We start from the raw sequence: 70,970 nt of genomic DNA, 5'->3' as shown, positions 1-70,970 counted from the left end.
CCGTCACGTGAAGTGTCACAGCCAAGTAAAGAGACACCTGTGCACCTTCTGTGGCAAAGGTTTCAATGACACCTTTGATCTGAAGAGACACGTAAGGACCCATACAGGTGAGAGCAGCTGGGAGAAGGTTCTGCAGCCCGACCGCGTGGTGTTCCTTTTTTAAAACTAAAGTGCTCTGCCCCCTACAGGCAACAGAAAGCAGTGTTTTGGTGAATAGTCAAAGGGTGAACCACAGAATAGGATTTTATATTCAGTACAACCTCAGATAACTACGGTTTCGTTTGGTTACATCCTACTCTGCCTCCCCTCCAGACTGGCTGGTTTGAGGGAAGCCAGACAGCAAATCTGACTTCTCCTAGCCCTGAGCACAGATGCCCCACAGAGCCAGCTGTGGCAGAATCACGCTGCTTTGGGCCTCACAGAAATTGCATCCATTAAATGAAGGGCTTGTGCGGCTCTGTGTGGAGACATTTAAGGTACAAAAGGCTGTGTGGACATTGCTGTTCCGGATTAGCTTCACTCAGTTAGAAACAGGATTACGCTAAACCAAAATAAACTGCTGTCAAACTGGAATAGGAGTGTTTACACAAGGGTTTGCACCAATTTAAGTAAACTGGTGTGAGTATGAATGCAGAGGGAGCTTAAATTGGTATAACCCCTTATGTGGACACTCTTGTAAGAGTGGCAGATAACTGAATTAAGCCAAATAAATATGGATTGATTGATTTTTTGAGAGTGTCCACTAGAAGGTTGCCCTGGTTTCACTAAATCAATCTAGTTACACCTGTGCAATTTCTGAGGGACCCCTAGACTCCAACCTCACCACTGCAGACATTCTTGGGCAAGCTGGCTATCCTATAAAATAGGGGTCACTAAACCAGCAGTGTTTAGCCTGTGCTGCAGGATTTGGACACCCAGTGATTGCTGGACAAGCTCCCTGATTTCTCTCAGTTTCAATACTAGCCAAGACCTTAGGGATGCTACGGTGCAACCTTGATTAACCTTTTTGTTTATGTTATCCCCAAGCACAGTCATTAGCCAGGTACCCCACTGCACATCCAGGTGCAATAACTGTGTAGGCAAACCCGGCATTTATGGCTTCGCAGTCGCTCCCACACAGCCACTGACATCTAACGTGCTGAGAAAACGTTGGCCAAGATATGCGACTTTCTATTTGAAAAGCATTGTGGGATCTTCAATTTGTGCATGGAAAGCTGTCGGAGACAAACAGCAGGGAACAGCAGAGACACACCATCAGGTTCACTTTGACCCAGAGTTTAGATTTTGTAAAAACAAACTTTTATTAAGGACCAAAAAAAAAAAAAAAAAAAGCTAAGACCAGCAGACACATTTCCATATATAGTATAGTCTGACGTTTCCGTGAAATGATTGCTCCTTGCAGTGTTTGCAACCAGAACTTTGCAGCTCTCTGATAGTGCATGAGAATATGAAAGTGAAACGGATTAGTCATCTTCCATTGCCTGAGCTGAATTCAATGTAAAAAGTAACCAGCATAAATTCTTTCCGTTTAATCAAAGGTATTATTTGTAAAAGAGCTACATTTTGTTTGTTCTAGATATGATTTGAAACTTGATGTTTTCCCTGAATTCCAACTAGATTTGATGGGAATTGTGAAGAATTCCCACCCCGGAGCGCTGTAGCTATGCTAGTCTCACCCCCACTGGAAAGGCGGCTAGGTCAACAGATTCTTTCGTCAACCTAGCCGCCTTTACAGTGGGGTGAGACAAGCTTGGGGAGATGGATTATCTACTGCAGTGGAAAAACCCCTTTTGTCACTGGAGGGAGAATAGGAGCATAAATGTGATAGTCTCTAAGGCACCACAAGGACTCCTGTTCTTTTGGCGGATACAGACTAACACGGCTGCTACTCTGAAACCTGTAGGAAGAATCTACGCTATGGCGCTACAGTGGCATAGCTGTGGTACCATAGCTGTACTGGTGGAGCACCTATAGTGTAGACGTGACCTAACTACTAGTAAGATTGGGACAAACATTTCAACGCTACTAGAAAAATTTGTGATTGAGAATCTCCCTCCTCCAGCCTCAAATTAGCTGGATATTTCTGCTAAAATGATCTAGTAGTTGAGTCATCAACAACGGATTTTAGAAGGCACTTCAGATTCTTAAATCTTGGGTTGCTTGCTGTAGCTATGTTTAGAAATCTCACATTGGTACAGTCTTTGCGTTTTGTGAAATCTGCAATGAAAGTGTTCTTAAAATGAACAACATGTGCTGGGTCATCATCCGAGACTGCTATAACAGGAAATATAAGGCAGAATCCGGGTAAAGCAGAGCAGGAGACATACAATTCTTCCCCAAGGCGTTCAGTCAGAAATTTAATTAATGCTTATTTTTTTAATGAGCATCATCAGCATGGAAGCATGTCCTCTGGAATGGTGGCCGAAGCATGAAGGGGCATATGAATGTTTAGCATCTCTGGCATGTAAATACCTTGCAATGCCGGCTACAAAAGTGCCATGCGAATGCCTATTCTCACTTTCTGGTGACATTGTAAATAAGAAGTGGGCAGCAGTATCTCCCATCAATGTAAACAAACTTGTTTCTCTTGGTGATTGGCTGTACAAGAAGTAGGACTGAGTGGATTTGTAGGCTCTGAAGTTTTACATTGTTTTGTTTTTGAGTGCAGTCACGTAACAAAAAAAGTTTACATTTGTAAATTTCACTTTCACGACAAAGAGATTGCACTACAGTACTTGTATGAGGTGAATTGAAAAATACAATTTCTTTTATCATTTTTAAAGTGCAAATATTTATGAGCAAAAATAATATACACTTTGATTTCAATTACAAAACAGAATAAAATATATGTGCAAATGTAGACAGACATCCAAAACATTTAATAAATTTCAATTGGTATTCTATTATTTAACAGTGCAATTAAAACTACAATTAATCACAATTAATTTTTTTAATCACGATTAATTTTTTTGAGTTAATTGCGTGAGTTATCTGCGATTAGTCGACAGCCCTAGTATAAATATTAGAAGTTCACAATGTCTAAACACAAAATTGCACCAGTTTATCTAAGGTTGGAAATGGACCAAAATAGCTCAAAACTCGTGAGCCAAGGTCCCGACAATCATGAGATTGGCTTAAAAATCAAGAGGTTTTTTTTTTTTTTTTTTTTTTTTTTAAGTTAGTGTTTTTTATTTGCCCTCTGGGTTTTGAGTCTTTGGAGGAAAACATTTTCAGCTTTTTCTCAGCATCCACAAGAACTGGAAACATAGGGTGAAACCCTGGCCCCATCAAAGTCAGTATCATGAGAGTTGGCAACACCGTATAATTTAGGACACTGATTCAAGAAAACCTCCCTGTTCAGCTTAAACATGTGCCTAAGTCTCATTGAAACGCTTTTGTGCTTTCCTGAAACAGGGTGTTAGGTGCCTAATATGAATTTAAGGCGCCTCGCTTGAGGCACCCACTTCAGAAAATCTTATCCTAAGAAAGTGTAAATATTTATTTAGATTGTATGCGGTTTGGGGCAGGGACTGTCTACTAATCAGTGTTTGTAGCCTAGCGCAATGGGGTGTTTTTTCTTGGTTGGTCCTAAGTGTTATTGCAATAAATGTCAAGTATCAGGGAGTAGCCGTGTTAGTCTGTATCTACAAAAACAACAAGGAGTCTGGTGGCACCTTAAAGACTAACAGATTTATTTGGGCATAAGCTTTCGTGAGTTAAAACCTCACTTCTTCGGATGCATCCGAAGAAGTGAGGTTTTAACTCACGAAAGCTTATGCCCAAATAAATCTGTTAGTCTTTAAGGTGCCACCAGACTCCTTGTTGTTATTGCAATAAATGTGATTCATCATAATTAATAAACAATGTCGTCTGGCCTTATAGGAATTCGGCCTTACAAATGTGAGATCTGCAACAAGGCGTTTACCCAGCGATGTTCTCTGGAATCCCACCTTAAAAAGATCCACGGGGTGCAGCAGCAATATGCGTACAAACAGCGGCGCGATAAACTTTACGTCTGCGAAGATTGCGGCTACACAGGCCCAACGCAAGAGGACTTGTATCTGCATGTCAATAACGCTCACCCCGGGAGTGCTTTCCTCAAGAAAACCTCTAAAAAGCTGGCAGCAGTCTTACAGAATAAACTCACCTCTGTCCTGCAGAGGAACCCGGAAGATGATGAGGAAGACGAGTAACGCAGTGGATTACAGCGGTCACATGCAATGAAGTTTACATGTCGGGTATTTTTTCAAACATGAAAGGTATCCGTGTAATAGCAGGCATCTTGTCCTTTTGGTGATGACCGGCTGTGAATGTTACAGCCTCAACGTGAAAGAAATGTTCTCAGCTTAATGCAAATACAAGGCTTTTTTAATCGTGAGAATAAAAGGGAAAATTTTGGAGCCAGCATCGCCTGTGGATAGAGCCCTGCACTGGTACTCGGGAGACTCCACGTCAGTTCCCAGCTCTGCCACTGGCCTGCTGTGTAACTTTGGGCAAGTCACTTAACAATTCCATGATTCCGTTTTCCCAACTGTGTAATGGAGATAATGACACTGATCAGCTTTGTAAGGTGCTTTGAAATCTGTGCGTGAAAAGTGCTAGATAAGAGCTAGGTATCTTTAATATTATTCCCAGATGAGAATCTACAGTAAAATGAAGTTAAGGATGAGAGTATATATCATAAGGTGAGAAATGCACAGTAATACACTCAAACAACCTTAACTCTGCCCTGTAGTGAAACCATGCAGAAATAGGGTGACGAGACGTCCAGATAAAATCGGGACCGTCCCGATTTTTAGGTGTTTGTCCCGTGTCCTGACCAATCTTTGGTTGGGACGCAATTTGTCCCAATATTTTGCTCCACCGGCATTTTTTTTTTTTGCTCTGCCAGCAGCACTCAGCGGTTTTTTTTGCTCTGCCGTCAGACCCTCCCCCCCGTGTCCCGATATTTTCTTCCTCTCATCTGGTCACCCTATGCAGAAACCATGTGATTATGATTAAGGTTGTTAGGATTTGTAATCCCAGGTTAGAAAAAAATAAATTTTAAAGATGTTAGATTTTTTTTTCATATCATTCTCTCCCCCCCTCCCTCCCCCCCCCCCCCAGGCATGATTCCAGGGCAGAGTTAAGTTTTTTGCGTGCCTTGACTGTGCATTTCTTACCTTAACATGTTTGGATTTTCTTTTGAGTGTAACCTTTACTCTGAATTGCCTGGTTTTTTAATGCTTAGTTCTGAGATCACTATCACATCCCTGTAGCAGTTATTTAATTACTGAGGCATCTTTTCAACCTTAACTCCATCTTAATATATATTTTTTTGTCTGGGAATTTCCCTAGTTCTAAAATATTTTCATAGATGAACACTAAATAAGAAACCCAAAGGGAATGCTACCAGATATTTCTAAGGACTTGAAGATACACAGCACCAACCTTCAATCATTTTTAAAAAAATTAAACTTCCAAGGGTGGATTCGCTGGGATACCAAAGCAATGCGAAGCAGCCAGAGGGCACTAGCCAGTTCACCTAGTTTTAGAACTACATTGCATCGCCAGAGCGGCACAAATCAACCAAAGCTTACTGGTGAATCTGGCCCTGAGTTTGCCACTGACCTATTGGTTTAGAAGGCTGCGTTAGGGAGACCCCCACTCTGCTGTGTGGCGGGAGCAGGGAGAGAAAGACCCCAGGCCCGGAGTCCCAGTGTCTCTGCTTCCTCTTTGCTCCCCCTCTGGTTCCTTTGGCGGTGCTGGCCCAGTGTTCAATGGAGCCAAGCAGCAGTGCAAACACTGATGCCCAAACAAGTGTGCAGCCGCCGAATGGAACCTTTGAAGAGCAATGCTAGTTGGGCCAAGCCATCCATCAAGTGAGAACTCCTGGCACGTGTCCAGTCTGCCTTGGTACCACTGAGTCATTACAGCCAATAGTACGCTTGCTTTCAAATTAGCTGGCCAGGAAGGGTGGCGATTGGTGCTCTACTCTGCTAAGATCACTCAGGACAGAGAAAAGACTCATGCCAACACTAATTAATTTCTTAAAGGACCCAGTTTGACTGCATAAACCAATGAATGAATTTACTTGTAAATTATCCAAAAACTCATTCTGTACTCAGGGAGTGAGTGCTGGACATTTGGGGAGGACACACTCTTATTTTGTATATAAAACAGAGGTTGCATCCCTGCTTTAATGCAAAATGGAACTCAGCCTGAAGTACGGAACTGAACTCAGCAGCACCTCCATGGTTAATATATGAAAATGATGTCAGATTCTGGTTGTGTCTGTAAACTAAATTTTCTTTGTTTGCCTCAGTCCTTATACAGACATCTGTGAGGGCTTTGGAGGGGAGGGAAAAAGCTTTTGGGTGTTCTTAAGCATTTCTTAATGAAGCAACTATTTTATGCAACAAGACTGAGGGTGCTTGGGGCCTTGAAAGAATCTTAATAAAGTGAAGCTTTGATGTAACGAATAAGAAACTTACTGTCCTATGTAACAGGAAAGGTTGCGAGGGATACTTTCATAAACAGAATTCCAAGTACAAAGTGTCGAGATGAATGACAGAATATTCACTCAGTGACATTTTGGCTGCAGATTATATTTTGACTCTTAGTTATTCCCTGGTCGTGACTGTCTTATGCTTCAGAGATGAAAGTCGGCTTGAGTTCTTAGCTAGGGCAAGGATTGGCACGAAACAGCATCCAAAATAAAGATTATTCTTTTCTAGTAAGGTTTGCCTCTCTGCAAGCGCACTGATATGTGAGATCGGATAGTGTAAGATCGTAACGTTTAGGTTTGATCACGTGGGTTAGCAAAATAAAGGTGGATCATTGTATTTAATTCTGGTTTTTTTTAATTGTAGAAATTTTAGGCCAAAATATACTTGACATACCTGTAGCCCAGGAAATAATGTAATTTATTTGGTGGCGAATAAACAGTTCTATATGGCAAGGGCTAACACCATTCTTCCCTGACAACTTTATTAAACAGAAAAACAAAACAACTAAGGATATTTCCTGACAAACTTACTTCTTCAACCCTAACTCTGTCCAAAGTAGCAGGAATGTAAAAGAAAAAAGGCCCGAAGAGAAGTGTCGCTTGAAATGACAAACTTTAGAAAGCCAGGGAATTCTAAAGTGGGGTTACCTATAAAAGTCCTTCCAGGGCATGTTTTTCTCCTCTCACCACACTGCATTTCATCCCCCCAACAGCTCCAGTTCAGAGCCAGAGTACAGCAGCTTTATCACATGGGTTGTCCAGAAAGAGTGAACTGGGGATAAGGCATCAGCTGTACTCCAGGGGACCCAGAGGACTGGGTAGTGTTTGATACCCGTTTTGAAATGTTTGAGCTTGTTTTCCTTGAGGCTCAGGCGGAGGCAATGGTAATGGCAAGGTGTGATGGGGTGTTCATCCCACACTAGCCTAGGAGGGGCAGATCAACCAACTAGGCCGCAGCTGAGGGGAATTAGGTGGCCCAAGTAATCCCCTGAAAGATGACCGAGCCCAGCTGTGGGGCTAGGATAATGCCAGGAAGCTGGCAGTGGAAAGGGGCTGCAGCGAGGGAACCTGCAGTTACCCTCTGGTTGTTAGGGTGAGAAACCTAGGGAAAGGATGTAGGAAAAGACTCAGGGAAACAGCAGGAAAGGTTAAGATAGTGCAGGCCTTGGCTGCTGATTAGATGGTCCCTGGTCTGGAACTAGGAGTAGAGGGTGGGCCTACGTTCCCCTACCAGCCACTGGGGCAGTGAATAAGAAGATTGCTGGAGACAGTTTCTGTGGAAAGACTTTGATACCCCAGAAGGGGGAAACCATTGTGACCTGGCGGGAGGGCCAAGCCAAGAAAGGAGAGCATTTGGAGTCTCAAGGAGAGAGGCACGCAACAAGTGGCAGAAGGGGGCATTGGACCTGCAAAGAGCTGATCCCCAGAATAACCAGGAGGAGGTGCCCTAGCAGTGAGTAGGACCCCATGACACAGGGGTTGAAATCAGAATGCTGCCTTGTCCCAGCTGTGCTCAGAGCTCTTTGGAGGGGCATCACCTAGGAGTCATGGTCCTGAACAAAAAGAACTTAGAAGCTAGGTATATGCAGCTGTGGGGAAGGGATTCCTGGGAGCCCTTGGCCATCTTGTTTTAGTCTCTCCCTGCTTTTTGCAACAGGGGGGTGATTTTCCCTCTTCCCCTGGGAGTGACCCCTCCTCACAGGACTCTCCAATGGGAGAAGGAAGCCTTCAGTAGCGGTGAGTATCAAACTTCATCCTCCTCATTCAAGGACTGTTTTCCCCTCGCTATCTAGCAGGGGGTGCTGCATTCCCCCTCCACCTAGGCTTGTGGACTGTCTTCTATGCCATGTGATGTATTCATCTCTTAGCGAGAACCCTGTGAAGCTCCTTTGAGAAGGCCCGCAGGTGCCACAAACTCCTCAAGTCTCCCCTTTTCTGTTGAAATGCTTAACGTCCATGCAGACAGTCTCTAGAATCAATTCAACTGGCAGAATGGGATATATTTACCATGGTCTCCTCCCACCTTAGGAAATTAATTACAATATATTGCACCGCCCTTTGCAGCTGCTGCTGTTCATTATTATTATTTTTTTTTTACATTTGACTGGGGTTTGTATGTACCTGGTCGTGAGTTTAATGTATTTCCTCTGGAAATAGGAAGCACATCCGAACGTTATAGCATAACTTAAAAAACAAACCAAAAAACCCCTCAAGATGAGCATTCCGCTCTTCAAAACGGATGGAGATGAGCAACTACATCATTAGTGCATGTCACAGATCAATTGTAAGGTAACTTTCTCTAGGCTTAGAGTAATTGCTTAAATGTGCCCTATAACCTCAATGTCTTGCTAGACGCCTTTGAAAATGCCAGTCCTTAAACTCTACTGGTCTAGCTAAGGCAGTACAGCTCGCTGTGTGGATGTTGTTATTGGTATAAAACTTTGCTAGAGCTATTCTTGCATGGGAAGAGGAATACGTTATATCGGTAGATGGCATCTTTATATTGGTATAACCACATCCATGCTAGGGTAGTACTGGTATAAGTATTTTACTGATGGAAAAAAGTGACCAATATAGTTGTGGTGTTTAAAAAATAAAATTAAAAAAATCCTGTGTAGACCAGGCCTAAGTGGCTAGAGCTTGAAAAGTCCTGAATAACCTTTCCTGCCACCCTACTGACCACTTTGGTGTAGTGCTGGTCATGTGCCTTTTAACTTCAGTGGTGCAGCATCAGATCCTAAATATGGCGTTAGAAACTGTCTTAAGAATGGCCATACTGGGTCAGACCAAATCCTGTCTTCTGACAGTGGCCAATGCCAGGTGCCGCAGAGGGAATGAACAGAACAGGCAATCATCAAGTGATCCATCCCGTCACCCATTCCCAGTTTCTGACAAACAGAGGCTAGGGACACCATCCCTGTCCATCCTGGCTAATAGCCATTGATGGACCTATCCTCCATGAACTTATCTAGTCCTTTTTTGACCCCTGTTATAGTCTTTGTCTTCTCAACATCCTCTGGCAAGGAGTTCCACAGGTTGACTGTGCATTGTGTGAAAAAATACTTCCTTTTGTTTGTTTTAAATCTGGTGCCTATTAATTTCATTTGGTGGCCCCTAGTTCTTGTTATGAGAAGGAGTAAATAACACTTTATTTACTTTCTCCACACCAATCATGATTTTATAGACCTCTATCATATCCCCCTCTTTTCCAAGCTGAAAAGTCCCAGTCTTCTCCTCGTATGGCAACTGTTCCATACCCCCAATCATTTTTATTGCCTTTTTCTGAACCTTTTCCAATTCCAATATAACTTTTTTGAGATGGGGTGACCACATCTGCACGCAGTATTCAAGATGTGGGTGTACCATGGATTTATATAGAGGTAATATGATATTTTCTGTCTTATTATCTATCCCGTTTGTAATGATTCCCAACATTCTGTTTGCTTTTTTGACTGCCGCTGCACATTGAGTGGATGTTTTCAGAGAACTATCCACAGTGACTCCAAGATCTCTTTCTTGAGTGGTAACAGCTAATTTAGACCCCATCATTTTATATGTATCAGTGGGTTATGTTTTCCAATGTGCATCACTTTGTATTTATCAACATTGAATTTCATCTGCCATTTTGTTGCCCAGTCACCCAGTTTTCAGAGATCCTTTTTTAGCTCTTCGCAGTCTGCCTGGGACTTAACTATCTTGAGTAGTTTTGTATCATCTGCAAATTTTGCCACCTCACTGTTTATCCCTTTTTCCAGAACATTTTATGAATATTTTGAATAGGACTGGTCCCAGTACAGACCTCTGAGGGGTCTGTACTACTTACCTCTCTCCTTTCTGAAAACTGACAATTTATTCCTACCCTTTGTTTCCTGTCTTTTAACCAGCTACCAATCCATGAGAGAACCTTCCATCTTATCCCATGACAACTTACTTTGCATAAGAGCCTTTGTTGAGGGACCTTGTCAAAGGCTTACTGAAAATCTAAGTACACTATATCCACTGGATCCCCCTTGTCCACATGCTTGTTGTCCCCCTCAAAGAATTCTTGTAGATTGGTGAGGCATGATTTCCCTTTACAAAAACCATGTTGACTATTGCCCAACAAATTATGTTCATCTATGTGTCTGATAATTTTGTTCTTTGCTATAGTTTCAATCAGTTTGCTTGGTATTGAAGTCAGGCTTACCGGCCTGTAATTGCCAGGATCAACCTCTGGAGCCCTTTTTAAAAATTGGCATCACATTAGCTATCATCCAGTCATTTGGTACAGATGCTGATTTAAATGATCGGCTACAGACTACAGTTAGTAGTTCTACAATTTCACATTTGAATTCCTTCAGAACTCTTGGGTGAATACCATCTGGTTCTGGTGACTTATTACTGTTTAGTTTATCAATTGAGAGGCAGAATTACCTCTCCTCTTTAAACAGAAGGTGTTTTAGTAAATAAAATCAACTGCAGCCAGATGCAAACAGGCTTCCCACAGCCCCTGTACCAGCTTTGCCTCCTTTGGGCCACCTCCAGAGTGGAACTCCATACTGCATGCAGACATCTAGCGGCTGTGTCATAGCCTATATTCAACAATTTCAGCATTCTAATGTTGTGCATCTGCTTTTGGAACTCTCGGCGCTCTCTTTCCTATTAGCCATTCTCCTGACTTTTGCTGCATCTGTAACAGAGATGATCCAACCTGACTGCAGCTTAGCGCCTGTGGCTTTCTCTCATTTCCTAGTTTAGATGTTCTTCTGTTGTGCCATCCCTTTGCTATATACAGGCTCACCCTTCCACAAAATATTGCCCATCACATAATGCACTTGAAACCACCCATCTAAACACTGCAATTCTGACTTGTGGAACATCCCTGCATAACAGATAGAATTACTGTGGCAGCCCTGACTACACATCTGCTCCGCCATCTAAATAGAGCTTTTAGGCCTGGCCTGAATGTTAATGTCACATTCTGGGGTGCAGTCCAGAGGGGTTGTATCATTGCCTGTCCTGTAAGCCCAAGTGCCTCAAAAGGATCTGCTGCTATGGTGCTCTTGTCTAGATGCTCCCAGCCAGCATACATGTCTGATCTGAGTGCCTGGGTTAGCTCTAATTCAGCATTTCTGATTCCAGCAGCCAGCTTGTTACCCCTGGCCCCACTCTGGTTACACCTGGTAAGATGACCCCAACACGCCACCAGTCCTGAATGTCCCATGTTGTCTGCCCTCCCATAGCACACTCAGAACACCAGTAACATTTGTTTGCTCTTTTAAAGAGACAAAAGCACATTACAGCTTACTGACTTAGCTGGGGCAAATGCTCCCTTCCCTTCAAGCACAGCTCAGAGTTGGGGTATCGTAAAAATAAAACAAAAAAATAACACAATGACATAGGTTTTGACACCACATAGAAGGAAGAAAGTTAGTCACAAACAAAAGTAAAAATACACATTCTAATGGCTAAGACCTAACTTAACAAGCTACAGTGTTTGTTCAAGGTTCTTCCCCGTCTTCCAATCCCAGAGACTTTGACCCCCTTGGTCGAAGGAATTTCTCTTTCTTCACTTGCCAGAGCTCTGTTCCCTTGTCTGTCCAGTGATGGGTGCCAACATGGCTTCTCCGTACATCTTCCCAAACTTACTGTTTTGTCCCCTGACTCAGGCTGACCTCCTGGAGTTATTCCCTTCCTGTGGACTTCCCATCCCCCTGCTGATTTGTATGTAAAAAGGACCTCTATTGTTTGGGATCACAACTTGCTTAGCAGATACACTTTTATAATACAGTAATATTGTATACAATCAGTTGTCTGAATTACTTAACACGGGATCTAAATCTCAAATGATTACAGTCCAGATAAGGTTTCTCTTTCTTGCTGGAATGCAGATGTCAAGCTGTCTTCTCCCCCTCTTGACAGCTTTGTTACCTTTTATGTCATTAGACCTTTGTTGTCTCTGCCTGACAAGCAAATACACAGTCCTTTGTTTAGGACACACTGGACTTATGCCCTGCTTGCCCGACACATTTTAAGAAAATAATTCTAGCACATATTCATAATTCTTTGTACACACCCTGTATGTGCATCATGCAAGAACACTATCAGAGAGTTATTGGTTTACAAATATCTTATGAGACACCATTTAGGTATAGCTCATGACAAGTACTAGGTGCAGTGAGTACGACAGGCCTGAGAAGAGCTGCTGACACAAAGTTGTGAACCACAAATGCGCATCTGGGTCACAGTTGTCCTTTTAGTTATGAAGCTACTTAGCTCTTACATAAACACACAATTCACAGGCAAGATGCGAACAAGGAAGTGTCATAATAGCTGATTTGGAGTTTCACTGCATTGTTTTCCACACTGCTGCGTGCTCTGCAGGAACTGCAAATTCAAGTCTGGCTTTCTATCTACAGCTAGAAGCTTATCCAACTTGTCTGAATAAACAATCTCTGTGGATAGAAAGTCCATTCTTTAATAAGAAGAATATAGCACTAGGAATATACTGCTGACCCATTTTGGCAGGATGGCAATAGTGAAATGCTGAAGGCGATTAGAGAAGCTACACAAACAGAAAACCCAGTGATAAAGGGGGATTTCAACTATCCCCCTATTGCCTGATACATGTCACCTCAGGAGAGGAAGCAGAGATAAAATTTCTATGCACCATTTAAATGACTGCTTCTTGGAGCAGCTAGGTACAGAACCCACCAAGGGAGAGGCAATTCCTAATCTAGTTCTAAGCGGAGCACAGGATCTGTAGCGCCCCGCAAATACGCGGACATCCGCTTTATAGCCGCAGATGCAGATACCATGTTTGTGGACCGTGGATGGATGCGGATCCAAATCTTATATCTAGAGCCCTGCAAATCTGTGGATATCTGCTTTATATCCATGGGCCATGTTTACAGATCACATGTGGAGACAAATTTTGTATCCGTACAGGGCTCTAAGGATCTGGTCCAAGAAGTGAATATAGCTGAACCACTTGGTGATAGTGCCCATAATTAAATTTAATATCCTTGTAATGGGGGGAAGGGAATACCAAAGAAACCCACCACAATAGCATTTAACTTCAAAAAGGGGAATTACACAAAAACGAGGAAGCTAATTAAGCAGAAATTAAAAGGAACAGTGACAAGTGTGAAATGCTTGCATGGAAACACCATAATAGAGGCCCAAATTAAATATCCCTTTCCCCCCAAAAAAACCCAACTCCCCAAACAAACAGTAAGAGGTCCAAAAATATGCCACCATGGTTATACAGGAGAGTAAAAGAGGTGGTTAGAGGCAAAAGGCATCCTTTACAAATTGGAAGTGAAGTCCTATTGAGGAAACTAGAAAGAAAAACTCTGGCAAGTCAATTGTAAAAGTATAAAAGTCAGGACAAAAAAGAATTTGAAGAGCAACTGGCAAGACATAAAAAGAGCAAATTTTTTTTAAAAGCACATCAGAAGCAAGAAGCCTGCCAAACAGTCAGTGGGGCGACTGGACAATCAAAGTGCTAAAGGAGCACTCAAGGAAGACAATGCTGTGGCACAGCACCTAAACCGCAGAGGATGTGAGGGAAATTCCCACACTTGAGGCATTCTTTTTAGGTGACAAATCTGAGGAACGGTCCCGGGGCGCTGGAACAATTTTTATAGTGGGGGCGCTGAGAGCCATTGAATCAAACTATAAACCCTGGATATGATGGAAACCACTTCAAACCAGGGGGGTGCAGCAACACCCGTAGTTCCAGCATCTATGAACTGTCCCAGATTGAGGTGTCATTAAAGGTGGTTTTGGAACAAACTGATAAATTAAACAGTAGTAAGTCACCAGGATGGGATTCACCCAAAAGTTCTGAAGGCACTCAAATATGAAATTGCAAAACTACTACCTGTGGTATGTAATCCATTGTTTAAATCAGCCTCTATACCAGATGCCTGGAGGACAGGGAACGTAAAACTGATTTTAAAAAAAGGCACTAGAGGTGATCTTGGCACTTACTGAAGTTAGTCTTAACAGCCTGTACTAGGCACAGTGGTTGAAACTATAGTAAAGAACAGAATTATCATACACCTATATGAACAGGGCTTTTGTAAAGAAAAATCATGCCTCATCAATCTATTAGAATTCTTTAATGGCGTCAACAAGAGTGATCTAGGACTTTCAGAACACCTTTGACAAGATCCCACACCAAAATCTCTTAAGCAAAGTAAGCAGTCATGGGATAAGAAGGAAGGTCCTCTCATGGATCAGTAACTGGTAACAAGATAAGGAGATGGATCACTTGATAATTGTCCTGTTCATTTGCTCTGAAGTGTCTGGCATTGGTCAGTGTTAGAAGACAGGATATTGGGCTACAATTCAGGGGTTCTCAAACTTGATTGTACTGCGACCCCCTTCTGACAACAAAAATTACTACAAGACCCCAGGAGGGGGGACTGAAGCCTAAGCCCCACTGCCCCGGGCGGGTGGGGGGGGCCCAAAGCCAAATCCCAAGGGCTTCAGTCTCAGGCAGGGGGCCTATAACTTGAAGCCCTCGGGCTTTGGCCCTGGGTTTCAGCTTCAGCCTGAACAGGGTCGTGACCCATTTTGGGGTCCTGACCCACAGTTTGAGAACCGTTGAGCTATACGAGTCTGACCCAGCATGGCCCTTCTTCTGTTCAAAAGCAAACCTGTTCAGTCCTTTTCAGGTACTGTCTGGTTGGTAGTCTTTAAAATTATGCATCAGCTGTTCTTAAATATGTAATCCTGAGTGATGACAAGAAAAGTTCAAGTGTATGATTCAAAGGAATGAAACAAATAGGAAATGTTGACACATACACAAAGCAACACCACCTAAGAAGAAATGCTCAGTGTTTATTCAACATTTACAACACTATCTTGTTACCATCTCTTCTTACAAACTCGTTTTTATGCAATGAGTCTCAAATGTGACTCCTGTATTTTAGGACTAATTATTAATCGATAAATTTGTTATTTAGTCAACTTAACATAGTCAACAGAAAGCAAGATACCTTTGTAGTCCATGAAGGATATGGTTGCCGTTTTTACTTGTTTATTTAAGAACTAGCGTCAGGGTTCAGTTCTTAAATCTTCAGTTCTTAAATTTCAAAATCACAAAATAAGGTTTCTGAAAAATATACTGTCATCAATATACATCCCAAGGTTCTGATCCTGCAATTAGTTCTGCATGGGTGGGCCCCCTTAATCTATGCAACACCCCAGTGAAATCAGCGGAGCTGTGTTGGCACAAGAGTCTTTGCATGGAACTTATTGCCCAACTGGGGCCTAAGGTACAAAGCCTCCGTTTCATTCTCACTTTGCTTTATGTGAGAGACCCAGCTTTGTACTGATGCAGAGAAACCTGTACGAGAGAGAGTCATTAGAGCAACCTCTTGTCTTAGGCGGCTCTTACGGGTCGTCTTCAGCTATGCCAATTACATTTCTGCTCTTTTTCTGGGGGCCACTTCTGCTAAAGCAACCAATTTGTCTTAACATCCTGAGTGATTGCTTAATGCAGGTTTAGTTCTAATTCTTAGCACTTGCAGTTTTTCTGGCTTCAGAGGGACACTGTCAACATAATGTTGTAAACAGATGAGAGATTAGCAAGAGCTGAAATGTTTAAAATCCAGTCTACTTGTCACTACTTATGCTCTTTATTGTTTGCATTTCACTAGCTCTGACAATGCAAGTTTTGCTTTGGTTCAGAGTCAATTTCACTTTCATGTTCTCAGTTCAGCAGGGGTTAGGTTTCAAACACTGCAAGAGTGTGATAGTTTGCTTACATAAACTTTTAACTGGATTTTTTCTTTAATTGTGGGAACATTTCTATTGATTTCAGGTTTTATAAAGGCTTGCTGCAAAATGTAAATATCAGCCCAATTTAAGTTGGCCCATTAAATCCTCTTTGCACCTCTGTAAGGTAGGCAAGTATTAGGCTCAATTTACAAATGGGACACTGAGGCAGAGATATTAAGTGATTTGCCCAAGGTCAAAGAAGGTCAGTATCGGAGACTAGATTAAAATTCAGGACTTCCCGCTTCACTTCTGTGCTCAGACCACACCCCTCTAACTTGTCTCAATTGCACGGTTTTTTTCCTTCTCTGTGTATTCTTCAAGGCGCAGGAGCCATTTGTTCCAATACTGAGAGCACAGATCCGAGTCCATGAAATGTGGATGTGCAGGGGAGCCATCTTTATAAGAAACCACAATGAGTCCACAATTAACCTGCAATGAAAAGCAGGATATCAGTAGTTCAATATCACTATGCAGGTTCAGTTGACTATTCCAAAGATTAAATTGCATTTTCACCATGTAGATCAATGTAAAGCTAAAATAAACCCCACTAACTTTAATAAGCAATGTTATTCACAATAAAGCACCAGGAGCCCAATTTTCCAAAGTGTGGAGTGCCCACTGACTTGGAGTTGTAGGTGCTGAGCAATCCTGCATATCAGGCCTTAAGGGTCTAATCCCGTGTTCTGGACATTGACAAAATTCCCATTGACTTTGAGTCGATTTTTGCCTGTACCAGTACAGATTCAGGCCCATGCTATTCAGCAAATCAGGCTGTAAGGAAATGGTTACTTCGGCATGTTCCACTACCTAACAGACTTGTCAAATAAAACATAAAAAGTTAACAGTGAAGAATGAAGTGATATCATTGGCCTGTTATCAGAGCCATTTTTTTTTTTTTAAAAAGGAACAGAACCATGTAGCTACTTCCTATATTTCTCAATGAAATGATCCTGCCATAGCATTATACAAGTCCTCAGCTTAACTGATCTTTTCTTTCCTAGAAAGTCCTCGACAGGGCCCTGGGGTATCCTGTCATTTTCTCCTGCTTTAATCTTCCCTCTCCAAATCAGGAACTGCCTTCCTTCAGGCCAAGCAGATCCTCTTTGGAGTCTATAAACACACATCCCTTCCTCAGCTGTTGAGTAATGGGCACCACTTCCCTTCACCGCTAAGGAACGGAGTAATGTTCCCGGCTGGTTTAAGGAGAGCATTTAACCACATCCATTCAACTGCCAGTGGACTAAGGCACTCTTCTACGAGGCAATCAGGATGTTTGTTACGAGCTCATTTCCTTGTTTGCCTGCTCTCGAGTTTGATTCCTCTCCACCCCTTTCACTTGCCACGCTCACGCAAAGCAGCATGGAGCTGGATGGTTCTTCTCCCGCGCTGTGCATTGCCCAGATGCTATGTTCTCACTGTAAATTGGCTTGCTGCATTAGGGTCTGACTTTCCGTAGGGCCGTGCACCTGTAGCTCCCACGGAGTTCAGTTGGAGATTTGGGAGCTCAGCACTTCTCAATAGCTGCGCCATTAGCTAAGGGCCTGAGGAGTGGAAAGTTCCTTGAGTACACTGACAACATACTGCTGACCAAGGGAGGCAGCAGGAGCAGCAATGATGGTGGAATTTGCTTAGGTTGGGACAGGTACAAGCGTGTAAATGCTAGCTGCAGTTCTATATTGGATAGGGGATGACTAGAGGACGTGAGTGGGGAAAAATGAAGTTGATGTGAGCACTCCTGCTTGTCTCAGCAGGTAGTAGGCCTACTGACCTGGAAGTCATAATTAGCATCATGGTTTATGGCTCCGATATATGCTGCAACCTGTAGTGGGTTGTCAAATGTGTTCCGGAGATACGGCTTTGATTTCTCTGAAGTCTTCCAGTCAATCACACATAACTGACCTCTGTAAAACCAAGCAAAAGGGGAGTATTTTAGTAAAACTTAGTGCTAATGAAAAAACATGACATCAGACACGTAAGTCACTCACTTTACTCTATTTCTCCTGTTTCCTGCTGATGAGGTGTCACTTGTAATTATTACATTGCTGGTGACAGCCTAAGTTATAAACTCCTTCTGCACAGGCTGGATTAGATCCAGGGACCAATAAGTACAAATACCAGTGGCAGTTCTAGAGGACACCACTTTGGTTCACTAAGCCCTTTCGTGCTAATGTGATGCTCCAGTGGTGTGCAGAGGTTACTCACTAAAGAATAGCAGCACTGCTGTTAGCAGGGCAATCTGTGATCTCCCCTGTTCTCCTCCTCCCATCCCTATTTCTCATTCTGAACCTGCCTGACCTCCCCTGTTCCATCCCTGGTCCTGTTGCTTTGATGCCTCTTCAGCGCCACAGTCTCTCTGGCTTCCTCCCCCAGTCCACTCAACCTCCCAGCTGCTACGTGATGTGTCCTACCATCTGAGCCACATAACATCAAATAGGCCAGATCTGGCCCACAAGCCAGCTGTTTGGTGACCAAAGTCATAGAAAACACAGTGGGGTATAATAGGAGAACCAGCATCTCACCGATACTCAGCCACACAATCTACAAGGCCTAAATAGTGAAGAGTCTCATGATGAACTGCACTTTCAAGAGCTTTTACTCCACTGATGTCTCCCAGGACATGCTGCACACTTGCTAAGTAGCCAGAGACAGTGTTATCTTTTTCCTGCTCCTTCAACGGAACCTCTTCAGACAAAAAGACAGATTCCAAAGCTGCATGGAATAGTTTTCCTTGAAGGAAGATGTCTATGAAAGATGACAGAAAAAAGATCTTTAAAACCTCTTTCTTAATAAGCAATGCTCATATATGGAATAAATACGCATTTTAAAAACTACTATGCAATCAGCTTAGCTTAGCTAAAAATCAGCCCCATTTTGGTGCTGAGACAGCTTCAAGGGTATAGGAAGGGGAAGGAAACAAATAATGGAATTATTTAAGGTATTAATCTAAATTAGCCTCTGTATTCATGAATTGAGTGGAGCAATTTACGATGTGGTCAGATTTATTCTTTAGTCAAACATATTTGCCATACAATTTCTATGAATCAGTCTTGGCCTGTACAATGCTTGTGAGCAGTTCATTGTATTTGATATCAAAGCTGTGATGGTTAGTTTTAATTGGATGCACCTGTTAACTGACTGAACATAACTCTTAGGATAAGGTTTGAGTTAGGAATGATAGCTGCTTAAAATTTACTGTTTCTGTAGAACATTCTGGCTAGTATGTTTGTTCATGAAAATATTCAAGAACACAGACGGGATGTGAATACAGCAAATTCAGCTTTTCAGTTGAGCAAAAATTTATGTAAGAAGTGTCAAAGAGCTAGCCAGCATCCCCAAGACTGGGCGTTTCAGCAGGACTATGGTGCCTTAGCTCCACTGACCATGGGGAAATCAGTTGAGTCTTTATGAATTAAAGACTTCATATGCACTAGGACTTCACAGAAAAACTTGGAATTCACATTAAGGACTTCAATATATCAAGCAAGCTTGGGCAAGTGGCTGCCCAAATTCTGGTTGGTTTGGCACACACAGCAGGACCAAAGACACTTAGCTAAAGAGCCGCAGGCTGTTGAGACAGCCAGTGGTCTATAATCAGATAACTGGCCATCAGGCTTTGAAGTCTGCACTCCAGGTCTGGGTCCCTGAATGCAAATATCAAAGTCTCCAGAACGGTCATCTCCAGTTATCCAAAAATTCTCAGTGTCCCATGACCCTCAGACAATCATTGTTACACTGTGGTGTTATGTAGTGCAGTGAACTACTTGATTCCCAAACACGGAAAAAAAAGATTATTCTATCTGTAGAAGTTCTAGTCAAACTCCATAAATCAGGTGGGAAGCATCAACCTGTTGCAGATTCTAGCAGGTACTACCAACATAATGGGGCTTGGAGCAAGGAACTCCTAAATTCTAATCCCACTTTACCACTAAGTACTATTAGGTTATTGGTTCAACCCCTGTGGTTCTTGTAGTCAATGGCAGTGTCCCTGAATAAGCCATCAGGGAAGGCCTCAAAATGTGGTCCATTAATACCAGGCATTCCTGTAAAGTGCTTTGAGATTCTGAAATGGACGCTGCTATATGGATATGCAACATGTGTGTCTTCTAGGGCCAGATCCGGCTGCTATGCTGCTGAGAGCCTGGCCCATTATTTTTAGAAGCATTTTGGTTAGACTTACTTTTGGTATATTCTGCAAAACCATCTTTTCCAAGTTCCAGAATCATCCGTTGCTTCCACCTCTTCAGGTAGAAAGCCTGGTCCAACGGCATGGTCTGCTGAAGAACACTCGTCACACTGGGCACCTTGTGCCTTTGTAAACCGACTTTCAGCAGGTGCTTTCGGTCACTGTTTAGAGGCAAAGTTCTTTTATTGGAGTTTACCAGAGGGACCCAATTTTTTGGAATTTTTGCTTCAACATCCTTAACTGGAGACTTAAACTTACTCACTGGTCCATATATCAGATTATCTTCTTCAAACAATGTTTCTGGTGTCTGAGGGCTGGCTTTGGAAGATATGACAGAACGGACCAAGTTCATGTATCTTTCTTGGTCAACTTGCTCATAACCATTCTCTTTTTTCTTCTTGCTGCAAAGGTAGGAGGAGATACACAGGCACACATACGGGACTTGATTTTTGCAAAAATGTTCTGTCAACAGCATTTTTAGTCTCCCAGATTTTCTGGTTAATAGCTCGAGGGATTTCATTCCCAGAAGCAGCATGTATAGATGGTTAAACAGAGTTTTCTTTCTTCCGTTAGGAGCATTCATAACCTTCCATAATTTCCTACTGTAGAAAAAGAATTTCCATGATTTGAAGAGTTACTGCACTTTAGCATCATCAAGCTATCATCTCACTTTACAAGTGAAAGCTGCACAGTATTCATTAGTGCCTTTCATATCAACTGAACTCCTACCACTTTGAGTTAAACAACACAGTAATAGTGAGAAATAATAGCAGATGGAAAGATAAAATAAGAGGTATAGACAAGAGGAAAAAACGTTTTCAGATTTGAAATGCGGTGGAGAGATAAAAGAAGGCTGTTGCAAGTGGGAGAAGCTGTAGTGCAGAAGGCTCTTACAGTAGCAAAACTGTAGGAAGGTACAGAGAAGATGGTACTACATGCAGGGAGAAAGACACAAGCTACATGGGCTAGACAGAAGCAAGGCCCTGCATTAGAATTAACTGACTAGAGAGGGCAGATGAGCTCTTCGGGAATGGTGTGGATGTGTTTGTTCTCTGTACATGTGAGAAGGCAGCCAGCAGTATTATGTACAGCCTAGAATCTGGAGAGCTGAGACTTGGAGAAGCCTAAGAGAAGGGAGATTGCAAATATTTTTAGTTTATCTTCAAATACCAGTTTAAGCTCTTTTGGAAAATATATATTTTAAATTAAAATTTTAGATTTTTCCCCCCCAAGCTGAGAATAAAACAAGTCCTCTTTTTAAGCAAAAACATTTTAGGATATTTCTTTAATAGAAGCTGCAGACCAAGATAGTCAGTTTATAGCCTGGCTCTGAAAAGTATGTTGTAGTTGCAATTTTTGGCTCTGACCCGGAGCAGTTGCATTGAAATAAGTGTGTTTTCTAGTAGGCTTAAAATTAAACATAGGCACAAGTCCTTGCAGTATTAGGGCCCAAGTTTTCTTCTATTGAAAACTATCCACTTAGCAATCAGTTACTTCACTCCATGTTTTGCAAATAAAACATGCAGGCAATATGTATTATAAGCTAACAGAACTGCTTTGTTCTTGAAACACTTCAGTATTTTTCATTTCATTCACTGCATTTCTCAAACACTCCACACACTGTTCAAACAGTAGGAGTACTAGGAAAAAAAATACAAAGGTCTTGATTTTACAAGTTCTTCTGGATAGGGACATCCCTGCGCTCACACGGAGTCCTGATTAAGTCAATGGGGCTCACAGGACAACTTGCAAGAGCTGTGCCCAAAAGCACTTATAGCTTAGTAGATGGAGCAATCCTAGTGACAAAGGACCTTATGCAGTTCTAGTTAAGGTGCATCCCTTACTATCAGTTCATCAAGGGAATTGCTAGTAATTTTAGGATTACATCGTGAACTGTAAAAGAGAAAGGGGGGGAGGGGGGAAAAACCAGTACAAACTGTTCCAGCCCAGAATTGTTTGCACTTGTTTGTATAATGTAAGTTAACTCCTTTGGGAAACCATAAGGTATGTAGTAGAAATGAAAAATAAATCATAACTTCCTGGTCAATATAGTTATTGTCCTTTTTTTTGGTTTAGAATAAAAACAAGGTACTTTTAAAAAGGAAAACTTTCCTACTATGACATTTTGAATACCAAAATATACAGTTTCCCTATTATTACATTTGTATAGCAGAGAAGTCAGTATTGAAGCTTAAAGGAATGTCAAAATCTTGATCTACTTAAAAGAAAAAAAAAATTAGGATTGTGTTGTGTCCTGTTACGGTTGCTGTGTCCTCTTATATCTGTTCGCTCTTTTCCAGTGTGCAACAATGGGAAATTGACATGAATCTTGCTCTGAGCATCCTGACATTCAGACTCTTGTCAAGTTTAGTTTTCTGTCTGCACACAAGAATAGAGCAGTCAGGTGTAGTAGGGAAGGGCAAATCAATCCATTCCAATCATTTTCTTACTAAGACAAGGTGTGCAACTATTGCCAAAATTAGATCATGAGTAGTAATGCTGTAGATTGGTTTTATGCAATGGGCTAAATTCTACCCAGTTTAATCTAATTGAAATTAATTGCACAGGTTTTGAGTAAAATCTGAATATTAATTTTCATATTACTTCTCATTTTTACTTGGTGGCAGGCTGGTTTTTGCCAGTTTTGCTCTTCCTACAATAGGGGCTTTATCCCTTCTTTTTAGCAATACATTTATTCTTTCTGGTCATGTAAAGAAGTACTATACTTTGCATTAAGTACACATCAGTTTCAGTTCTTCTCAGACACAATTTTTAAGTCAGTCCACCTTGGGCTTCTTGTGAGCCTTATAGTTCATGTTTGCTATAAATCACTGAACAGAACCTTAACAAATAGAGAATTGATTAAAACGATCCGTTCTTGCCAATAGGCACTCTTCTTTAATCCTGTTGACCACTCTTCATTTTTAATAGAATTATTTCCAGTTTCTGATTTAGGTCAGTTACCTGTCATAATTTGCTACTTGCTAGACAAAGAATAAGAAGTGATGTTTGTAAATTATGACAGAGGTATACATTCTAAAGACTGTCAAAATGTACTACCTTGTGTATGAAATGATGGGAAGCGGTGCGCGTAGCAAATTGATATCTAAAGGTCAGACTTTGTTACTAAAAGCAAGTTGTTTCAGGGAAGCACTGTCTCCCTACCCAGGTTTTTACAATGGAACAATCTGTTCTCCCTTGCTCACAATACCATCCTTAGGGATTGGGGGAAATTTCTAACCTACCTGCTAATATGCCCATTGCCCTCTAGTGGCTGACACACAGAAGAAAGTCTTCTGACTAATAAAAACTAAAGGAATTCTTGAGTTTTTATGGCGGAGAATACTAAGCTCTATGCCCTGAATCACATGATGTTTGTGTGTAAAGAACTCATGATCACTTACAAAGGAAAATTAAACTCTGCCCACACTCACTGTACAGAGGGACAATGAAAAAAAAATTCTAACCCTACCCCTTCAAATTCGGTGATGAATCCTGGTCACGTGCTCAGAGTTGACATATGCCAAGAAGACTGCTGCCTACTAGGTAGCAAATACATGCCACTAATTTCACCTCAGTGGTAACTGCAATGAGCATCGTTCAACTTATTTATAACAATAGTATCTAGCTCTGATGTTGTACTTTTCATCGATAGTGCTCAAAGCCCTTTATAAAGAATGTCAGTAACACTAGCCCTTTTCACAGATGGGGAAACTGAGGTACAAAAAGGCAAAATTATTTGCCCAAGATCCCCAAGCAGTCCAGTGCTCTAACCACTAGGCAACCCGTGCTGCCAGTTCCCACTACATTGGGGTGAGAGTCCCCCTTCCTGGATGTTGATTTTAAACAGAGCAAATTAAAATTTCCCTCCGGGGATGTGTGTTGCAATGAGGCAGCCTGGCCTAGCGACTACAGCAGCAAACTGGGAGTCCGGAGAGCTCTGCCACCGGCTTGCGGGGTGGCCACGGCCAAGTCACTTTCCCCGCTCCGTGCCTCAGTTTCCCCATCTATACAATGGGGATGATGGCGCTGTCCTCCTTTGCAAAGCGCCGGGAGGTCCAGGGGTGAAGAGCACTGGATGTCTCCTTCCCTGAGGAGAGCTGAGGTCGGTCTCCACGCGGCTTGGGGCAGCTCCCCCAGCCGGCGGCGGCAGCGGGAGGCTGTTGTCCCACCGGGGACCTGGCCATAGGGGGACACGGCTCTGCCCAGCCGGACACATCTCTCTCACGGAGCTCGTAGCCCTTATCCCGCTCCCCATCCGGTCGCCCTCCCTCCAGCCGTTAGTGCCGTTACCTCCGCTCGCCCAGCGCCTGGCCCGCCGCTACCTTCCCGCCAGAACGGCGCGCCGCCTCTCGGGATTTGTAGTTCTCTCCCCCCGTCCCTCAGCCTATACGCTGTACAGCTCCTGGATCCCGAGAACTACAACGCCCACAATGCATTTCGCCTCCCCCCTCGGCGCGGAGCTCGGCGGTTGAGATTTACGTCGGCGGGAGGCTACGGTTGTGATAGGAGGGGCGGTGTGAACACGTGACGGAGACGGGCGTCTCTCGCTGCCCTCTGACCTAAGGGCAGGGTCACCAAGCGTACGTGCCCAGCTACGCTTTCCCGCCCGGATCCAAAATGGCCTCCCAAAGCCAGGCGAGTGCTCCCCCTTGTGGGAAAGGCTCTTGGATCTCTACGGTGGCCGCCCGCCCGCCCGCCCGCCAGCGTGCTGCTGGGAAGGTGGGGGAGGCGCTGAGGAGGCGGTGCCCGGCCCCGCTCGCGTGGGTCAGGTGGCCTGAGCCTATATGAGCCGCCGCGGGCGCTGAGGGAAGTGGGTGGCTGTGGGCAAGGAGCGGCAGGCGCTATGGCTGCGCTGTCCGAGGAGGTGGAGGAGCAGAGGAAGGTACGAGGGGGGGCTCAGACCCCCCCATGTCTCCGCTTGGGGCTGCTTCCCCCTTTCTGGGGGGTTGTGACCCCCACCCCAGGCTCCCTCTCCCTTGGGGCTGCTTCCCCCTGCCTGGGGGTCACAACCCCCCCACCCCAGGCTCCCTCTCCCTTGGGACTGCTTCCCCCTGCCTGGGGGGGGTGACCCCCCACCCCAGGCTCCCTCTCACTTGGGGCTGCTTCCCCCCCTTGGGCTGGATGGCAGAGCCCTGTACTGAGGGGGTTGGTTCCTCTTCCCAGTGGGGCTGTGACCCCAATATCTGCCTCCCTTGCCAAGGGGTTGCTGGCTGAGCCACCCCTGCTGGGGGACTGATTTCCTCCCACTGGTGGGGCTGGCTGCCTTCTTGCCTGTCCTGGAGCCCCTTCCCCTTGGCTGGGCTCTGCCCAGGGGTAGATCTGTTGTTTGCCTCCTCCTTGTGCTGTGCTCTTCGCCCTGTCCCTGTCTTCACTCCCTGCTCTGCTGACTGGCCCTGCTTTAAATTCCCCTGGAGTGTGTGCGTGTGTTGGTTGCACCAGTGTCTGTACCATGGTACTGAGCTACCCCTCCCCAGCACCAGCCCAGCCAACACACCATGGCCCCTCCCCAGAGTCGGTGAGGACTGACTCTATCCACTTGAGACCTGTGGAGGCAGTACAGAGTAACTGTCCTGGAACTGCTGAGTGATTTGGGTTTTTTTGAAAGCTGAAAACCAAAATGCCTTAAACAAAATGCTCCCTGTACTCTAGGATTTTGTATTTATACAGTAGGGAGGAAAAGGAACTTCAGCTTAATACCCATAGCTCCAATGAAGTACCAAGGGAGTGCTTAAGGGCATGAAAACAGTATATGACTTAAGCCAAATACCTGACCTGTGGGCAGGTTCTGGCCTCTCTGTCTACGTATGTGGCTGACACTTGGTCGGTCTAGCCTTCATGGTTGCAAAGAAAACTTTGATCACATTTGGAAAGTGTAACTGATGTGCTGTTGTCTTCCTGAGTCTGCAGGCAGCTGAAGTAATGACGGAGAGGGGTGAATTTCTCCCAGCCCCCATTAAACTCTTCGGGTTTGAACTCTAAAGCTTATGTCAGCACTGTTAAAATGATCAGCAGTTAAACAGACTGAGGGATGGGGCCTTAGTGAAGCTTGCAAGGGGGTGGGGGAAAATGTGAGTTGCAGCAGGGAAGAAAATAGAGGGGAGAAAGGAGATGATGCACAAACTTAGGGAAAGAAAGAAAGGAGGCTGGGGAAGGAAGAGAAACAAAGGGCAGAAATTGCAGTGGCCTTAAAAGAGAGCAAAATGTCATAATAAACTATATTGAATGTTTCATGGAAGTACTGAACAAATAACTGAAAGTTCAGGTAATGCATATAAACTGCTGGTGCTCAAATAAGATTACTTCTTCCAGTTAGCATTGCTTTAGTCTCTTCTGGAGTCAGTTTCAGACAGCTGATCTTCTTTTATGATCCAGAGTCCATGCTATTACCTGTGAGACCACCATGATTTCTAGATGAAACACAGGCTGCATATCCTTAATCACAGTCCATGTTGATAGTTTTCTTGTAATGGTTGTATCTTGATACCTTGGAGCAGTGAGCCCTAAGGGACTTGGCATGTTAGAGCTCTTGTGGGAGGACAGGACGCTCACCATCATCCTGGATATGACTGGCACTAGCTTAGTGTAGTATCTGCTGGGACATGCAGATTTCTAACTGTTGTGCCAATTCAAATGAACTTTAAAACAGAAACGTATAGAGTTATACTTATCTGGCACACCCCACGATGACTCAGAGCCCACTCTACACTTTTTCTTTAACTAACAGTAGTTCGTGTTAGCTTGTTTAATATCTTGGGAAAATGGCGTGTGAATGTCCTTTTATAGCAGTAAACTGCCCGAGCATTGAATAAGCCCCTTGGCTGGCCGTACAAAACATAAACTTTTGCGTCTGTGGTGGCTTTTAATCTGAGCATTTCCTGTGAAAATTGCCATGCTCGCTATACTTCTAGCACACTGAACAATGTAGCAGTCTTGCCCTTAGATCAGACCACCATAACTAGTTGGGGAGGAGATGAGGGGGGACAATTATAAATGTCTGAAGCAGTGTCTCCTGTTGGAGTCATAGAAACTTTCCTCTGGAAGAGAGTGGCTTTTAAGGGGCACCTTACATTTAAATGCTCCAGTAAAAACGAGGAAAATTAAACCTGCACATATTTTTTGTAATACACTTCAAAGCAACCATAACATCTCACTTGGCTTTCCTTTTTACTTCGGTTCTGAAGTGACACATTCACTCAGAAGCTCTCTTTCAGTACGCTGAGATTATCAGCATGGACAAAAAAGGTGCTTTCTTCATCTATTAGCTCAATGGAATTGTCTTAAAATGACTAGAAAGCCTTCTCTGCATCAGTGTAGACAAAGCCCCTTTCAGCTGTGTTGTGGGGAGGACAGTTCTTATGGCCTGTGGGCCAGGAATAAACTTAAAATTACAATACCTCCCAGCCGTCAATCTGTGATGGAGTTTTCCCTGGGGTCTTTGAGAGACTTGAATGAAGATCAAGGGTAGACAGAACATGGTCTCACTGTAGTAACTAAACTACTTTCACTGCTGCTTATATCAATATTTCATCTAGAAGTAGCATCATGTAGTCAGAAAATTGGCCCGCTTTTAGGACCACAGATGTTCCTACTCCCTCTGTCTTTCCTCGATTTCTTTCTTTGTGGATTTCACTTCTGGTCTCTCCCCCAATCTGTAATTAAATGGTTATGCTGACATTAAAGTGGCATTAACATCCCAGTGCACTTAGTGGGAAGCAGCATTTCAATCACTGTTTCAAGCTGTTGGCAGGGTCAGGGAGGCAACTGTGCTGATTATGTTTGTGTAACCTTCCAATTGTGACTCTAGGATTAGGTAAGTACTTTAAACAAAAGCTTAGATCCTACTTGTTCTTGAATGTCTTTGGGCCCTAAATATCAAGCAGGATGGGTGTCTGACCTCTGTTTCATAAGTTAAGCTTCTTGGTGGGAATTGAGACCATGTGTTTACACTGTGATGGAAGGGGATGGGTGTGTGAGTAGGATAGGTTGGAGGTGGCAAAGGACTAGGAGGAGTGGTGTGCTGGTCTAGTTTGGGGGGGGGAAGCAAAGGGAAAGGGTAGAGATGACCATTGGGAGTTAAGTAAACTGATTTAAAAACAAATTCAAGTGGCAAGCTGCTTAAAGTTATTCAAATCCAGAGGATGTCTAGAGATGGCAAAGTGGTCCAGAGTTGGAGTAGGTGGCCTCCCCAGCAACTTAAGTCTGTCATCCAGAGGGGAAATCAAACCTGCCTCTTCCTTTTGACTCCTGGTTTCAAGGAGGCTGAGGATGGAGTGATCATTTGCCCAGGGTGACTAAGGCCAGGGCTGCACTAAAATTTAAGTTGACTCAGCTAAGGTGCTAAAGGGTGTGAAAAATCCACACTCCCTGAGCGACATAGTTAAGCTAACGTAAACCCGTATATAGACAGCATTTGGGTGACAGAAGAATTCTTCCAGCAACCTCTCTCCCCTCTCCACACTGAGGGAGTGGTAGAGTAGTGGACAGCACTGCCAACCTTCATAGCAATCAGGAAGATCTGGAAGGGGGTGGGGATTGGGAGAAAAGTGTTCCTTTCCCCAGGAGTTGGGGTGGCTTCAAACATGTGACACCTAGTGGCAAGAGGCTGATATGTCAATCCCCAGGCAGGGTCCAGGTGCAAACACGGCTGCTATTCTGAAACTTGTAAGAATTCTAACTCTACTTTTTTCCAGTAGCTGAGAGAAAGTTGGCTTTTTTCAGACCGTGCCCACTCCTGCCCAACTTTGCATTGGATCTGTGCTTAGTCCCTGGGGTATCAAGTGGCTAACAATTTCCAAGACCCATGTGAGGATGGATCTCTGTGGGATAGGCATACATTTGCCCACACTCGTAGCGCACTTTTCAAAGCAGAAGAAAGGAGTAGAAAACATGGAAAGGAGGAGGGGTGTGTGTGTGTGTGTGTGTGTGTGTGTGTGTGGGAAAGGAGTAGAATAAAGAAGCAGGAAATGGAATGCAAAGGACAGCATGACCTATTAGAGGAAGGAAAAATGGTGTGAAGCCAGGAAAGGAAAAGATACAATACTTTAAAAGTAACTATTCGGTCAACTCACTTACTTACCGATTTACCTGATAAATACTGTCCTATAGTGCTCATACTGCCTTATAGCTGGTCAGATATTAGAACAGGAATATATTTAGCAAGTACCAGTGAAACTGATAGGACTGATTCTATTCTGCTGTTCAAACAGTATGTTGCACTTCAAAATAAGCCCTAAATAGAAGGCAAGGCATGCAACACAACCAGACAGTTACTGTATTGCTTAAATCAGGGGTTCTCAGCCATTTTCTTTCTGAAGTCCCCCCCCCAACATGCTATAAAAACTCTGTGCACCACCTGTAACACAACAATTGTTTTTCTGCATATAAAAGCCAGGGCTGCTGTTAGAAGGTAGCAGTTGCCTGGGGCTGCATGCCACAGGTGGCTCAGCAAAGCTAAGTTGCTTTAGCTTCTGCCACATCTGGTGGGGCTTGGGGCCCGTGGCTTCAGCTTTCTGCCATGGGCCCCAGTGAGTCTGTCAGCCCTGCTTGGCAGGCCCCCTAAAACCTGCTTGCAGCCCCCCAGGGAGCCCCAGACCCCTAGTTGAGAACTGCTGGCTTAAATTACAGGGGATATTACTTGAGCAGTAGTGTGGTGGTGTAGGTGTGATGGTCATACTTAGCAGGCTTAGTCCTTGGGCAGGTAGCTTTTTGGGTACACTTTAATGCCCTAGGTGCTTTTAGGTGAAGAAGTTAACCTTTCTAGGACAAGTGGATTGATTTCAGTCCCCTGATGCCCTGGGTTGATACTGGTGGAGGATGTGAGTGGCAAGTGTCAGAGGGAAAGTGACTGGGTGCTCAGATAGTTCTCCTAGCAGGAGCCATCACTGTGCTAACAGTCCAAGAATAGTGCTGCTCCTAGAGACTAAAGAGTTGCTTCCTTCTGGTGGCTGCTGCTGCTAGGACTTTTCTAGGGGAAATGAGGTTTCTTAAATTCTGCTCCACCTGTAGAGAGCACGGCTGGTAGATGAGGCTACTGGGACCTGTTGCTGAGAGGCAGGGTGGGCAGGTAAGCCCTACTCAGCAGCTTTCTCCCTGCTTGGTGCTGGCTGCGTTACATTTTCATGTGGAGTGGAAAGGAGCTTCGTAGTATGGACCAGTTGTTATAAGGCCCAAACCCTAGGACCTGGGTTTGACTGTAGTAATGCTTGAATAGGCTCTGTCTAAAGAGGCTGGCTGTCATAGTTGATTGTGACCCATTCTCTGAGTTGGAGAACTGTACCGCTGAAACACAAATGGGTGATGCATGGTCATCATTTGTACCCATACGCAGCAGCTCTGCAAACATCTGCAGGGTTTAGGGATCGTTGCACTTATTGCACAACTCCTAGCATAGCTGGAACAGATCCATAACTGCTATAGTATGTCTGGTTGGACAATTACTGTAGTCAAGACTCTTATTGCTTAATGGTTCTGTCCTGCATGCAGATCTGCCCACGCATTGTAAGCCAGGCGTTACATGCTGCTAGACCTTCAACCATCAGTGCTGATGACTGGATGGAGAGTCTCAAACCTCCACCTGAGCTGCTGTGAAACGAGACTGGGGCCTGTTCTGCTGCTGTTAAATCAGTTCTATACATTGAAGGGCTGTGAGTTTTACTTAATCTAAGGGTGGATTCACTTTTACTAAGGGTGGATTCACTTTTAAATCAAATTGATTTAAATCACTAGTCAGGAAGACTCAATTTAATCATTTTCTACATAAAAGTGCATTCTTGTTGGTTGTTATAACCTTAATACATATTCTTCACCACTCAGAGGTAGATGTACCTTCTAAAAATGAAACCTACACACTGTGCATTTTTAAACTGATTTTATTTTGAGAACTTTTCAGATTAGTTTTACAGCTATATCAGAAAATGAATGATTGTTTGGTTATTTCATTTACCAAAGGTAATTGAAGGAGAGAGTTCACCTCTCAATGACTTCATAAATATCTCCAATTCAACAGGCTAATCATTAATATTTGGAGGATTTTCTTGCCATGCTGTTTTAGGAGGAGAACATCACCAGACAGACATTTAAATTGTTTTATTTAACTAAAACAACATTATGTATTCTGGATTTTTTTCTTCAACAGCAAACATATAATATTTTAATAAAACGAGCATATGTCCCTCGCTTCTCACATTTATCTCCAGACTTCTTCTCCTTGTCCAGATATATTCCACCCCAACAATCTTCTATTCATTGGACTTTTTGAAACTTTGCACTTTTAGAGAGAGAGCTAAGGGATTGACTGTACACAAATTTGCAGAGGGACAACAGAGTTGAGGTCTGTTGTTTCTCACCTCTACATATTTATTTTAAAACATTTTTGCTGTTAACAAGCAGGTTGCCTCTGGAGACACAAAACCACAGTCCTGAGAACTGCAAAACTTAAGCATCTCTGATGGTATCTTTCAGACTGAGCACTGAGTCCCATTGGGTAGATAGAAAAATTAACCTAAAGCTATACAGAAGCCCGTGGAACCCCATAAAATTGGGTCCCTAATCCATGAACTATTGGAACTCATTTACAAAACTTTTCTTAAACATTACATGAATATATTGTCTTGCACTATAGAATTTATAATCCCTATTCCATGATGGGCTATCTTTGAGCTATAATGTATCTTAATTAAAACTATCTTTAGAGAGGTTTTTCCTCAAACATTTGATCAAAAAAATCAAATTTAAATTAAAAAAATGATTTTTATTCACTCTGCTTAATCTCACTGGCTGGGAGCATTCGTATAGGTTTGGCTGCCAGCACTCTGCCATGTCGTTCAACCTGAAACACTGGTAGCCCATCAATAACACTACTTCCACTAGTGCTAGTGTCAGTGGAATTACAATAGTGGGATATCTTCAGAGCTATGTGGGCACAGCCCTTCTGACTTCTCTTGGAGAACAATCTGGATCAGTAGTAACACTGGTGGGCGTTTGCCCTTCAGTCCAGTCACCTCACTCAGGTGCTTAACAAATAAGGCTAAAATAGTAACACTAAACAGGGGGCAACATCATCTTGCTCTCCGGGTATGTCTACGCAGGGATAAAAACCCCCATGGCTGGCCCAGGTCAGTTGGCTCAGGCTCACAGGGCTCTGGCTCCAGGGCTGAGAAATTGCTGTGTGGACATTTGGGGTCAGGCTGGAGCCTGAGCTCTGGGACCCTGCAAGGGTGGAAGGTCCCAGAGCTTTGAGTCCCCAGACCGAGCCCGCCTGTCTACACAGCAATTCTTGGCCCCATGAGCCAGTCAGCTGATGTGGGCCAGCCATGGCTGTGCTGTGGGTCTTTTATTCCCATGTAGACCAGTGGTTCTCAAACTTTTTTGTGCTGGTGACCCCTTTCACACAGCAAGCCTCTGAGTATGACCCACCCCCCTGGTAAATTAAAAACACTTGTTAATATATTTAACACCGTTATAAATGCTGGAGGCAAAGCAGGGTTGGCGTGGAGGCGGACTCCTCGTGACCCCCCCATGTAATAACTGTATGACCCCCCTGAGGGGTCCCAACCCCCAGTTTGAGAACCGCTGGTGTAGACCTACCCTCAGTTTCTTTGCTTAAAGTACAGATTAATGTAATTGCAACTCGAAGCTTCCCCAGTTAAAATCCGTAATGGGAAATGCAGCTATTAAGGTATTAATAGCAACACTAACATGCATTGCACACATGTAGTGTATGGTCCTGTTTTTCTGGTTAAATGCCTCACTTAATAGACTGCTTATAAAACACATTAAAATTTCAGGACTGATGTGGCAAAGCTAATGCTGCTTTTGGAACTAACTTTTGCGTGGCCTGACTTTATTCCGGTTGCACAACTATTTACAATATTGCATAACCTTCTGTTTCTTTGTACTGCATATACTCTAGTAAATGAAGGTTTGAGTACGTTACCTTAGTAAAACTAAAAGGCAATCAGAAACTGGATGCCTAGTGTTTGAAGCATGCAGCATAGCTCTACTTCTGAATTATTTATATTGGTATCTGCAGGTCACTTAATGATTAAGATTACTGCTAGTGATGTCCTAGACTATTTCAAAGTAAGTTTTCCGGACTAGATGCAGGTAAATCTCATCTAAAGAACGTGAGGATCAGAAATTAAATGGAATTGAGATTTATTTTTCTCTCTTAAAACTCTAGATCATAGTGCTATAGTGTGTCCAATAGAAATACAACTAACTGTGAAAGCTTGCTCATAACATTTCTTCCGTATTTGTTTCTTGGCTACGATCTCTAAGATCTAGCAGCCAGCATACATTTCACTGAAGTTAGGTGATCTTGCTTTGCATGAAAAGAGGGGTGGCTTTAAAGATAACTGGTTAAAAGCAAAGCCACTTCATAAAATGAGATGCATCCTGTTGACACTTTTAGTAGCAATTGGCTCTTGTTCCAGTGTCCTAGCTAATAACTAAATTTCCTAATCGGGAGCTCTTGCACGTGCTTAAAATTGATGACAGAAGTATGGGTAGTATATTCTTACTGCTAGTGTCCACATGCTGAGTCTAAGGCCAGGTCTACACTAACCCCCTAATTCGAACTACGGTACGCAACTTCAGCTACGTGAATAACGTAGCTGAAGTTCGAAGTACCTTAGTTCGAACTTACCTCGGTCCACACTCGGCAGGCAGGCTCCCCGTCGACTCCGTGGTACTCCTCTCGTCTAGCTGGAGTACCGCAGTCGACGGCGAGCACTTCCGGGTTCGACTTATCGCGTCCAGACAAGACGCGATAAGTCGAACCCAGAAGTTCGATCGCTCGCCGCCAAACTACCGGGTAAGTGTAGACCTACCCTTAGTTCTGCAAAGCAAACGTACTGATGTGGTTATTTGAGACTTTAGAGTGCCAAGCCGTTATGTAAACGATGGGATCATTTATTATTGCAATAACTTAAACTATAACATCTAATTGTTTGGCATCCTTAATATTGGGAAAATCTACAATGTTAAAAATATGTAGTACTGTATAAAATCAATCACAGAATTCAGGGACTTGCACAATAGCTATACTACATGGGTTGCTGAAAGCACTTGACTTTGTCATGTGGTGCTTAGACTGAATTTGCAGCTATGGTAGGCAAATGCATTTGATTTTGGGAGCCTCACTTGCCCTTGATGGTACCAGTTGACTTTTTGTCTGGAAACCAGGTTTTAAAAAAAAAAAAGCATATAAGCTGGAGTCAGAGTTGAGGGAACATTGCTACTTCTGGGTAAACTTATGAACACTCTGTACCGAAACAATCACCAAATCCAGGAAATTCAGTTATCCAAAATGTCCAAACGCTTGAAAGCCTAGAAATACATAATCAAGGCATCTAAGCAACCTTAACTCTGCCCCTCTTGCTAGAGTGCACTCTACAGGTGGCGTCTGCCTCTCCACCTGCTGCTCCCTCTACTGGATTGCAGCATGCTGGAGCTGAGGAAACACTAACACCAGTAGCAAGGGGAGGTGAACATGGGCCCCAACTAGCACTAATCACTTCCATCCTCCCAGCCTGCTGTCTTTGGCATTTTCCAGGCAGGGCCATGCAAAGATGCTTCCCCTGCAACTAGTCAGCTACCTCGGGCAACTTTTCCTGCCCAGCTGTCCCAGCATCTTCCACCACCCACTCAGCTGCCTAAAGTGCCACTGTATGGGTGAAGTGATATCTTCCAGCTGTCTCTCCCACCCTCCCTAGGGAGCCTCACTGGATGGAGGAGGCCCTCAGACCATCTGGGTAGTGGGTGCTGGAGAGGTTCCTTTTTCTTCTCCACACCTGCTCTCATAGTTCGGCAGAAATGTTGAGGTCCCGTCTTTGAGAGCCCTCACACATGGAACAGCCCCAAATACAACAGATTCACTAATCATGGGGGTCTAGGCACTTTAGGAAGGTAAGAGAGACTTTCCCATTGAATGCCTCTCCTCTGAGAGAGCACAGTCCAGTAGTTGGGGTGCTCGTCTGGGACACGGGAGACCTGGGTTCATTTCCTTGCTTTGCCACAGACTTTTTTTGACTATCAGCAAGTCACTTAGGGCTAGATTCACGAAAGGACTTAAGCACCAATCTGCCAATTCAGGCATCTAGATCCTAGAATCTAGTCCCACTGGGATTCACAAAACTCCCACTGAGCTGTGGCTGAGCCACGTAGGTGCTTGAACTCCCTCTGCGCTTAAATGTTTACAGTAAAAGTTCCCTGGCTGCCTGCTTCTGCCTCTGTGGATGCACGCTGCGGCCTCGCACCAGGCATCTGGACGCCTAAGCCCCACAGTGATGTACGAACTGGGGAAAGATGGGTGTTCTCTGCCTAACCTACATACATGACAAACGTGCTACGTCCTACTCTTTAGCTGACTGTCAGAAATATAGACTTACAGAATTGAGGTTAAGAGCAATTGTACTAAAGGAAGGAATCCCACAGCATTTTATTGTATTGCAGTAGAAGCCAGGAAGAGCACCCAGTGATCAACCAAGGCCCAGCTGTGCTAGGCCCTGAACAAACACAAGATTTAAAATTTCCTGTATTTATTTTTGTCCCTATTCTGTGTGGTGTTTTTTTTTCTCCCCCTTTCCCCACATCATGATCCACACATAAGACCTCTCAAGCAGCCAAGGCCCACATTAGGGGCAGGGGAGGGGGAGATACTAGTTGCTGCTTAACAAAAAAAAAAAGTTTGATGCTCAGATTTATGGGGGATCATGATACCCATTCTTACCAATACATTGATTACTCCAATCACAAGTTGGGGAAGGAAGAGAAGAAGGCTTTGAATGGAAGTTCAGACTTCTTCTCCGCCGTTAAGACTAATATAAAGTTAAAGGCTCCCCATTCTGCATTGTTAGCTGGGGCTTTAAGGGCAGAGGGCCATCTTAATTAGACTCCAGCTCAAATCAGATGTTTGAATTCTTTACTTTGGAAGGAAAAATCTGTTCCACCAAGACTGGAAGGGTGGTAGCTTTTCTGAGGCATAAGCTGCACAAAAGGGATATGACATGCTAGTTATGCAACGGGTTGCTTCTACAGGAAGGAGCTCTGCAGGATTTGATTATGGTACAGAGATTGAGTGTGCAACCCCATGCTGATTAAAAAGTCCCTGGGTGTCTTCACATCCCTTTTTTTGAAGGAGAAAATAACTAGATGTCTCTAGAGCCCAAGAGTAAAACAACCTTCATGCTAATTCTTTCTCTTTCCCCCCTTCCACCCCTCCCTCCCCCCGGCTGAATCACGGCCTCCTGTTGCTAGCTGAAATAAAGTTGTGTACTGAACAAGGTAGGTCTGCAAATAATATTTTCACATGCAGATCTTTGTCCAGTCACTTCTCCTCCATAGCCTTGTCTGTACTAGGAAAAGGCATGTAAGCCTTTCAGTGCCCATTCAGCTACAATGGTGTGACCAGCAGTAGAAACTGTATTGTAGACATCCTAGTAAGCTCCAGTCTACATTAGTACTTCTGCAGCTAACTGTGCTGGCTTGGGGGGAGAGGAGAACCTACAGAAGTCTAGTGCAGACCTATCTTTAAGTTGCCAGTAGCATTGCTAGCATGTCTGGTTCGGAGATCAAGGCATGTGACTCATTAGCACAGGATTGCATGCACCTGGAATGTGTCCCTGCCCAGTGGAATGAGCTAGCTGTAGATAACATCTCTTAGCTTTACAGAAAGAAGTCTTTCTTCAGTCTCTAAATACTATAGAGAAACTTGTTGTTAAGTTAAAAAAGCTTAACTAGCTTTTTATTTAGAATGAACCATCCACACAAGTTTGAACCATAGGCTTTAGTCAAGATACTACAGTGACAGGTCATTACCCTTCTTCCCCAGCCTCTCTTGGACCCCTGCACTTCTCTTCTTGGTTACTGTAGTGAAACAGTGAGTCATGTGTTGCAAATGTTCTCTAGTCACCAACTAATGCTAAGGCTTTGTGTTCTCCTCCCCTTTCACTGCAACTTTTCCCCTACAAAATAATCTAAAATGACAGCTCACAACTGTAGGACTGGCTGGGTTGTGCAACATTTTCCTTGAAAACGAGCTGAACGGAAGTTGCTTCCTTTGGCTTATCACACTCTTCACAGACTCAGCAGTTTGTATTGTTTTGCCTGTCAATCCTGTTTGGACAGCAAAGATAAGTAACCTCAAAGAGTAGGCTTTTAAAAATCTGTCCGCACCTTGAGGTCCACTCCTATAATACCTTGCCAGTAACTGAAACAAAACTGTTAATCCCGTTTCTCTCCTTGTTAGCTAATGCTGAACAGCTTGTGCTTCTCTCCATGTGCGGCAGGACTGCACTGAGCCCTGGTTCAGTGAACAAGATTGACAGCTGTGCTGTGGTCAGACCTAGTTAAACTGACCCCGCCTGACAGGAACTACTTAGGCAGATATTGATCGAAAACGTTGTCATTGTTAGAGGCTTCAGCTGCTCCTGTTTGAACCAGATGAAGCATGAACAGTTTGTGTCCACACTCGCTATGGGCTCTGAACCATCAACTTCCCCCTATGTCAACAGTGGTGCTCGCAAACTTTCTGTTGCAGTTTCCTCTGGTTCAAAGCAGCTCTTAGAAACTGTCAATTTTGGAAGATTTGAAAAGACCACTAGTGCAGGGTTCTCAGACTTTTCTACTGGTGACCCCCCTTAAACATTAAAAACACTTGTTATATATTTAACACCATTCTAAATGCTGGATAGAAAACAGGGTTTGGGGTGGAGGCTGACAGCTCACAACCCCCCATGTAATAACTGCATGACCCCATGAGGGGTCCCAATCCCCAGTTTGAGAACCCTGCACTAGTGCACTCTGGGAGAGTAGGAGGACTACTTGCCCTACATGGACAATACAACAGTTCAGACTCCTGGTACTCAGTTGTTGAAGGCAAATTTAAGCCAAACAGTATCTATACCAGGGGTCAGCAACCTTTCAGAAGTGCTGTGCCAAGTCTTCATTTATTCACTCTAATTTAAGGTTTCGTGTGTCAGTAATACAGTTGAATGTTTCTAGAAGGTCTCTTTCTATAAGTCTAAAATAGGGTTACCATATTTTGTGCCTCCAAATGGAGGACACTCCCCCGGGCCCCAGCCCCGCCCACACCCCCACCCCAACTCCGCCCCCTCCCAAAGTCTCCGCCCCCTCCCTGCTTCCCGCGAACATTTAATTCGCGGGAAGCCTGAAGCAGGTAAGGGGGGCGGGGGGAGGAGGCGCGGCCCAGGCTGATCCTCCCCTCCCCCGCGGCTCCAGCCTGGGTCGGCTGGGGCCCTGGGGTGCCGGCCCCGACCGACCAGCCCCCGGCTCCGGCCCGGCTCCCCGACCCGGCTCCGCGGGCCCAGACCGGCACCGCGCCCCCGGCTCCCAGCCCCGCGGGCCCGGCTCCCGGCCCGGACCCCGGCCCCGCGCCCAGCCCAGCCCGGCACCATGCCCCCGGCCCCGGACAAAGAGGCCCCGGCCGAGCCTCCCGATTTTCCCGGACATGCCCGGCTTTTGGGGATTTCCCCCCGGACTGGGATTTGAGCCCCCAAAAGCCGGACATGTCCGGGAAAATCCGGACGTATGGTAACCCTATCTAAAATATATAACTAAACTATTGTATGTAAAGTTAAATAAGGTTTTTAAATGTTTAAGATTCATTTAAAATTAAATTAAAATGCAGAGTCCACCCAGACTGGTGGCCAGGACCCGGGCAGTGTGAGTGCCACTGAAAATCTGCTCACGGGCCCCCTTTGGCATGCATGCCATAGGTTACCTACCCCTGATCTAGACCATGTGTTGGAGCACTTGACAGTAGCAGGGTGATACTAGGGGGAACCAAACCGTTCTTAGAGTAGTACATCATCTGTAGACAGTGCCTATAAGTGGCTTGGAGACAGGCCCTCTAACAGATTAGCCTGAAAAAATAAGAATGGGGACCTTAAAACTCTCATCCTACATCTCATTTATGTACCTCAAATGTGTTCAGTAAAAAACAAATTCATGTCTAGCTTTAAAATAAATGGTCTTGTGACTATTACGGACATGAAATGGTCAGACTTCCATATAGGTTGGCTTTATGGGGCAGTGAGCCCTTGGGTGTTTTGCTGCATAATGGCTGATTGTACAAGCTTTCTCTGTTAACCTTTTTATCCTTCCATTCCTAAAAGGGCATGGTAGGGCAAGGTGACTTTAATACCCCTTCCTTGCTATTCTACAGAATGAAAGGCAGGGGAAGCGCTAGGGTTGCCAACTTGGTAATATTTAAAAACCAGACATTCCAGTAGGAGTGCTGGAACCTCCCCTGCCCTGCTTCTTTCCCTGAAGCCCCACCCCTGTCCACTCTTACCCCCACCCCACCATCATTTGCTGCTGCCCAGGTCAGGAGGGACTTGCCTGCAGAGACAGGGCTGGGAACTGCAGCTGCCCAACAAAAGTTGGAGGTGGCCCTGGCTGAGTAGGGGCTGGAGTCGGTGATGACCCATGGCCTCCCCCGCTCACAGCATCTGGATTTTAGGTGTTGGGTCAGTAGATCTGACAGGACACGGTCAGGTCCCCTTTTTGACTCTCTCATTAGTGCATTGTGGGTGGAAGTCAACATTTGGAAGAGCATCTGCTGCAGAACTGCTACAGTGTTGGAGTGTTGCTTTCTTTCCTGGCGCTGATGTGTTCAGAATCCTCTTTTTTTTTTTTTTAAAGAAGTATAGCCTTGTGGCTAAGTAGTTGGGCTAAATTACCAGCTCTGCCACAAACTTACCCAAGGTCACACCACAGGAAGTCACTTAACCTCTCGGGCACAGTTTTCCAAGGTCTAAAAGGGGGAATACTTCTGTTGTAATCAGGGCCGCCGAGAGCAGGTTCGGGCCTCAGTGAAAAAATTTTTGGGCCCCCCAGCAAGGGTAGACTGGCTAAACAGGGCTGAGGAGGGGAAGCCGGGCCCCAGACCCCCTTCCGGATTGCCAGGCCCCGGTAACTTGTACCAGTTTCCCCCCTCTCGTCAGCCCTGGTTCTAATATCTAATTAGATTGTAAGCTCTCTGAGGACAGGGACTCTCGGTGGTAGTCTATACCACAGCTGGGGCCCAAATTTGATTAGGCTGAGGCCCTGAGATGTTACTGAACTACAAATGAGGACTACAGCTGGCTAATAACATTTGTGTCTGACTTGCCTGCAGGAGCTTTCACCTCACAATGTGCAGGCATCTGTAACCTGTAAACCCAGCAAAAAGCTACTACAGTAATGTGCTATTCCTGTTTGTCCTGGTGTAGAGACTACTCCCGTGATCTGCTTGCTGAGCCTAAATTGGCAAAAAAACCCAAAACTAGGCTAAGCAGCAGGAAATTTGCTTTTGTATGTGCCTCTCTTTAAAACGAGAGAGCAACATGCCCCTCATGCCTGGGTGTGTGGGTGGGTGGGGGTGTGTTGAACTGTTACAGTCCCTGCACACTAATCTGGCCTCTTTCTGTCGGGTGTTGGTGTGCAGTGTGGGGAGAAGTTTAATCTGTTTTTGAGTGGGGAAACCTTGGGCTTTGTCCTCTCAAAGAATGTCTGAGATTATGGCCTTAGGAATCTAGCATTTACAGCCCACTGCTCTACCAGCTGAGTCGGCTATTCAGCTGCTAAGCAAATTGGCACAGCTAAAATGGTGCCTGGTGCTAAAATGTTACATGGAAATGGAAAAGTGTCCTGGAAAGGAGGAGGGAAAAACTAGCTTTATTGCTCCCTTTGCTGCTGTAGGGTGTATGGTACAGGCCTGAGACTGGACTTAACTACAAAAAAGCCACAAATTGTAAAACATCTGGAAGGTGAAGTCTGTCCTCTCCTGTTCTGTTGATGCTCCATAGTCTTAGAGCACTCTTAGCCCTTAGATTCAACCACCCCCAAATCCTTTAATAGATCATTCCTCGAAGTGGTCAGGTAAATAGTTCTAGGACTATAAAATCACATCCTCACCCCTTGCTTCCACTCCTGATGGTACTTGTGGTGATAGAAACCTGCCAGACCTCCAGTTAGCAATGGTCTTTCAGCAGTAGACAGCAAGGTCTGAATTTGTAACAGAGGAGAGGGCAATTAAAATAATATGAAGGTTTGGAAGGTTTTCCTAAGCTGTGAAGGGGGCCCAAACAGCCTCTTCCTCTATTACCTTTAGTACCCAAAGCACCTTTCATCAGCCTGCTATCTAAAACCTGATGTAACTAACTGCATCTGAGAGCTCAGTGCAGGGTGTTCTGAAAGCAAGCTTAAATTGAGATGCTATAATACTTCCTGCATCTCTTGCCTGGCCACCTGTGGACCTTGTTCCTGGCCCTAATAATCAAACTGACATATCTTTAAATTTGTGTATGAATCTTGTTATAAGACTTCAAACTCTCATCTTCATGGTGTGACCCTAATCTCTGAAGAACTAAGGGAAGTTGCCAAAACAAAACTGCCTGAAATAAATTGCATCCCAATCCTCATGTACAATATTTATGGAAGATTTGTGGCATACTTCTCAGATATCTGAGTTGTGGGGGCCAGTCTTTTTGGAAAGACTTGTATAATTGGCTCTCCATATTTCCATACAGCTTGGCCTATAAATTTCAATCTTGTCCTAGAGCAGAGCACTGCCTCTGACTTGAAAGGTGGTGGCTGTGGAATTACATATTAACTCGACTTTTCATGTACAGACCAGAACCATATTTTGCAGTGGCACAGTAAAGTGCTAATGAGGATTTGAGTGGTGGGATGGGCAGTGTGCTAGATGCTGTGACCATCCCTGCTTTACAACTTAGGCTAGGTCTACACTACACAGCTTTTAGTGACAGGGCTGCGTTGCTACAGCCGTGCCGCTAAAAGTCACGCCGTATAGCCGCTGTTTGTTGGCTCTCCTGCTGACACAACTTCCACCCCCCAATGAGTGGTGTTTGCGTTCTCGGCAGGAGAGCGCTTCTGCCAACAACGTGCTGTTCACGCTGGTGCTTGTCACGGGAAAACTTTTGCCTTTCCAGGAGGGCGGGATACATCTGAAAGACACAAGTTTTGTCGTTCAATTGCCAGTGTAGACATAGCCTCAAAGGAAAGAAACTCTGGAAAGGGCAGGTGAAAAGATGCAAGCAAAATGGTGGGAAGCACATATTCGGTTAGTTACCAGACTTAAATATCTTAATTTTTTTAATAATAAAAATGTTGGGGTTGGTGAAGGGCTTGTTTGATTAAGCGGGGTGGGGGGTGCTGGGGGGGGGCGGAATGGCTCAGTGAATGGGAAGTGTGAAGCTGAGCAGCTGAAGGGGGCACTTCTGTGGTATGAGAAGGGTGGCAAGAAGAAGAAACAGACTTCTGTACTCCATACTTATTGTAGCTTATGGTAGATGGTACAGGTAGTCTGTTTATCCAAATGCAGGATGCTCACAAAAGAGCTAAAGACTGTAAACTGAAATTTTAAGGAAAAGTAGAGACCAAAAGGACTGCAGGTTGGGAAAAAATGGCTCAAGATGGGGAAGTGCTAGTATGGGGCCGAGTTAGTTACCTGACTTCTGTACCCCAAACATCTGCCTTTTAAATGGAACCTTAACTTTGGATCTGCCGGTCTTCCAAAGACCAATTTAATATTAACTACCGCATTTTAAAAAAGTGAGCTCCAAAAGCACAACTGGGTTTGTGCCTTCGTTTGCTCTCTGATAACCTGCAAAGACCCTTGAGGTTCAGTTTCTTCAGCTTATTTTTGATTTAAAAAAAAGTCTTGTTTCTACAGTGACGAGAAAACTAGTCAATTGACATCCTAAGACTGGAAACCGAGCAATGGTGGAAGGTGCTTCTAATTACTTGCTCTTTTTGTAAATACGTCTTTAAAACTTATTGGTGGTTGACTATTGAAAGAAACGATACCTCCAAGCTTCAACACCCCTGACTTTAAGTTAAAAATGCAAGACCTTAACAGACATCTGTGGTGCTGCTGTGTGCCTCTGTCCCTGCCCCAAGACCTCCAACAAAATCTGGGAAGAACAGACTTTATTCCTGTTAAACCAGCAGGGAAAACTTGAAAACAGCCTTTTATTTTATAGATACAAGGTGCAAACCAAGCTTCTGAAAACCCTTTACAGGTACCTTTAAGGACTCTTCAAAAGGCTACTTATTATGTCTGTTTAAACTTAACTCCAAGTTCAAAAGCTTCTTGCTATGTGTTTAGAGTGTGAGGAAGCTTGTAGTTCTTCTGCATCCCTTCAGCTGACGCGTACAGTTAGGTATGACCATGACACATCTGTCTCAAGATTTGAATCTTTTCAAGGTATTAAGAATTTCTGGTTGTTCACGGTCTCTTTTTCAGTTTTAGATTATTGGCAAGTCAGACTAATTTTGACTTCTGACTTTAGGCTTAAATACTTTTTAACTTGTGTTTCAGGTGAGGGCTGTGTCTGTGGATCTGAATATTGATCCTTCCCTCCAAATTGACATCCCGGATGCCCTGAGTGAAAAAGACAAAGTAAAGTTCACTGTACATACTAAGGTAAGTTCATGGTGAAAGGGGAAGCTGGTTAATATACACACACGCAGGCTTAAAATCCACTTGAATGAGGCAAGTAGGAAACTTATCCTGTTGTCAAATGGGCCTATACGATTAACTCCTGGATTTTAGGCTTTCATTTAAAAACACTGCAAGCCTTAACCATGAGGCCATCCTGGATCAGAACAATGGTCCATCCAGCCCAGTATCCTGTCTTCCAACAGTGGCCAATGCCAGGTGCCCCGGAGGGAGAGAACAGAACAAGGCAATTGAGTGATCCATGTCCTGTCATCCACTCTCAGCTTCTGGCAGTCAGAGACTTAAGGACACCCAGAGAATGGGGCTGCATCTGTGACCATCTTGGTTAATAGCAATTGATGGACCTATCCTCTATGAACTTGTCTAATTCTTTTGTTGAGCCCAGTTGTGAAGGCCGAAAGTACAACATTCTCCTGGAGTTCCACAGGTTGACTGTGCATTGTGTGAAAGAGTACTCCCTTTTGTTTGTTTAAATGTGCTGCCTATTAATTTCATTAGGTGACCCTTGGCTCTTATGTGAAGGGGTAAATAACACTTCCTTATTTACTGTCTCCACATCAGTCATGATTTTGTAGACCTCTATCATATCTCCCCTTAGTTGTTTCTTTTCCCAGCAGAAAAGTCCTGGTCTCATTAATCTCTCCTTGTATGGAAGCTTTTCTATATCCTTAATCACTTTTGCTGCCCTTCTCTGTACCTCTTCAAATTCTAATAGGTCTCTTCTGAGATCAGGCAACAGAACGGCATGCAGTATTCAAGATGTGGGCATGCCATGGATTTATATAGTGGCATTATGATATTTTCTGATCATTAGCTATCCCTTTCCTAATAGTTTCTATCATTCTGTTCAGTCTTTCGACTGCTGCTGCACACTGAACAGATGTTTGCAGAGAACGATCCACAAAGGCTCCAAGGGCTTTTTTGAGTGCTAACAGCTAATTTAGATTCCGTCATTGTGTGTGTATGTATAACTGGGATTATGTTCTCCAATGTGCATTACTTTGCGTTTATCAACACTGAATTTCATATGCCATTTTGTTGCCTAGTTACAGGTTTGAGATTCCTTTAACTCTTCAGTGTGCTTTGGACTTGGCTATCTTGAGTAGTTGTGGTGTCACAGATTTTGCCATCCCATTGTTTGCTACTGTTTTCATAAAATTACCTGAATACTTCAAACAGCACTGGTCCCAGTACAGATCCATTGAAGATCCAGCTATTTACCCCTCTCCATTCTGAAATCTGACCATTTATTCCTACCCATTGTTTCCTGTCTTTCAACCTGTTACTGATCCATGAGAGGACCATCTCCTTTTATCCCATAACTACTTACTTTGCTTAAGAGCCTTTGGTTTGGAACCTTGTCAAAAACTTTCTGAAGTCAAAGTACGTGGTATCTACTGGATTCCCCCTTATCCACATGTTGCCTCCCACCCCCGAATTCTAGTAGATGGGTGGGGCATTTCCCTTTACAAAAGCAGTGTTGACTCTCTCAACAAGTTGTGTTCATTTGTGTCTGATTCTGTTCTTTACTATAATTTCAACTAATTTGCCTGGTACTGAAATTCAGCTTACTGACTGTAACTGCCAGGATCACCTCTAGAGCCTTTTTTTAAAAAATTGGTGTTCGCTATTCTCCAGTCATCTGGTACAGAAGCTTATTTAATTAATAGGTTATGTACCCTGGTTGTTCTATAACTTCATATTTGAGTTTCTTCAGAACTGTTGGGTGAATCCCATCTGGTATTGGTGACTTATTACTGTTTAATTTATCAATCTGTTCCAAAACCACCTCTACTGACACCTCCATCTTAGATGGTTCCTCACATTTGTCACATAAAAAGAATGGCTCAGGTGTGGGAATCTCCCTCACATCCTCTGCAGAGATAAGTGAGTCAAAGAATTCACTTAGCTTCTCCACAATGGCCTTATTTTCCTTAAGTGCTCCTTTAGCACCTCGATTGTCCAGTGGGACCACTGATTGTTTGGCAGGCTTCCTGCTTCTGATGCACTTGCACAATTTTTTGCTGTGGTTTGTTTTTTATCTTTTGCTAATTGCTCTTCAAATTTTTTTTTCTTTTCGGTCCTGCCTATTTATACATTTACACCTTAGGAAGGGGAAGAGAACTGTCCAAATGGAACCCAAGTAACTGATACAGGTTTGTTGGCTTGAGTCTCCAGACAGATCAGTACTGCCACTCTTAGCTTTGCTAAGCAATGGTGGATTGAAATTAACCTCCCCATGCCTCTGTTTCTTCATCTGTAACATGGGGATAATACCTGCCTCATTTTTTCTAAAGTTTGTGATCTACTGCTGAAAGCATTATATAAGGGTATGTCTACACCACAGGATTAATCTGAATTTATATAAATCAAATTTTGGAAATGGCTTGTATAAAGTCAAATGTATGTGGCCACACTAAGCACATTAATTCAGCGGTGTGCGTCCATGTACCAGGGTGAGTGTCTATTTTCCAGAACACTGCACTGTGGGTAGCGATCTCTTAGTTCCCGCAGTCTCCTCCATCCACTGGAATTGTGGGTTGAGATCCCAATGCCTGATGGGGCCAAAAATATTGTCATGGATGGTTCTGGGTATATCCTCCCACCTCTCCAGGGAAGCAACAGCAGACAACTGTTTCACGCCTTTTTCCTGGGTGAACAATGCAGACTCCATACCATGGCAAGCATGGAGCCCACTCAGCTCAAGACAGCAATCATGAACATTGTAAACACCTCGCGCGTTATCGTGCAGTTTATGCTGAACCAGAACCTGCAAAACCAGGCATCGAGGAGTAGGCTACGGCAGCGTGGCGGCGAGAGTGATGAGGACATGGACATGGAATTCTATCAAACCGTGGGCCCCGGCGCTTTGGAGATCATGCAGTTAATGGGGCAGGTTATAGCTGTGGAACGCCGATTCTGGGCCCGGGAAACAAGCACAGACTGGTGGGACCGCATAGTGTTGCAGGTCTAGGACGATTCCCAGTGACTGCAAAACTTTCGCATGCGTAAGGGCACTTTCATGGAACTTTGACTTGCTTTCCCCTGCCCTGAAGTGCCAGAATACCAAGATGAGAGCAGCCCTCACAGTTGAGAAGCGAGTGGCAATAGCCCTATAGAAGCTTGCAATGCCAGACAGCTACCAGTCAGTCGGGAATCAATTTTGGAGTGGGTGAATCTACTGTGGGGGCTGCTGTGATGCAAGTATCCAAAGCAATCGCTAAGCTGCTGCTACGAAAGGTAGTGACTCTGGGAAATGTGCAGGTCATAGTGGATGGCTTTGCTGCAGTGGGATTCCCTAACTGTGGTGGGGCGATATAAGGATATGGGTTCCATCTCTTGGCACTGGAGCACCAGGGTACCCAGTACGTAAACCGCAAGGGGTAATTTTCAATGGTGCTGCAAGCACTTGTGGATCACAAGGGACATTTCACCAACATCAACGCGGGCTGGCCGGGAAGGGTTCATGATGCTCGCGTCTTCAGGAACACTATTCTGTTTAAAGGGCTGCAGCAAGGGACTTACTTCCCAGACCAGAAAGTAACCGTTGGGGATGTTGAAATGCCTATAGGTATCCTTGGGGACCCAGCCTACCCCTGAATGCCATGGCTCATGAAGCCATACATAGGCAGCCTGGACAGGAGTCAGGAGCTGTTCAACTACAGGCTGAGCAAGTGCAGAATGGTGGTAGAATGTGCATTTGGCCCTTTAAAAGGTTGCTGGTGCTCGTTACTGATTTGGTCAGACTTCAGCCAAACAATATCCCCATTGTTTTTGCTGCTTGCTGTGCGCTCCACAATCTCTGTGAGAGTAAGGGGGAGACCTTTATGGTGGGGTGGGAGGCTGAGGCAAATCACCTGGCTGCTGATTATGCACAGCCAGACACCAGGGCGATTAGAAGATCACACCAGGAAGGGCTGAGCATCAGAGAAGCTTTGAAAACCAGTTTTGTGACTGGCCAGGCTACAGTGTGAAAGTTCTGTTTGTTGAAAACCCGCCCCCTTGATTGACTCATTCCCTGTAAGCAAACCACCCTCCCCTCCTCAAATCACAGCTTGCTTTTAAAGGAAATAAAGTCACTATCATTTAAAAATCATGTATTTATTATAAACATAGGGAGAGAACTGACAGGGTAGCCCAGGTGAGGTTTGGGAGGAGGATAGGAGGGAAGTAAAAGGCCACTGAAAAAATTCAATATAATGACAGCCTTTTGGTTGGGCTGTCCACTGGGGTGGAGTGGGAGGGTGCACAGAGCTTTCCCCCCCCCCCCCCCCACATTCTTACACATCTGGGTGAGGAGGGGAAGGAGGTTATGCAGCGGCACTCTGTTATCCTGCTGCCATTCCTGAAGCTCCACCAGACGCCGGAGCATGTCCGTTTGATCATGCAGCAGCCCCAGCGTTGCAGCCTGCCACCTCTCATCTCGAGCGTCCCTCATGACCTCACATTCACTGGCATCTTTCCTGTACTTAGATACCATGTCCTTCCACTCGTTCAAATGAGCTCTTTCATTGCGGGTGCATTCCATTATTTCCGAGAACATCTCGTCCCGTGTCCTCTTTCTCCGCCGCCTTATCTGAGATAGCCTTCAGGACAGAGGAGGGAGGCTTGAAAAATTTGCAGCTGCTGGAGGGATGGGGAAAAAAGAGGTTTTTAAAAAGAATACATTTTACAGAACAATGCTTATAATCTTTCATGATGAACAACACTATTCACATTACATAGCACATGTGATTTCAGTACAAGGTAGCATTTTCCATCTTAATATTGAGTGCCTGTGGCTTTGGTGTTAGATCACAGATGCAGGTCCGGGCAACAGAATTCGGCTTGCATGCGGCCATGGTAAGCCATTGTCTTTCAGCTTTTGCGCTCTCCTTTTCCACATACCAAGCAAAGCCCGTTGACTGCTGCGGTTTTCCTGTTAACCTTCAGCAGCAGAAAACAAACCCCCCTCCTCCCCTGCCATGAATTATCTGGGATGATCCCAAGTCCTCAGGGCAAATTAATCATTAAACACTTGCTTTTAAAACATGTTTTATATTTTAAAAGGTAAAGTCACCTGAGGTCCCTTCCATGGGGTCATGGTCTTGGGTACTGGCTTGGGAGGGTACTTCAGTCAGGCTGAGAAAAAGATCCTGTCCGTTGGGGAGAACGGAGTGCTGTGTGCTCTCCGCAAGCTCGTCATCCTCCTCTTCCCGTCTGCAGAATCCTCAGGTGTGGCTGATGAGATTACCCCCACCTCGGAATCCACGGTCAGAGGTGGGGTAGTGGTGGCGGCCCCCCCCCCGAATTCATGCAGTTCAGCATAGAAATGACATGTCTGCGGCTCTGACCCGGAGCGACCGTTTGCCTCCTTTGTTTTCTGATAGGCTTGTCTGAGCTCCTTGACTTTCACGCGGCACTGCTCTGAGTCCCTATTGTGGCCTCTCTCCATCATGCCCTTGGAGATTTTTTTCAAAAGTTTTGTCATTTCATCTTTTTGAACGAAGTTCTGCTAGCACTGAATCCTCTCCCCATATAGCGATCAGATCCAGTACCTCCCATACGGTCCATGCTGGTGCTCTTTTTCGATTATTGGCCTGCATGGTTATCTGTGCTGATGAGCTCTCTGTGGTCACCTATGCTCTCCTGTGCTGGGTAAACAGGAAATGAAATTCAAATGTTCGCGGGGCTTTTCCTGTCTACCTGGCCAGTGCATCAGAGTTCAGATCGCTGTCCAGAGCGGTCACAATGGTGCACTGTGGGATAGCTCCTGGAGGCCAATACCATCGAATTGCGGCCACGCTAACCCGAATTCAAAATGCCAATATCTATTTTGGCACTACTCCGCTCGTCAGGGAGGAGTACAGAAATCGATTTTAAGAGCCCTTTATTTCAAAATAAATGGCTTCGTTGTGTGGATGGGTGCAGGGTTAATTCAGTTTAATGCTGGTAAATTCGAATTAAACTCCTAGTGTAGACTAGGCCTAAGAGCTAGATATCACTAATTCTGGTCAGCTAAAGTGGTATGGCACACTTGAATATCTTGTTCCTACAAAATTATCCTTTTAGTGCTAAGGGAGATATGCAAAGAAGGCTCACCTTAACTGAGGGCTAGCCAACATTAGAAAAGGCAATTAGGTCTGGCCTTTACTAATCAAAAGGGCTTGCTATGGAAACTAATGAACAAAACTGCTTCTAAAAGCACTAGCTTACAAAACAGCAGGACTTCTGTATCTCTTCTCTTCCAGACTACACTGCCAACTTTTCAAAGCCCAGAGTTTTCAGTTACGAGGCAGCATGAAGACTTTGTGTGGCTACATGATACGCTTACTGAAACTGAAGAGTATGCAGGATTTATTGTAAGTGTTTGTTTTGCTTAGGATTGAATTTTATAATGGGAAAATGTGGTGCACCTAAGAGGAAGTTAGTAAGGATGCTAACCCTGCTAAAGTAAATACTGCTAGTATTTTCTGTCTTGGCTCTTAACTATGTAGATTCAATGTAGTTGTAACATAGCTTTGCTTTTATCTTCCCTGAACTGTCTGAAAACCCTGCCATACCCTGCCCTCCACTCTTTTAAGCTCACGGTATTGGAATCCTGCAGGTACTGCAGAGTGAATTTGCCCCCATGTTGGTATCATTCCTTACCCCATAGAAGCCTTTATGGAGAGAGAGACATTGATTACCCTGCTGCCAGGACTTTTGAGAACTTGACACTTCAGTGTCGAGTCCAGGGATAGCAGCTGGTGGAGAGCCTCCGTTAGTACGGCTTCTCCAGGAGCCATGCTGATCGCAGGATAAACAGGCCCATGCCTCCACCTCATATGACACAGGATTTGTGGGCACTCTGGATGAGCCCTATTGCATCCACAAACAAACTGCACTACACAAAACCTGGGTAAAAAGAGCAGTGGTACATTAGTTTACAAGGTAGCTATGGAAACTCCAGGAACCTTCACTACAGAGTGATAGGTACTTGCAACTAATACCATCTATTTTATATTGACTAGATACCTCCAGCGCCTTCAAAGCCTGACTTTGATGGTCCCCGAGAGAAGATGCAGAAACTTGGGGAAGGAGAAGTCTCTATGACAAAAGAGGAATTTGCAAAAATGAAGCAAGAACTAGAAGCGTAAGTAGGTGTAGCTGTGTGTAGACAGTCTGCATCTTGATGGAGGATCTACTTGCATGCTAGCACCAACCCTGTTTAAAATAAGGCTCTGGCTTGAGGTGTAACCTCACCATAACACTTTTAACCAGGTCTCTGTTTCTAGAAAGTCTTGGACTTGGTTAGATAAACCATATAAATGCCTAACAATCTTAGTACCTTTCCCAGCCCTGAAGAAGAGCTCTGTGTAGCTCGAAAGCTTGTCTCTCACCAACAAAAGATGGTCCAATAAGAGATTACCCCACCCAGCTTGTTTCTCTAACCTTCATAAGACATCTTTTGGCCATCACTGTGTGAATTCTAAAATATACTGGAAATGGCCAGGTGGAGACAGGAATGCTTGTTCAGAAGCACGAGGCCAAAACCTGAAGCGTTAAATTATTTTTGTCAGAGCAACACTTTGTGCAGTGAAGCAGGGGGTACAGACTACACGTCTTCATCAGTGCTTAACTTTGAGATTTTTTTTCCCCTTGATCTTCCAGTGAATACCTTGCTGTCTTTAAGAAGACTGTGTCATCACATGAAGTTTTCCTTCAGCGACTTTCTTCTCATCCTGTGCTCAACAAAGATCGCAACTTCCATGTTTTCCTAGAGTATGACCAGGATGTAAGGAATCTTTCTCCATTTCCTCTGAACTTCTGGGACAGGATGTTAAGAATGCAGTCAGTTTCCATGAACTCGTTTATCAATTTTGTTACAACTACAGCAAATTCTAATCTAAACACACAATCCTACATAGGGTTTATACCAGGGGTTCTCAAACTGGGGGTCAGGACCCTTCAAGGGGTCATGAGCTGTCAGCCTCCAGCATTTATAATGGTGTTTAATATATTAGTGTTCTTAATTTATAAGGGGGGTCGCACTCATAGGCTTGCTATGTGAAAGGGGTCACCAGTACAAAAATTTGAGAACCAGTGGTTCATGCTGTTATCTATGTAGGATTGAGCAATCAACGTCTCAAAGAATATCCTAGGGCCAAAAATTCCATCTCACTCAAAGCTTTTTTTTTTCTGGGGGGGGTGTGTGTGTGTCTATATCCATGACAGAAATATCACTGCCTCAAAAGATAAATTGCAACATACAAACCAGGCTCGATTGACTTAAAACGCTGACTTTAAATTAGGACTTAAATTGGCAAACGGGTAACACGGATTTAAATCACTGATTCAAATCTTGTTTTGCATGTGTCCCTTTCAGTTGTCTTCCAAAAGAGGCTGATTCTCATGGGTGATATAATTTGGTATTACTTTTTGCTAGCTAGGAGGATGCACTAGATCATGATTTGTGTCAAACTACATTTAGTTGGAAATTTGGAATTAGATTTAAAATGCATAAACAGCATTTAAAAATGCTTTAATTAAATAAAACCCCTTTAAATATTTTGAATATGTAAGAAAAAAAATAAGCAAGTCATAAATTAAAAACATTTTGAACTTATTCAAGTGTAGTTAGGGAATCGAATTGACTTTTTGGTCGTCATGTCCTTCAAGATTTTAGACCTTGTAGATCTCGGTCCCATACCCACTTCTATAGATGGGCGGGGAACAAGCTATCAACCCCCACTTGGTTTCTCCACTTTGAATAAACCAGTAATTGAATTGAACTAGTTGAATACACAAAAATGAAGAAAATAATCTCTCTGCAGAAGAGGCTACTGCTAAGCTGGGTTAGCCCTTCAACAAACTTTGATTCCAGGTGCTTAGCCAGTGACTTCCTTGAAGACTTCAGCAGCAAACATACGTCTCAAATATTCTTGGTTTTAAGCATTACATTAATGATAGGCCTTAACAGAGGTTATCATAATTCAGAACCAATTTTAAGTAGGATTATTTTTAAAGAAAAATGTACTTACATTTTTGCTAAAGGGATTTCTTTTATCTAAGCTGATAAAATTCAGCTTCAGAAAAGCCTGTGCACCTCAAATCCTTTGTCTTACACAACAGCCCTTACAGCTGGAGAAACATGTCCATTACACAGCATCTCTGCTTTGTATGTTCCCTCTTTATTCAGAGAGATTAAATAGAAGCTGTTAAAATGCACCTTACTTCTAATGCACTTGCAGCTGTGGGAAAGACTGTTATAACATCCTTGTTCATAAATGAATTCAGCACAAAGAAAAAGTTAACTCCCATGTTTCTAACAAGAGTCCCTTCATTACAAGAAGACCTCTCTGGTGCTATAACTTGAAAACGGGAATTCTAGAGGAAACTTGCAATTCAGTCACTTTTAAAATATACCTAGAAGTTAGCGCAATACAAACATCACTTTGTATGGTGCAATGACAACACCAGTACAACATTAAACTTGAAGCATGTCTTTGAGTTACTTCTTACTCCCCTAAAACGTTTGTTGTTTTAGCTCAGTGTTCGGAGAAAAAATACCAAAGAAATGTTTGGTGGCTTTTTAAAAAGCATGGTAAAGAGTGCTGATGAAGTCCTCTTCTCTGGAGTGAAGGTAAGATGATTTGCTCCCCTTCAATCAGATCCCTTTTCACTCTTGCTTTCTACTATGTAGGATTGCTTTATTCCTGGTGCAGGTTTCGCCTAGCTTTGTCAAGAGTATATTTAATAACTTACCTACCTCATCTTTGCTATCAAGTCTGAAGGATCAGTTAAGCCAATCCATTGCAGAGTTGAGAGCACTTGATTGTGTCTGAATAGGTAAAACCTGCCTACATAGAGGAAGTACATGACTGGCAAGCTGGGGATGAAATTGACAAACCTGGGCTCCAAGGATATAAATACTGGAGTTGGACATCCAAGGAGTCAGTTTTGGTGGTTCTTCTCTCCCACTACTCCCCCACCCCCTAAAAAAATAATAAAATAAAAAAGCCATCTAACTCTTCAGTATACAGTGAAGAGTCACCCAGTAATATCCTGCCAAAGAAACTGCTCTGAGTGTAGTTGTTAACTCTTGAGCAAAAATGTGGTGGTCTGCTGAAACTTCTGCATATCTAATAGTACTAGAATGCCTCCACTCAGCTCCAGAAACCAATACATCCCACTGAAGTAGGGGGTGGGGGGAGATCAGGGGACTACTGCCTGCAAGCACTGCCCCCGCAGCTCCCATTGGCTGGGGAACTGCGGCCAATGGGAGTTTTGGGGGTGGTGCCCACAGAGAGGGTCAGTGCGCAGAGCCACATTTCCTCTTCTTCCCACCCCCCAAGCACATTGGCCCCTTCTGGGAGCAGCATGGGGCTGGGGCAGACAGGGTGCCTGCCTTAGCCTCACTGAGATGCCTGAGCTAAGTGCTGCCCAGTGGGAGGCCACACCCCAGCCCTGAACCCCCTCCCAGAGCCAGCACCCTGATCTTCTCCCCCCCCCCACACACCAACACTGTGCCCCAGGCTCTGCCCAGAGCCCGCTCCCACACTGCAAACCCCTTGGCCCCAGCCCAGAGCCCGCACCCCACCTCCAATCCACCAGCCCCGTGAAAGTGAGTGAGGGTCAGGGGGAGGGAGTGATGGAGGGCGTGGGGGTGGAGTGAGCAGGGTGGGGGCTCAGGGAAGGGATGGGGTAGATCTTGGGTTGCCCTTAAATTTCAAAGGTGATCTTGGGCATAAAAAGGTTGGAGACCCCTGCACTAGAATAATGGAACCAGCCACTGAACCTCTGCCCCTTCAGACAGCAATGCTAATCTCCCATGACCTAAGCTTTTTCTAAGGAAATGCCATAAAATCAGATGTAAAGGTTCAGCTCCTGCTGACTGTAAGTAGAGAACTAGTCATCTTTGAAGTGTTCCTAACTCGGAGAGGTGTTGACTAGTGATGGACAGCATGTTGTAGCACAATTATTTCCGTAGACAATGAAAAGTTGAGGTAACTCTATACTACATTTCCAGTGTTTCTCCCAACCTTCTGAAGTGCAGAGCAACTGAGGCACGTGCATCGTGTGTTGCAGCTGCACTAATTAAGAGTTGAATGTGATAAAGCTTTTTCTTTCCATCCTCAGTGTTAATTTTGCCTCTAACTTCCTTTTGCTTGTGCTTTTAAGTGGATTACCATGTTAATGAACTTGGTTGCACTAAATACATAGTAAAAACACTAAACTTTATAGTACATGCTGTAATACCAGTTATGACTGTAAGAACCATAACTTCTGAACTTTTTTTGTCATGTTTTAAATTGCTGCCCATCACATACCACTGGCCTGGAGAATCAGGTCTCCACCCAGCTGGGTGGAGGTATGTCAAAAGGAAAATGAAAATTCATTGCCACCAGACTCTTCTTTTTAGGGGTCCCTCATCACTTCTGCATAAAGAGAAAATTGTACTAGAGAAACTTTTTAAGCAGCTGTGGCTTGTTTCATTGTGTACACTATGAAGGGGCGGCTAGAAATGTGTAGCGACACTTAATGGCCAGATTCACAACATGGGGCAAAGGTTTAAAGTCTTACTGAACTTCTTGGTAAATGAAGGAGCTGCTAATGCTCTAGCCGTGCAATCGGTCTAACATCCTATTCTCTTTTCAGGAGGTGGATGACTTCTTTGAGCAAGAGAAGATTTTTCTCGTAAACTATTACAACAGAATCAAGGATGCATGCGCAAAGGCAGATAAGATGACCAGATCACATAAAAGTGAAACCTTTTTACAAACCTTTTCTGTGTAATGTCAGTGTATGTCACTAGAGACAAAACTGACCGCATTGTCCTTGTTCCTGCAGATGTTGCAGATGACTACATCAGCACTTCAGCTTGCTTAAACAGCCTGGCTCTTGAAGAGCCCACAGTCACTAAAAAGTAAGCAAACCCACTAATTGTTCAGTGAATACCTGATCTTGGACTTTTGTATGGAGTACTCCAATTGTCATTCTGTTACACAATAAACTGAGGTCCCCTCCTTGGTAATTAGTATCTCTAGTGTTGGTGTTCAGAGTTTTTTTTCTATTTTATTTTTTTAATGGTGCTATCAATATGGCACATATCCACTTCCACTTAATGTTTTTAAATAGAATCCTAATTGAATCCAGCAGATTTGGACTCTTGGTGCACAGAATGTCTGACCAAGTTTTTAGCCTTCTAGAATCATAGAACTGGAAGGGACCTCGAGAGGTCATCTCGTCCAGTCCCCTGCACTCAAGGCAGGACTCAGTATTATCTAGACCATCCCTGACAGGCGTTTATCCAACCTGCTCTTAAAAATCCCCAATGATGGAGATTCCACAACCTCCCCTAGGCAATTTATTCCAGTGCTTAACCACCCTGACAGGAAGTTTTTTCCTAATGTTCAACCTTAACCGCCCTTGCTGCAATTTAAACCCATTGCTGCTTGTCCTATTCTTGGAGGTTAAGAACAACAATTTTTCTCCCTCCTCCTTGTAACAACCTTTTATGTACTTAAAAACAGTTATGTCCCCTCTCGGTCTTCTCTTCTCCAGACTTCCCTCATAGGTCATGTTTTCTAGGCCTTTAATCATTTTTGTTGCTCTTCTCTGGACTTTCTCCAATTTGTCCACATCCTTCCTGAAATGTGGCGCCCAGAACTGGACACACTACTCCAATTGCAGCCTAATCAGCACGGAGTAGAGTGGAAGAATTACTTCTCGTGTCTTGCTCATAATACTTCTAATACATCCCAGAATGATGTTTGCCTGTTCTTGCAACAGTGTTAATTCATATTTATCTTGTGATCCACTATGAGCCCCAGATCCCTTTCTGCAGTACTCCTTCCTAGGCAGTCATTTCCCATTTTGTACGTTATACAAAATGTGTTAGAAGCCCTGTCTAACGTATAACTAAGTTTGTACTCTGTGCATGACAAGCTTGTCTGTAAATGTGGCATGTGGCCATACATGGCCAATACGCATGGTGGTAACTAACCATGTGTGTCCTTTGCCTGGACCCTGTAGTAGTCTGACACATGGCTGCCTTCTGGTGATGTCAGAATTTTTAGTGTAGAAGGGACCCCTGACTACCTGTAAACAGGTTGGCCAGTCTTCCTTCTTCCTAGCTCCTGTAACCAGGTCGCACTAGAGTACATTGCCCTTAGCACATGTAGAGGAGCACCCACAACATGAGACTTCCTATATGCTGCTACTGACAGCTATCCCATGCACCTTATCTTCCCAGAATGCACTGATACCATTCATTGGTTGGTTGTGGGTTTGGACAAACACTGACTTATAATTGTTGGCACCGAGGCTCTTTTCTCAATGCAAGTCAGTGATTTGTTAATTTATCAGGCCAGTTTTTCCTGGGAGAACCATTCTGCATATGAGGCCTGAATGACTTGCATAAATAAGTGTGGTGCAATGCAAAATGTCCCCTCAAAGAGGTGTCCTGTAAGCATTATTAAACACTTCTTTGTGGCTCTAGAGCATAAAGACAAGCCCATTGGAACAAAGCTTACAAGTTAGGTAGACTCTCATAGCAGGCTAAAGCTAAAAGTGCCTTGTCTTCTCTCACTGGTTTCAGTCTGGACACATTTTCTTACTTGTACTCTAATTTCCTCATTCAAATAAGGACTTGTCTAAACATGCACCTACACCAGTATGCAAACTTGTGTAGGTTTCTGCTCTTGTACTAACACATCTTGTGTTAAGTGCTACATTACAGGTTTCCATGAAATGTAAGAATTTTTTTTTTCTGTTCTTTCAGGTACTTGTTCAAAGTTGCTGAGCTCTTTGAAAAACTCAGGGTAAGAGCTTCTTTGAAGCGCTGTAAATCTAGGTTTCATTGTCTCTTGTTACGTCATTCCTATCTGCTCCTTTCTTCTGTAGAAGGTAGAGAGTCGTGTTTCGTCAGACGAAGACTTAAAGCTGACTGAACTGTTAAGATACTACATGCTCAACATAGAAGCAGCAAAGGTGAGCCACCTCTGCCAAAGCTCCTCCTGTATTTATTCCCTGAAGTTAGTTACGAACTTGCTAATTAGCACATGAGCTTGTGCATGTGTTTTTCCCCCCCCCCCCCAAAAAAAAAAAAAACACAACCCACAACCAGGAATACAGCCTGAGTCTCTTCCCTGCCTTGTCCCTGGAAAAATAGATGTGCTGTGCATGTTTTCTGGACTTTAATCCCAGAACGGAGTAGAGAAGTTCAGAGCAAAGTGTTGAGGGGACCCTTGACAAGCCACTCCTCCTTCCCCCCCACCCCAAAAAGCAGGGATCTGCTAGCTGACGGCTTAAATAACTCAGCAATTGTCAACTGGGGGAGACTCTCAAGTAGTCAAAACTCCCTTTTTACCACTTAATGTAAGAAAGCAGATCTCCAAGGGAGGAGGTCAAGTCTACCAGCCGTTTTAGTTCCAGTCTCTCAAAAGCCCTTCAGGTTTCCTATTGGATTGTGTTGTGCAACATTTTTTTAAAATCTTAGTTTGTAAGAAGATAATCGGATCATAAGCAGCTGTACCAACTTGAGTCTTGCAATTAAAAGCAAGAACAACAATCTCCAGTTAGATATACAGTATGTAACAGCCTTTCGTCATGAAAGGCTATCGTCCCCAATCCTGACAGACACGTGCTGGGACTGGGTGATGGGATGGATCACTTGATTGCCCTTCATTCCCTTGGAAGCATCTGGCATTAGCTACTGTCAGAAGACGGGATACTGGGCTAGCTGGACCATTGGTCTGACTCAGTATGACTGTTCTTATGTCCCAAGTCCCCTGAGGGTATGTCTGCCCAGCAAAGATAACCCTGTGGCTGGCCTGTGCTAGCGGACTTGGGCATGCAGGGCTTTCATTGCTATGTAGACTTTGGGACCCTGCGCAGCTGGAGGGTCCTAGAACTTGGTTTCCAGCCGGAGCCTGGAAATCTACACTGCAATAAAAGCCCCGTGAGCCCACATCGGCTGGCCCTTGCCAGCCATGGGTTTCTCTTTGCTGTGTAGATATACCATGAGCCGTCACCATTCCCATAAAGCTTGAGGGTGGGACTTTCAGAAGTGCTTCATGTAGTCCTAATGCTGCTCCCATTCATGTAATGGTAAACCCACTGACCTAAATGGAGAGAGACTTGAACTCAATGCTAAGTTTTTTTTTCAGAAACAACACCCTTTTATGTTTAAGATTAAAAATGGCACCTGCCTCCTACCACTTCTCATTGCTTTGTCATGGATTTGGTAGGAACTTGAGTTCAGATTCCATTAGATCAAGTTTATGGTGGGACCCTCTATGTACCTTCAAGAGCAAACTTTATTGCTGGTCAGTGTTCCATTCTGATCATACTGGTGCTGTTACAAAGGAGGGTGCCATGCTGGGCTGGAGAAGATGTTTCCATCTGCACTATTTGCAACCCTAGCATAGCTGTGGTTTGCATCAGGCTTGTACCATGGTGTGTCTAGAGTATAATAAGTGTTACTGCATTGGATCATTCAGAGAAATGCAATCCAAACACTCTAGCCCCTCAAACAGTGGCCTCAGTATCTTTAGTAGTTTTACAGGGCATTGTTGATGCCTTAGAACTGTTCTTTTTCCAGAACACTGTTTTGTGTAAGTATTTCTAGATTAGTGTAAATACAGTGCTAGTGTATCTTTGGGTGCTTCAAGAGTGACATTAATAGCTGCAGAAAGTCCTGCCTAATTTCTTCCTCCCCCCTTGAGCAGAAGTATTCTGTTCAGGATATGAATGCTTGTAAGGAAGGACAGGCAACCCCAGGGCTCTAAGGAGGTGGATTAAATTGGCTTGGATGAAGCTGAGGGGACAATGGCTTCACGTTTTAAAACTCTTGTGTGGCTTTAAATAAGTGTAAAGTGACTTTCCTGGAGCATCTATTATAGGCATCCATAGATAGCTGCTTTTGAACTGCAAAGCTACTTTCAGCTTCGTTTTATGCTTCTAAGAGGTAGGATCAAGTGCTCTGTTGGCTTAGAAGTACAGTGTTTGTATGAGGCTGATTGCTTGCCTTACTCGGCAACCGAAGCTCAGAATCCAGCACCAATTTCTCTGGATGTTACTCTTATTTGTATCAACCGCATCTAATCTCCTTTTTTTAAATTACTAAAGGATCTCCTATACAGACGTACGCGGAGTCTTGCGGACTATGAAAATTCAAACAAAGCCCTGGACAAAGCTAGATTGAAAAGCAAAGATGTCAGACTGGCAGAAGCACACCAGCAAGACTGCTGTCAGAAGTTTGAAAAGCTTTCCGAGTCTGCAAAGGAAGGTAAAACCTCGTCACGACGCACTAAATTCCATTGATCCCCTGCGTCCTTTCCAGGCCTCTCTGAGGGAATTTCTCCATAGCAACTCCATGGAGTACTGTGCTCCACAGCTCACCCAAAAATCCCATTTCTCCTAACTCTTCTCTCTAGGCCAGCAGGCTTTGAGTAAGGTAGTCAAGCGAACAACATTTACATCACATGGACAAGTCTCAGCATTTCTAATAATTGGTGACCTCAATTAAACGTTCAGTCATTTGGTGTTCTTCAAACTAAGCAGATCATTGTAATACTGAAGAAAGAACAGGGGCCTATCCTTATAGTGCTTTAATGGTCCTGCATTTTCCTTTTGGGTTGAAGCTTTGTTCTTCCTATCTCCCTCCCCCCCAAGAGTAACTTTGGAACTAAATCCCTTCAGCTACACAAAGTCAAGATGCCCAAATGAGTGTAGGTCAGTGATCTATTTAGAGCAGTATTTGAGTCATGCAGGTCTAGTGTGAGGTATCTAAAAACAAGGCAAAACTCTTCTGATCAGAGCCCATGCACTCTAGTAAAACATGCAAGAGGAAATTCTTGTTTCCCAACAATTTAATGTACATAAATGTAAAGTAATGCACATTGGAAAAAATAACCCCAACTATACATACAATACGAGTGCTAATTTAGCTACAACAAGTCAGGAAAAAGATCTTGGAGTCATCGTGGATAGTTCTCTGAAAATGTCCACAGTGTGCAGAGGCGGTCAAAAAAGCAAACAGGATGTTAGGGGATAGAGAATAAGACTGAGAATATATTATTGCCCTTATATAAATCAATGGTATGCCCTCATCTCGAATACTGTGTACAGATGTGGTCTCCTCATCTCAAAAAAGATATACTGGTACTAGAAAAGGTCCAGAAAAGGGCAACTAAAATGATTAGGGGTTTGGAACGGGTCCCATATGAGGAGAGATTAAAGAGGCTAGGACTTTTCAGCTTGGAAAAGAGGAGACTAAGGGGGGATATGATCGAGGTATATAAAATCATGAGTGATGTGGAGAAAGTGGATAAGGAAAAGTTATTTACTTATTCCCATAATACAAGAACTAGGGGTCATCAAATGAAATTAATAGGCAGCAGGTTTAAAACAAATTAAGTTCTTCTTCACGCAGCGCACAGTCAACTTGTGGAACTCCTTACCTGAGGAAGTTGTGAAGGCTAGGACTATAACAGGGTTTAAAAGAGAACTGGATAAATTCATGGTGGTGAAGTCCATTAATGGCTATTAGCCAGGACGGGTAAGGAATGGTGTCCCTAGCCTCCCTCTGTCAGAGGGTGGAGATGGATGGCAGGAGAGAGATCACTTGATCATTGCCTGTTAGGTTCACTCCCTCTGGGGCATCTGGCATTGGCCACTGTCGGCAGACAGGATACTGGGCTAGATGGACCTTTGGTCTGACCTGGTACGGCCTTTCTTATGTTCTGATGTTCTAATCCTCACTCCCAAGCCTGCTCTACCAGCTAGGAGGGGCATTCTAGGGCAGAGCTTACAGGTCCGCTATACCCTCACCTGAACATCTGTGCACTTTTTACACAAGGGCAGGAGTGATCTGGGAATGCACATGCTACTGGCCAGAATGTAAATGTACATGATTGCAGCTTCTCTTGTGGCCAAATAATACAACTAGAGAACTGCACGCACCACTTCCGGAGTATAGGACTGAAACTTCAGAAGGTCGCATTTGGAGTGACTCTGCTGACTTGTCTGTCTGAAGGAAAAACTTGATTTAAGAGTTTCAGTATGTGCTTCACAAACTGAGCACACGTTAAGATGCATGACGGTGCAACTCCAGAGCACTGATCTGATCTAGCACCTAGATCAGAGAGCTGAGAATTCAGTTCTACTTGGAGAGCTGCCTCTGACTTGCCGTCATTAGGGTATGTCATTTAACCTCTTGATGCTGCTGTTTTATTGCACATAAAATCATAACCTCCCACCCAGTTAAGTAAATGTTGGATGTAAGGGTCTCTAAGCACTCTGCAAAGTACTTGCTTTGCATAAAAGTTCATGTAGTATTGCAGCGTGAATGACTAAAGCTACTCTATAATCTACTGCACATTGCATTCAACCACTGCTACGTAGGAGTATGTTCATAAGTCCAGAGTAGGTTTGTGTTTTAAGGAGAGAGGAGGAAAAAAAAAAAACAGTTGACTCCCATTTCTGCTGGACTGTCTAGAGTATCTAGTCTGTATCTGTCTCTAACTTATCAGAGGGGTAGCCATGTTAGTCCAGATCTGTAAAAAGCAACAGAGTCCTGTGGCACCTTATAGACTAACAGACACATTGGCGCATAAGCTTTCGTGGGTGAATACCCACTTCATCAGACGCATGTTTGAAGTGGGTATTCACCCATGAAAGCTTATGCTCCAATATGTCTGTTAGTCTATAAGGTGCCACAGGACTCTGTCGCGGTCTCTAACTTAGTCCTTTCATTTATATAACAGTCTCTTTTGTGTATGCTAGGGATTCTGCAAAGATGTTAGGTTCCTACTACAAACAGCTTAATCTAGGACTAAGCACAAGGGAGTCAAATGCATAAACAGATAAGGTGAGCGAAGCGCTGTCTAGGGGGTACTGTGTTGGGGCCCAATGCTTCATGGTGGTTCTCTTGTGCTTCTAGAAGGCCTGGCAGTCCAGCAATGGGTAGTCCCTCTTGTCTGACTTGCCTCCATGCAGAGAGGAGGTGTGACACATTGTCTGACTGCCAGCCTTTCCTAGATGAGGTAAGCCACAATTCCTTTCCTTCTGCTGATTCCTTACACATGGAGTCTAGCCCCATGTTAAGCAGGGTTTAAATGGAGTTAGCTCCCTTTCTCCTGCGGTACCACCCTATAGTCAGTCTCCCTATGCTGCAAAGGCATTCAAAGTGCACATTCCTGGGCTGTCCACACTATTGCTTTTATACTCTCCTTCTAGGAGGAAACAGGAGGCCGTAAGGGCTACTCTCTTCAGAATTTCAGCTTCTTGGGGACACTGTTATTCAGAGGAGGAGCTAGGCAGGGGTGTCAAACTTGTTCTGAGTGCTGAATGCTGCTTGTAGTCTGAATCACATTAGGATGGCTTGACTTGCAACCATAAGAATGTAAACGTTGCCAATTAAAACCATAAGTTTGGCAGACTGACGCCATGTGCAGGGGGTAGAAGTAAAGGGCAAGTCCTTCTGCGTTTCCCCACTTCCCCAGAATTTAATGTTCCTGTATTCCCTCCCTCGTGTGTGTAGAACTGATCAGCTTCAAGCGGAAGAGAATAGCAGCCTTCCGTAAAAATCTAATTGAAATGGCTGAGCTGGAAATCAAGCATGGGAAGGTAAGAACCCTCTCCTTAATGTAAAGTGCACAGCTGTAACATCACATCAGGGACCACAAACTCCCAAACCTTTCTCCTGGTGAAGTTGCTTTTTTTTAATTCGGGTTGCACATTAGAGGATTGTTTTTTCCTTGTAAAGCTAAGAAATTACATGCAAAACAATCTTTTAAAAAGGCTAAGTTTGAATCAAGTACTAAAACTAGGAAAAGCCAGATTGGGTTGGCCCCTGTGTGTATGATGATTGCATACTAACTTTTTTCAACAGGCCTCTGCAGTATTCTGTATGGCGAATGCTCAGGGATTGAATATCCAGTACGGATAATGAGGCAGCTTGTAGGACCCCTGCCTCATTCGCTGGAGTAGTTGAAAGGCATAGAGAATGCTGCAGGAAGAAGATAGGACCCAGTTCTCCTGGGTCTCTTCCACAGACTCTCTGTGCCGCTGCACAATCACTTAAATTCAGAGGTGGCCACTGTGTTCCTCATCTTCTGAGAGCCCAGCTTGAGACACCTGAGCGTCATTCATGAGGTGCTGAGCACTCAGACCTCCAAATAGTCCATGGGAGCTGCAAATGCTCAGCGCCTCTGAACAATCAGACTGCGGGTATCTCATGTGGGCCATTAATCATTAAGGCACCCACAGTTAGTGGACACTTGCAAATCCTGGCCTTGAATCTCCCCGTGCCTCAGTTTCCCAGCTGTAAAATGAGGAGGGTACTTTCCATCTCACGAGCTGCACAGATGATCTTGCAAATGCTTGTTCTAGAGTGAGCACTGAATGAGATCGACCCTGTGGGTGGAGGAGGATAGTATGTGACCTCATAATTAAGGACTCTATATGCACACTTCAAGGGGCAGAATTAAGGTTGCTTGTGCAACCTTAATTTTGGCACTTCCTAACTTGTTTGCTTGTCTGTGCAACCTTAGCATCCTTCTAGTGGTCTTTGTAGTGGTGATACTAAACGTAGCTTTCAGACAGAGTCCAGAAAATTCAGCCTTTCCATTTTGAGAGCATCAAAAGTGCTAAGCTCACTTGTTTCCAGAGTGTGAGAATTAATTTGGTGCCTGTTTTTGATCCCACGCTTCTCACTGAGAATTAACTGTCTTCCCTTCCAGAACAATGTCTCTCTCCTGCAAAGCTGCATTGATTTGTTCAAGAACTAAGGCGCCTTAATCGGAAAGAATGTGAAAAGCCAGCATCAGTTGCACTCCGCAGCCATTGGAAGATTTATATTTAGCTTGATTTAGGTGAAAATATATAAATAAAGACATTGTCTCAAACATTTTGTTTGACTAATACTTAACCATGTTGATGCCAATGTATTGGCTTCCATGGTATAAATGAAAGCTGAATTGCATATGAATTACTTGGATGTAGCCAATTTCCTGTTGAGAGTTAATATCTCAAGGTGGGCAAAAAGTACAAGTACTAGATTCCAGAATGTTGACCAGTTTTCTAATGATAAAAAGGGGCGATTCTCTCCAAGTGTGAATGAAATGTATGTGGTATTGCAATCTCTCTATAGCCTAAACTATTTTAAAGAAGTTCATATTTGGGAGGGTTTTGTGTACATTAAGCAATTTTATAAGGTAAAATACATTCCACTTCATAGACAGATTTCTACTACAGTGTATTTTGGATTTCTATAACTACATTCAGTATTTGTACACTCAGCAATACAGCAAAAATAAAGATGTCTAATACTATGAAGTGTGTTGCCATAAACTAAATGGCCTTGTATAATCATCTGTATATGGGATTTAAACCCCCACGTAGTTTAGGGGAAGATTGTTTTCATATCATGAAAACCTGTTGCACACTGAATATCTAACCTGAATGATTGTTGTAATTAAAGGCAAAAACAAGACTGAAGTTGGTACAACTGCTTATGGTCTGATTATCTTCTTACAAACTAACATTTAAAAAAAAAAAAAAAATTGCACAACACAATCCAATAGGAAACCTGAAGGGTGTGTTTTTGAGACTCTTGAACTAAAATGGCTGGTAGACTTGATCTCCTGCCTTGAAGATCTGCTTTCTTGCTGTACTTTGCATCCTGGCACTTTCCTTTTCTCTAACTGGTAGCTGAGCTCAGGTTGGTTGTCCTAAAGAAATACAACATCTCGGTATGCTCTGAGTAGCAGGTGAATTGGGTATTGTCCGTGCAAGGATGGGCAAATTGATCTCTCAGATGTTTACAAAAGAAGGTTGTCCCATGAATTTCATTATTCCACCATATACTTTGAGCCTGTATCGTAGGGTTACCATACGTCCGGATTTTCCCGGACATGTCCGGCTTTTGGGGGCTCAAATCCCCGTCCGGGGGGAAATCCCCAAAAGCCGGGCATGTCCGGGAAAATCGGGAGGTCGGCCGGGAGCCGGGTCGGCCGGGCCGGCGGGGAGCCGGGGGTGGTCGGCCGGGGCCGGCACCCCAGGGACCGAGCCGACCCAGGCTGGAAACGCCGGGGGGCCAGCCTGGGCCGCGCCTCCTCCCCCCACACACCCCTTACCGGCTTCAGGCTTCCCGCGAATCAAATATTCGCGGGAAGCAGGGGAGGGGGCGGAGACTTTGGGGAGGGGGCTGGGCGGGGCTGGGGGCGGGGCCGTGGGCCGTGGAGTGTCCTCCATTTGGAGGCACAAAATATGGTAACCCTACTGTATCATGTTTTTCATCAGTGCTTTATGAAAGAGTAATATCATTGTCCCCATTTTACAGATTGGGGGGGGGGGGGGGGGGGGATGACTGAGGCATGGGTCTGTGACATGCCTTGCCCCCTGTCCTCCAACAGGCAAGTGGCAGAGGTGGGAAGAAAACCCAGGTCTCCAGAGTTCCAGTGCAGTAGCTTTAATTTTAATCAGCCACCACATGGCCTAGGCAGGATCAGTTTAGCTGGGCAAGAAGTGTGGCCCTGTCTAAAATGCAGTTGGCTAGTCATAGAACTAGCCACCTTCTTTCCCTGCCCTGTTGCTACATCCTGTTCTTGTGTCCCTGCCTTGATCCAGCATTAGTCCTTTCACCTTTCCAAGATGGGTAGACACTAACACAACAAGCAGTCCAACAGATCTGCTCTGTTGCTTATCTGATAGGCCCTAGAGCAGGACTGGGGCCTTGCTCTAGGTGCTGCCTTAAGACAGTGTTGCTGCCTTGAAGAGTTTGTAGTCTGACAAGATGGAGTAAGTAGGTGTAACCCTGCTGGTTAGGGGAGGGTATAGGAAAGGATAAGGCAAGTCCTAAAATGGGCAAAGTATCTGTACACAACTTCTTTTAAAGAAGGAAAATAGACTTGCATGGTCTGTGCTGGCTTACGAAGAGAGAGACTGAGTAGTCTCTCAAAGCCTGCTTCACTCTTATTATAAATTCAAGGTTTCATGACACACCAGTCATCAGTAAAACACAAGGCATATCTACTACACCGCCTGTAGCCACAGCTCATCTAGCTGCAATTGTTTTGCTACCTCTGGCCAGAGCTGAAGTTGCTTGCTTCTGACTGTCCAAGAGGTTTCCAGGGAAGTGGGACAATAGTACTATCCCCCATGTACCTCTGCTTTTCTCTAAGGTTCTGGCTAAACCTTTCTCCAGCCCTCTCCTGTGTGGGTTCCTGCTGTGGATTTAAAGAAACACTACACTACCCTCTTTAACCCACTTCTTTCCTGTGTAAACCATCTTTAGCAAGAACTAGTATTTAAAACTGTAGATCTAAGTGAGTCAGTGGGATCAGTAATGGTCTAGATCGGGTGGCCTTGGTGGGTTTTAGCCAGTTGGTTCATGTGAAAATAGTAGACTCCTGTGAAGTAGCATTGATGCTCTATCACCATGGTTATCCCCTTTCTCTCAGGCTTTTGCAGGAGTTCCATTTGGTTACAGGATTCTGTTTTTTTTCTGCCTAGATCACTTTGATCAGCCTAAACCACGTAGGGTCTCTGTCTGCAGCTCCTTCCTATGGTAAAAGCTACAGCTGTCCAATGCTTTCCCATCAGTTTGATTTGGGAGGGGGTTTCCTGTCTCAAGTTTGGGTATATTGCAGGCTCCATTGTGACTTAGGCCATGTCTACAGGAGCACTTACATAGGCAAAACTCTTGTTGCCCAGGGGTGTGAAAGAACCCCCCCTTCCCCCAGCAATATAAGTTTTGCGGGCATAAGTGCTCGTGCGCACAGCGCTACGTTGGCAGGAGACTCTCCCACTGACGTAACTGCCGCTGTTCGTTGAGCTGGTTTTATTGTGTCTACGGGAGAGCTCTCCTGTCGGTATAACGTGGCTATGTGAGCAATCTTACAGCGGCACAGCTGTGAGCTTGGAAGTGTACACATGGCTTTAGACTAAGCCTAAAGGTCATGTCGTGTCTTGGCCTCCCATCCTTTAAAGCAGGGACCCCTTGCTGGGAAGACTTATATGGTTTGCAACAGCTTTCCAAGCCCCCAGCCCCCAAGTAGTTCATCTGGGCAACCTCTTGCAACCAAGGGAGTGACCCTGTCAAAATTGACAATGGGGCTGTGTGTTGGAGACTTTATAGCAGTTTATACTGCTTTCTCCCTCGTGCTTGGGGGTGGTAGGGGCTAGCAGTGATAGGTTTGAAACCCTATGGGTCCCACCAGCTGACAGCCTAGAGCTGGTGAAATAGCCTGACAAAAGTTGCCTTGAAACACTGCTGTCACCAGCTGAATTGTGGGGCCAGTGGAAAAACAATTACCAGGAAAAGTAGCCATTGGCTGGTCATGTCATCTCTCTGTAACCACCTTATTCTCTGAAATAATATCCTATCTATCCCTCCCTCCCCAAAATCAACCTGCAAGCAATAGTTCCTGGACTCTAGTGGCGTGGGAGATGTGGGGGAGCTGAAGGAGTGGGGCCCTCACTGGTCTGAATGGATGCTGGACTGCCAGATGATTCACCTATTGCCCACAGCCCTCAAGGGGAGTGGTCAGTTGCATATCAGGCTATGGGCCTTCCCTGAGCTGCCGCTGTCCGCCTTTAGAGGTCTGTGCTCGGTGGCCAGCAGTTTGCGGCTGGGACAAGCGAGTACAGTATATGCAGTGACTCTGCAGAGCACAATAGCAGCCAGCAGAGGGTGCTATTGTATTATTTTTCTTTTTTCTGAGAGCATCTTGAGATGTGCATGTGCAGATGCTCTGTGCTCCCAGCACCTCACTCCATATACAGTATGTACCTATAGGGAGGGAGCTGACCGGCTTTCAGGCCAGTGAAGGGCACTAGTTCTCCAGCAAATACCCACTGGATGCTCCTGGCTGAGCCTGGTGGCTACTGACCTGACAGCAGCACTGACACTACAGTGAGGCGGCTACTCCACTATAGTTAAGATTGTAACTGAGTGTCCACTGTAAAACTGACTTCTGTCCACTCCTAACATTTAAAAAAATTATATTACCCTGAATCTTAATGGGCTAGTTCTGTAACCCTGGGAGACTGTCACCCTGACAACTACTGTGATTCACATTAGGGATTTATTCTGTGGGTCACTTGAAATATATGGTGGGTGAATGCAGTTCCTTAATTCTGTTCTTTTCCTTGTCACTTTCCAACACATAATTGATTGCCCGAGCGGAGATCTAGTGCCTTTTAACACTTTGGGCAAGGACCTTGCATAAGCAGCGTTGCCATCTCTTGCAATATTTGGTGTGTTTCTTAAAGCCCCAGCTTCTGGAATCAGGTGAGTGGGGAGAACTTATCTCTCTTACCTCCCCTCCCCGCCCCCAATTTTTTTTTTTTATATATATGAGCGTTTCTAGCTCTCCTGGTTGGGTCACATCTTCAAACTTTTCTCCACAAGTGCATTAAAAAGGCTAAAAACACAGAAAGCAAATAAACAGAACCTAAAATGTATTGTTCTTTAGAAATCTCCTGGGGAGGTTTTCAGTCAGTCTCGTCATTTTTTGAACGCTGGCAGTTGGCAATACCGCGTAACACAACTTGTTTTCTTTTGGAAGCACACTGGGGGACATCCTCTCCAGTGTATTTACTTGCTCTTTTTTTCAGGGAGTGCTGTATTGTTGTATCATACTGGGGCAGAGTTAAAGTTGTTAACGGCGTGTAAGTGCCTGTATGAGGAATGTGACCATAACTGCATTTCCTGGGGTTTGAATGTTCTCTTTTAAGCTAGCATTGGAAAGGTTACACATGCTTCAAACCCAGCTATGCGCCTGCAACTTTAATGAGGGATTCCCACTTAAAACGACATTGATCAGTCATTGCACTGCTGTAATTTAACTGACTGATCTGCACGTATATTGTGCTGATGTAGCTGTTTCAGTTAGAGGGGTGTGTGTGTGTGTGTGTGTGTGTGTGTGTGTGTGTGTGTTTAATAGAAATAAATACTGGTAAAAACCCTCTGGTGGGTGTGGTTCTATCAGTATAAAAAATACATTATGCTGGTATAGTTACTCCCCTGCCTGCAGCGTACTAGTTACATCCGTATAAAACACACGTCAATATCACTGGGGAGGTGGTCCTGCTGTAACTTGATCACAATCAGGCCTTGACATCTGAAAGGGCCCTAGCTCTAAGGATTTCCTGATGGGCTATGGGAATAGAACTGGTTGTGGGTTCCCCTCTCCCCCGCACCTCCCAATCCTGTGGGTGGCAGCCTTGGGCAGCCTTCTACAGCTGGTAACTAACAATATGTGGCATGGATTTACAGCAGGACTATAAGTATGAGTGGCACTGCTGGACAATCCAGCTGTTTAAATGGCACATCTGTTCTGCGTTCATGCAGTAGGTTAGAGAAACGTGATGGCACCAACCAACAAGCTGCTGCCCCACAACCCATCCATCCATAAATCTTGGGGGCAGTCGTGCTAAGATGACACAAGACGTTGCCTCAGACTTTCTTGTGTAATTGGCTAATGTTCGCTTTGATTTCATTTCCCTTGGAGCTGGGCCTTGCCTAAGCCTTTGGCAGCACAAATGGACCAAAATGGAGGTGATTCATCTTAAAATAGAGGTTTTAAAAACCCAGCTGCATGATTCATGGGGTCACACGGAGGAGCGACCCAGCTTTCATGTATGATCCCGCTCAGGAGTGAGTCTGTTCTGGTTGTGCTTATCCACCAGCTTGCCTTTAGGCGTGTGCCTAGAGCTAAGCCTTTGCATTGGTGTGAGCAGAGCGGGGCCTTAAATCACATGCGGGAGAGTGAGACTTTCGCTGCGGTGCGTGGATTGTAGCTCAACAGTCACTTCTCTCTCCTCCTTTTCAGCTCGGTGTAGGAACGTGGGCAGTCGTCCTGGAGGAGGAAAACTCTTCCTCATGCTGGTTTTCAACCTCTCCTCCATCTTGCTGGCAGAGACGCTGAACAGATCAGCCAAGCTCTTGGGTCCGTTGTTTTTTTTGAGATGAGGTGGATGATTCTTTTGTATTGGGGGAACTACAACTACCACTGGGGCGGACAGGTGTGCAGCAGTGAAAATGAGACCATTAGGGAGGGGATAAT

At 44.3% G+C, this 70,970-nt stretch overlaps 3 protein-coding genes across 6 annotated transcripts in view; 2 read left to right on the top strand and 1 right to left on the bottom strand.

Moving 5' to 3' along the window:
• The window catches only part of OVOL2 (ovo like zinc finger 2), a 14,626-nt gene extending 7,682 nt beyond the window's left edge, over positions 1-6,944 (top strand). The window contains exons 3-4 of the mRNA XM_005287500.4: positions 1-107; positions 3,883-6,944. The exon at positions 1-107 is cut by the window's left edge and continues 83 nt beyond it. Of these exons, the coding sequence (XP_005287557.1) occupies positions 1-107; positions 3,883-4,193 (418 nt within the window). The 3' untranslated portion in view covers positions 4,194-6,944. The remainder of the gene's footprint in view (positions 108-3,882) is intronic.
• An 8,352-nt stretch (positions 6,945-15,296) lies between these two features.
• On the bottom strand, positions 15,297-25,137 carry MGME1 (mitochondrial genome maintenance exonuclease 1). Of its 3 annotated transcripts, XM_005287459.5 has the most exons (6): positions 24,735-24,839; positions 21,445-21,565; positions 20,436-21,043; positions 18,778-19,000; positions 18,027-18,159; positions 15,297-16,687 (listed from the first exon to the last, which is right to left on the bottom strand). In XM_005287459.5, exons 3-6 carry the CDS (start codon positions 21,022-21,024, stop codon positions 16,529-16,531), a joined length of 1,104 nt encoding a protein of 367 aa, XP_005287516.2. In that variant the 5' UTR covers positions 21,025-21,043; positions 21,445-21,565; positions 24,735-24,839; the 3' UTR covers positions 15,297-16,528. The 3 variants fall into 3 exon arrangements, with proteins under 3 accessions (XP_005287516.2, XP_023966355.2, XP_005287515.2); XM_024110587.3 differs by lacking the exon at positions 21,445-21,565 and having other exon boundaries at positions 24,735-25,137; XM_005287458.5 differs by having other exon boundaries at positions 20,436-21,565; positions 24,735-24,890.
• SNX5 (sorting nexin 5) lies at positions 25,011-65,404 on the top strand. Of its 2 annotated transcripts, none has more exons than XM_008173891.4 (13): positions 25,011-25,079; positions 43,792-43,896; positions 50,163-50,273; positions 50,925-51,046; positions 51,565-51,688; positions 53,441-53,536; positions 55,552-55,657; positions 55,744-55,819; positions 57,677-57,716; positions 57,799-57,885; positions 60,025-60,184; positions 63,440-63,525; positions 64,641-65,404. In XM_008173891.4, exons 1-13 carry the CDS (start codon positions 25,062-25,064, stop codon positions 64,686-64,688), a joined length of 1,179 nt encoding a protein of 392 aa, XP_008172113.1. In that variant the 5' UTR covers positions 25,011-25,061; the 3' UTR covers positions 64,689-65,404. The 2 variants fall into 2 exon arrangements, with proteins under 2 accessions (XP_008172113.1, XP_005287514.1); XM_005287457.5 differs by having other exon boundaries at positions 25,041-25,326.
• The last annotated feature ends 5,566 nt before the right edge of the window (positions 65,405-70,970 follow it).

Source organism: Chrysemys picta, chromosome 3 (assembly GCF_011386835.1).
Source record: "Chrysemys picta bellii isolate R12L10 chromosome 3, ASM1138683v2, whole genome shotgun sequence".
Classification (NCBI taxonomy): domain Eukaryota; kingdom Metazoa; phylum Chordata; order Testudines; family Emydidae; genus Chrysemys; species Chrysemys picta.
Note: the sequence above shows the minus strand (reverse complement) of the source record. Positions and strands in the feature narration are given on the sequence as shown.

Coding starts and splice junctions, on each gene's coding strand:
- MGME1 (XM_024110587.3), bottom strand. CDS start 21,024: ATGAATGCTCCTAACGGAAGAAAGAAAACTCTGTTTAACCATCTATAC. Junction 19,001..20,435: donor TTTTGCAGAATATACCAAAA/GTAAGTCTAACC, acceptor CATCTTTCATAG/ACATCTTCCTTCAAGGAAAA. Junction 18,160..18,777: donor GATTGTGTGGCTGAGTATCG/GTGAGATGCTGG, acceptor TTGGTTTTACAG/AGGTCAGTTATGTGTGATTG.
- SNX5 (XM_005287457.5), top strand. CDS start 25,288: ATGGCTGCGCTGTCCGAGGAGGTGGAGGAGCAGAGGAAG. Junction 51,689..53,440: donor TCCTAGAGTATGACCAGGAT/GTAAGGAATCTT, acceptor TTGTTGTTTTAG/CTCAGTGTTCGGAGAAAAAA. Junction 57,717..57,798: donor AGCTCTTTGAAAAACTCAGG/GTAAGAGCTTCT, acceptor TTTCTTCTGTAG/AAGGTAGAGAGTCGTGTTTC.